A 72,089-nucleotide genomic window follows, 5' to 3' on the forward strand; every position below is an offset into this window, starting at 1 on the left:
TCCACTGAATCTCCACTGCCAGAGGGAGTCAAAGGTCAAATATAAATACTGAAACTATAAATATCTATAACTATAAATAACTACTATAAATATGAAACTTTGCATATAAAACCCATATTCCACATTGAAAATCAGCCACTCCTCTGGCTCCCAAACAGCCAATCTTGGGGAAAGCAGCAGGCAGCAGCCACCATCAGCCTTCCCACTATCAGAAAGAGTTCCTTCAGTGGCTGCACTTCCAGCAGGCAGCTCCCAGGAGCAGATAAATGCTTCCTTTGGGACATGCCCACAGCCATCTACATTTGGATGGCACAGAGCAGCCAAGCATGTAATTCATATTTATGTGCTGTCAGGGTTTAAAATACAATCATTTCTCCCAATCCATTGAAAAGACATACAGAAAGAAAATTTTTGCTGGAATTATAGGTTCAAGAAATTGAGTTATTTTCTTGTTTTTCTTTTTTTCATCCAGTAACTGGTGGTGAGATTTGAAATTTGTCTCAGCCAAGGAGAGCTTAACCCACGTAAACCTTTCCTGACCACTAGGCTGAAGTCTGGTGGGTTCTATAATTCTCCTGACAATATTTTTTTTGTTGCTATTCATGCTAATTAGCAGTTACCCATGCTCAAGGAAGGAATAGGATTTGTGGTTAGCTGATGCACCCAGGAGACAGGGAGCTGCATGTTCACCGTGCTCTGATGAATGCATACATTACACATATTAATTGGAAATGGGACTGAAACCTTGCTCCCTTTCCTCCAGTAAGTAACTGGCCTCTGGGGCTCAAAATCACATTTACTAATTTCTCTCTCTCTCTCAGTGGTCCAATTCATGCTGAATTATTTCATGCAAAGTGGAGCAGCTTAAGGAGAGAGTGGAAACATCTGCTTCCCACACACCACACAAGTCCCAAGGAACTGGGGGCCTTTTGGCTGGAGGGTCTTGTGCACACACAGAGGGTTCATTGGGATTATGCCAGGGTTTCACACCATCAAGGGGGAGATTCTGCTGCCCAGGTAAAGGGTGGCAGCATTTCCTCCATGGAAGAAAGAATTCCTCTCTATTTTAGGACTTATTTTTGGTTTGTGTGTTTGAGTTTTTTATACAGACCAAGGACTAAGTTGTAAAATTCCAGGAGCATACATAAATGTGAATTCCCCGCAAAGAGAAGACAGGTCCTTACAGTTCAGCATAAAACACTGAAATCCTCCAGATCAGTTCACAATTCAAGCGACAAACCTTCTTTAGAGTTACTTTTTGCCCAACCAGCATTTTCCTATGGGCAGGACTGTCTGTTTCAGCTCTCCTCCTCTTACAATTCCAGCTTGGATGCCTCTGGATTGTGGCACCTGAGGCCACTGTCACCAGTAGCACATTATCCACCACCTCACATGTGACACAGAGTGATTTATTAACTCTCACACAAGAAGTGTGTGGCAAATGGCAGGGCTGAACCTGTTTCCTGAGCCTTAATGTAATATCTTATCTGCTGGACTATGCTTTCTCTGAAGGTTTAAATTCTGAAAGTTTTGACAGCCAGATGCCTTTCAGTTACAATTTAATGTCTCAGAATTCAGTCATGCACATATTGCCCTGGTCAAATTCTGATTTGTGGTATCAAAGACAATTATTTTTCATTTTTTGCTTCCTGGGTAGGCAATCTGTAATGTGAAATGTAACTTGACTGTCCTATTTGATGTATTAATGGCTCCTTTCCAACTTCACCTGGAAAAGACTATTATTTTCCTAAAATATTTTTCACATACAATAAAATAGAATCAGTCCATTCTTTTTCTCCACATTCTTTTATTTTTTTTTCCTCTAACACAGCATACAAGAGACCTCTCATTCTGGTTACTGCAGCTTGAAAGCGAAGAGCAATAGCTCCAGGCTCAAACCCTCAATGGAAATAAAAGTAGCTGAGCAGGACTATTTGGACTAAAAACCCCATTCATTTACACTATTAATTTTATTCTATGTGGGAGAGTTCAGTCCTCAAAAATTAAGGCCACTCTACACCTAACAAAAAAGTATGATTACTGTTATAAATCTGAACAAACCACAAGGAAGGTGATTCTCCCTCTCTGCTTTGCTCTTGTGAGATCTCACTTCCAGTCTGGGGTCTCCAGCATCAAAAGGACATGAAGCTTTTGGAGAAAGTCCAGAGGAGGCCACAGAGATGCTCCAAAGATCTCCAGGGGCTGGAGAACCCTTTTGTGACCCACCTCTGAGGGATAATGAGTGAGGGTCTTGCTAATAAATCCCCTGGGTGAATTAGAGTGAAACAAAACTGGGTTAAAAGGCAGGTTTATAAAAAAAAAGTTGCCGTGGAAAGGAGGTATTTGGTTCCTTTCTGTAAAAATATAAACATTTAATAAATATTTATGTTGGAGGAAGGAAAGGAAGGAAGGAGGGAAGGAATGAAGGAAGGGAGGAAGGGAGGAAGGGAGGAAGGGAGGAAGGGAGGAAGGAAGGAAGGAAGGAAGGAAGGAAGGAAGGAAGGAAGGAAGGAAGGAAGGAAGGAAGGAAGGAAGGAAGGAAGGAAGGAAGGAAGGAAGGAAGGAAGGAAGGAAGGAAGGAAGGAAGGAAGGAAGGAAGGAAGGAAGGAAGGAAGGAAGGAAGGAAGGAAGGAAGGAAGGAAGGAAGGAAGGAAGGAAGGAAGGAAGGAAGGAAGGAAGGAAGGAAGGAAGGAAGGAAGGAAGGAAGGAAGGAAGGAAGGAAGGAAGGAAGGAAGGAAGGAAGGAAGGAAGGAAGGAAGGAAGGAAGGAAGGAAGGAAGGAAGGAAGGAAGGAAGGAAGGAAGGAAGGAAGGAAGGAAGGAAGGAAGGAAGGAAGGAAGGAAGGAAGGAAGGAAGGAAGGAAGGAAGGAAGGAAGGAAGGAAGGAAGGAAGGAAGGAAGGAAGGAAGGAAGGAAGGAAGGAAGGAAGGAAGGAAGGAAGGAAGGAAGGAAGGAAGGAAGGAAGGAAGGAAGGAAGGAAGGAAGGAAGGAAGGAAGGAAGGAAGGAAGGAAGGAAGGAAGGAAGGAAGGAAGGAAGGAAGGAAGGAAGGAAGGAAGGAAGGAAGGAAGGAAGGAAGGAAGGAAGGAAGGAAGGAAGGAAGGAAGGAAGGAAGGAAGGAAGGAAGGAAGGAAGCAAAAGAAAGCTGTAGAGTGGCCTTTCATCCCAAGGAAAGAAAGAAAAAGAAAATAGTACAGATGAAAGGTATCACTACCCATGCATCCAGTGACAAGGCTTGAACCTTGTTCTCTCATTTAAAATACACAAATTTAGTTGTCTAAACACAGATATCCACATATGTGCAAAGTATCTGAGTGCTCCTGCTGGCCAGTGAAGGTCTGATCAGTGCTGTGGACTCCAGAGGGCTGTGCCAGGCACCAGGTGGAGGATGGAACACCAGGATGGACATTCCAGCACCTCCCTCAGCAAGCTGAGCTGGGTTTTTTGGAGTTTTTGGTCCCTTGGGCCACCAGTGAATCACAGTCTGGATGACTCATATGGGCATCTCCGGGGCCACTTGACACCTGTGTTATCACAACAGAATCAGGAGAGGGGTCTGGGCACAGTGTCCACTGTGCATTAACAAGAGTCTGTTTGAAGAGAGGGATCAGAACTGCAGCCTGTCTGCTTTCACATGGGAAAATATTTGCAGACCATATTTGCCTCTTTGGGGTTGAACAATTTCCTTCTCCAGCAGAGCACGGAGAAAAGGTCACTCTGATTTTGAGATAATCGCTGCTGTTATCTACAAGAGGGACAGGATGTGAGCACTGAAGGTCTTGCTTTGTGTATTCCAGACCATAAATTCCAGAGGGCACATTATCCTGAGGGTTTCTTACAGGGAGGGCTACAAGATTTCTCTTCTCTAATGAGCAGTGAAGGAAGGAAGGTTATGTAACAGGTAAAAAAGTCACAGAAACACAGAATGGTTTGGGTTGGAAAGGACCTTAAAGTTCATTTTATTCCACACTCTGCCATGAACACCTTCCTCTATCCCAGGTTGCTCCAGCTTCTGTCCAACCTGGCCTTGGGCATTTCCAGGGATCCAGGGGCAGCCATGGCTTCTTTAGGAACCTGTGTCAGGGCATCCCCACCCTCCCAGCCAAGAATTCCTTCCCAATATCCCATCCATCCCTGCCCTCTGGCAGTGGGAGCCATTCCCTATGTCCTGTCCCTCCATCCCTTGTCCCCAGTCCCTCTCCAGCTCTCCTGGAGCCCCATTATATCTATGGATGGTGTTTTCCATATTTTTTTTTTAAGTTATGGGATTTTACCTGGAATTAAGACTCCCTAAAATGAGTCCATCATGAAAAACAGTCCAGATAAACAACTTCTGCTGAACTTAATGACATGAAGTTCTGAGTCATATTCATTGCCTTTTATTGTAATTGCAGGGAATGTCCTGACAAAGGCAGGAATGATGAATCTGACTCCATGTTCTCAGAAGGCTAATTTATTATTTTATGATACTGTATTATATTAAAGAATACTATACTATACTATACTATACTATACCATACTATAGTATACTATACTAAAGAATACAGAAAGAATACAGACGGAATTCTAAAAAGATAATAATGAAAACTCCTGACTCTTTCCAGAGTCCTGACACAGCTTGGCCCTGATTGGCCAAAGAGTGAAAACAACTCACAGCAGAATCCAATGGAACAATCACCTGTGGGTAAACAATCTCCAAACTCATTCCACATGTGAGCACAACACAGGAGAAGCAAATGAGATAAGAATTGTTTTCCTTTTCCCTGAGGCTTCCCAGCTTCCCAGGAGAAAAACCCTGGGTGAAGGAATAATGTTCAGAAAATGTGAATGCCACAACCCCCAGCTCTCCCAGCCTGGCTCCAGCCCCCAAAGCATTATATTAGATCAATATTTATCTCAAATATTTGAGCCACATAATTTTCCTAAAGAACGTTTATCCTACTGCTATCCAGTCACTTTCTAATTTTCACTTTCTGCTTTTGGTATCTGCTTCTAAAATCTAGCACCAGTTTTTAATTCTCATCTCCCTTCCTCCTGCCTAATATTTTACTCTGGAGTAACAACCAACCATAGTGCCAGGGATTCACAATTCCTTGTTGCTCTGTGCCACGACAGGAGGGCTCTCTGGAGAAATGGATTTGATTCTTGAGTCTGATATTGAGCTGTGGCATGGTTTTGTGTAAATCCCCTTTCGATTTTGTCTTGGTTGGTTGAAAATTCTCATTAAATTTAATTTGTTTCATGTCCATATTTCTGTTTCTAGTCTTAGGTGAGATTTATTTTGCAAGGTAGGCTGGTTACCTTTCAAAGCCTCAACTAGTCATCCTTTGAGATAAAAATTACCTTCTTAGGTGCCTATTTTTCCCCAGTGACTCTAAAAAATGGAAGATTTGCATAGACTGAGAGATGTAACTTTTAAATATTTATAATTAGGTGAGGTGAATTTCATGTTTTATAAGTATGACCTCAGGCAAAACTTTTAATATGTTGCTTATTTAAGTGGCTTAAATTGAGACCTCTCATGGTAAAATTAATTGTGATCAATTAACATATCAACCTGAAACCTTCTCTAAAGCTTGGGGAAGCACAAGATCTTGTGGTTTGCATTTGGCAACAAATCCAAAAAAACCAACCACACAATTGTGAAAGTCTTGTGGTTTTTCAACTTTATTTTCTGTCATTTGTGTGGTCAATTAACAAAAAAAAAAAAAGCATAACACAAATATTTTTATTTGCCTTTTTTGCTTTGGGATTGCAGCAGGGGCAGACTGCATAAACAGAATTATTTTATAAAATAATCTTTTTTTATATTTTTATTTTATATTTTTTTATTTTTAATTTTTTTTTTTGAAAAAAAGTCTTTAGGTAAGCAGGGCCTCCCTTGGAGAAGGAATATAGGCAACCTCTGAAGGTTTCCCAGCTGCTTTCCAATGATCTTTTTGGTTTTGTGCTTGGCTGCAAGGAAAATCTAGAGAGCGTGTCTGTCAGGCCACAGCTTTCATTGAGAGGAAATTGAAGGAAATCAGGAGCCAGGCTGCACACAGAGCTTCCAACCAGCCAGCTGAGCTCCTTGTTAGTGCTACATGACTCAAAATGCACAATGATCATTTTGGAGCTTCGTCACAGCTTCAAATTTCATGTTTGCATGATCTCCCAAACGCGTGTTGTTATTCCTCCGTTAGCCTCTTCAATCATTTAACAGCACAGAACAAATAAATTGGCTCTTTTTAGGCTACTTGGAAGATGCTTGACAGGGAAATGCTTGATTTCCTGGAGCAGCATGTGCTATGGATAAACAGGCATGGAAATGGCTCCTTTTTCTCAAGAATGAATGGCAGGGGGAAGAGCTTTTCTGGCATTCCAGGCTGGGAAATGTCCCTGAGCTTTTCTCTCCTGTGCTTTCCACAAAAGGATTCTGGAAGGTATTAGGTGTGGAGTGGCAGGAGAAATGTGGCAGGAGGAGTCCCTTCTGAGCAGAACTCCATGCTCTTGATGAATGTGTGGAGAGGTGATTTATGCTGTATATTAACAGCAACAGCTGTTTGCCATGGTATTTTTAGTGGCTGCATCTGCAGTGAAGTCCTACCGCAATAAAAATCAAGCACCCACCCTTTATATATAAAATCTTACAAATTTTAGAGAATATCTCTCCCATGCTGGTTTTCTGTTGTGCTTCCCTGCTTCAGCTCTCCCTGACTCAGCTCTTCTGAATGAGAATTGCTTTCATTTCCCTCCAACTTTCCCTCTGCAGGGAGGAAATCATTCCGGGCTGTTCCACCAGGGAAAGCAAAGTGCTGATGTTCAAGTGGTTTGAGCAGCTCTGTGTTTGCCACCAGCTGACAACGAGTCCTGCAGAGCAGTGGCTGCCAGATGATGGACAGATATTGCTGCCTGGAGGAGATGAACACGTAGGAAAACAGTCAGACAAGGCAGCAGATGAATAGATTTGCTGCTCCCTGATTGTTTCTGCTGCCAAGATTACAAGTGTAAGAGACTGACTGATTGATTATCTTCCTCCTCGATGCTTAATGGTTATAATAATAGCTGGGGTCAATCTGCCAGCAGTGGCTCATGAAAAGTAATTAATCTGGTTCATACCCTCACCCAGGGGAAGATAAATTATGGATGTATCTTCCTCTGGTTGTCCTTTGCAGAATTTCCTGGCTTCTAAAGCACTCTCACTCCAGACAGAGTGAGGGTTTCTTTATTGAGAGAAATAGAAACTTAAAAATCTGTGGAAGCTCAGAAGGAAAATGTCAATCATCTAAAGGTGAAAGCAATAAACTTGGAGTCAACTCTTCATCTCTGCGTTCACATCCTCTGGTAGCCAGAAGGAATTGAGTTCTCTGTGTGTTCACTGTCCTGAACTACAAACTGCTCGTGGGAATGAGCAATCATTTTTTGAAAAACCCATTGTTTTGGGCAGATAGGTGGAACTGTATTTATTTCATCTAAAAGCAAAATGTCTTTTGAAGTGAATTCATCAGAGGGTTGGGCTGGATTACCATTGTAGGTCCCTTCCAGTGGAGAAATTCTATTCTATTCTATTCTATTCTATTCTATTCTATTCTATTCTATTCTATTCTATTCTATTCTATTCTATTCTATTCCATTCCATTCCATTCCATTCCATTCCATTCCATTCCAGTCAATTTCTGAAGCCAAATTTGTAGGTCAGGGGAGACACAGAGACTCTTTCAAATGTCAGGTGAATCTCCCTCTAAGGTGTGGCCAGCAGAGGTTGGATGAAGTACAGGTGGGAAGTTCTGGATTCCATCTCACTGGATTTCATTTTAATGACAGTAGAGATGTTCTGCACAACCAGCTGTCATCTGGTTCCTAACTTCATGCTAGCTAAAAGAAGGCAAGAGAACTTCACCTGTTTACTTGTTTTGTCCGCACTAATTTATTTCCATCACTCACTGTGACTTCTTTTCTGTCTCCGAAGGCTTCCTGAACACATTCCTGCCGCCATTTCCCACAGTCTCCCCTGAGGCAATCTCTCAAAGTTACAGTGATGTCTAAGTTGGGATTTAAAGCTTGCTCCAGCAATTAGCCATGTAGGTTTAATTGCCATGCAGTCAGATTTATGCATCATCTGTTATGCACCTTTGAAAACTCTTTCCCTCCACCTAAGCAATAAACATACAGAAAGATTCTCTTCTGCTTTCAGACCTTTAGCAGCTAAGAGGACTGAACGCTACAGAGATGCTCTGTGGGGCCATGAATTTTGATTAATTCCCCCACAATTTGCATACCTAACTAAACAGATTTCCTTCATCATCTGAGCGCTGCCACCAGTTCTTAGGATTATGTTTGGTTCTCTTTCCAAAGCTGCATTTTAACTTCGAAATAAATATTTCATAAAACAAGATGCTGCTTCTTCAACTTTTGCTGTTCCAGTTCTTTCAGGCTTCATTTTTCCTGAGACTCTGAAATGCTTGAAGTCTCTCTGGTTTCATTTCCATTCTCTTGAGGAGACACTACAGAGAGAGACCAGAACCAAACCTTGCCTATGGCTTCTAACCTCCAGACAGGCATTAAAAATAAAATAAACTTTTCCTCGACTCTAACACTGAAACCCTGTTTCCATGGTAACAGTGCCACTGGGTGAGGGCTGAGATCAGTTTTTGTGGGACCCATTCTGCCCTTGGTCTGCAGAGATGCTCCTCTCACATATCCTCACTCCTTTTTCTCTGGATGAAGTTGCAGGTGGTTTTTCCCCCCCTTTTTATCTCTGTGATGCCAGAGTCACTCCCACTGTCACTGATGGGCTTGGCCTTGAACAGTGGCAGGTCCATGTTGGAGCCACATTGGACATGGGGGAATATCAGTTTCTCTGGGTCTGGATTGAAGGCACATGAAACAGTAGTTTCATGTTCAGACTCAGGTGTTTATTATTTCTTATCAGTAAAACAGTCTCACAACCATGAGTTCAGCAGCTTTTCATTAGAAGGCACAAAATGGCCAACAATCTCTTGTTCCAAGGTCTTTTAAGACTAAGCTATCCAATTAAGAACTGACACCTGGATTATTTTCCCTTTTAACCCAATAACTGATCCCACAGAGCTGCAATGGGGACTTTTCTGCCCAGTTACAAAACATCACTCAAACCCATGGAGAAGAAGGAAGAAGAAGATCAACCTGCCTCCACCCTGAAGCCTCCATCTTGCTTCATATTTATTTCTATATTCCAAAATCCCAAACTCTAAGTTTTCCTCCCTGTGGTGCTACACACTTCTAACCAACTCCACACCCACAATCCCAGTACTGTCAATCAATTTTGGAAGCCTTCTCCACATCCTCAGGTCAATTGCAGTGTTCTCCTGTGGGTCTGTGCCTTTGAGCACAGAAAGTTTAAAATTCTCAGCATCCAGGATTCCCACAGAGGAGGCTTCACAGCTTCTCACAGAAGCCACCTCAGTAGAGCCCTTATCACCAAAACTTCATGTGCAAACCCAGTTTTCATATGAAAATTGATACAGCTCATACAGGAAATATACAGGGAAAGAATGTATGCAAAAGCTTGTTCTAAGGCAACTTTATTTTAGAGAATAACAGAAACAAGACAGCTGAAATCCTGAAGAATTCATAAAGCAGATTATAAAGTTTTCTTTGTTTGATTTCTTTTTATTTATGTAAAACTTTATTTCATGAACACTGACCAAGCAGAGCTGTAGAGAAAAGCAGATTGAAAACATCAATTCATGTTGCAGATCTGCTTGATATTTTCAGTTTGCTTTCTGGAAAAATTCAGAACATGCAGCAACAGGTTTCTCCTTTTCACAGCCCTGAACATCTGAGATGTGAGGGGAGTAAATTAAGCATTTCACCTGTTGAACATGTCCAGGGCTGTCTCCTGAGTCTGCTGCAGAGGAGACTGAAATAAGCAACGCAGCAAACAAAGGGGCAACAGAGCAGGACTTGATGCTTCTCAGAAAGTTCACTGTGTTTCACCAGTTGCAGAGAAAGTGCCTGATTTTCTGTCTAATGTGTAGGTCTATCTCTTCTGGTTTTTGTTTGTTTTTTTTTTTTTTTTTTTTTTGGAGGGCAGCTCCATTTGCCATTTCTTTTTCAGTTTCTGTGCCTGCAGTGTCTCACAGAGCACCTCTGTTCTTCATTCTGCTTCTCCCTTAGGTTTCCCTCTCACTCTTGGTGCCCTGCATGTCTTGTTTCCTTAGAAAGCAGTGGGATACTGAAAGGGTGAAAGGTGTGGAGCAAAAATCTTATGAGGACCAAGTGATGGAGCTAGGGGTGTTTAGCCTGGCCAAAAGTGGGATGAGGCCAGACTTTGGGGCTCTCTACAACCACCTGAGAGCAGGTTGTAGCCAGAGTGGGGCAGTTTCTTCTCCAGAGTCCTGAGGAACCTGAGAACTTGGCCTCCAGTTCCACCAGGGAAGGTTTAGATTGGATATTAGGGAAAACTTCTTCCCAAAAAGGGCTGTCAAGCAGAGGAACAGGCTTGACAGGGAAGTGGTGGAGTCCCCATCCCAGAAGGTGTTTAAAGACACAAATCATGTGAGGATGGGGTTTAGTGGTGGGCCTGACAGTTCTGGGTTAATTGTTTGACTTTATGGTTTTACAGAGTTTTTCCCCCTCCTAATTTATTCTATAGAAAAGATTCATCCCACTTTCAGCTGCAATTCAGTTACAAAAAAATCACTTACACATGCATGCAGTAGAGATAGGATTCAGCTGTGATTCTTGAATTGGGATTCAAATGCTGCAATTTAGACACTTTTAAAAGTCAGATGCCTAAAAATTAAACCTAAATTAAACAGAGAACAGTTTAAAAGCCACTGCTGAGTGATAACACATCTGCAGTGCGGTTCATCTCACTGTTTTACATATTTTGCTTAGGAAAAAAAATAACCAGCTCCTAGAGGTGCCTGTATACCCTGCTGACTCCCTAGGAAGCCTCTGACACACACCTTGATCTGGATCAGAGAAAATCCAACAATGCGGGACAGGATTTGGGATCCAAGAGAGATTTTTCTGTCTTGGATCATCAGATTGCCAAAGTTTAGCCACTGTAGTTTAGTTTTGCTGAAATGTTGTCAGGAGAATCAGAAGAGGGAACACATGAGTCAGAAGGTCTGAGATAGTAATTTTTAAACTTTACATCCTTGCAAAAGGAAGAATATTCTGTATTTCTGAGCTGCCTTCCCTGGCTGACTTTTACCAGGAGGAGTTTGAGTTGCCCTCTGCTTGTTAGGCTTGATTTCATTTATTTTTCATACCTCGGCCCAAAGATCCATCCTGAACCTCGGAGCTGAATTCCTGATGCACCTGTGCTGAAAATGGCAAGGCAGCTTTGGCCTGACTGGGACTTTTTTTTGGAGGTTTTGGTGACTTCTACCTCAGGCAGATTTTAAGCACACCTTGCAAAAGAGAGTGTTGGAGCCCTGGCTGGTGAGAATTTCAGGTTTCTGTGCTGCCAGGCACTGACCCCCAAGAGAACACTGCACTGACCTGAGGCCGTGGAGAAGCTTCCAGAATGGAATGACAGAACTGGGATTGTAGGTTTGGAGTTTGGATAGAAGTGTGTGATACCACAGGGTGGGAAACTCAGAGTTTAAGGGTTTAGAATATAGAAATAGATATAAAGCAAAATGGAGGTTTTAGGGTGGAGGCTGGTCCTTCTTCATCTTCTTCTTCACCACCTTTTCTTCTTCTTCCTCTTCTTCACCTTTGTCTTCTTCACCTTCTTCTCCTCCTCCTTCTTCTTCTTCACCTTCTTCTCCTCCTCCTCCTCCTCCTCCTGCTTCTTCTTCTTCACCTTCTTCTCCATGGGTTTGGGTGGTTTTGTGTAATTGGATAAAAAGTCCCCATTGCAGCCATGGGTGGTTGGTTATTGGGTTAAAAGTGAAAATAATTGAGGTGTCATTTCTTAATTGAACAGTTGATCCTTCAAAGGCCTTGCAGAGAGAGAGATGGGGCTCCATTTTTAGTTTGTTGGAGTGAAGTGCTGCAGAACTCAGGGTTTGTGAGACTGTGACACAGATAAGAACTGATAAACATCTGAGTCCCAACAAGAAATACCATCTCACACATTTAATCCTGACCTTGGCAGAGAAAAGAAGCAAAGACTTGACAGAGAGCAGCTCCCCAGCACCAACAGCCTGCCCAGGGCTCCCCTGCCAGCATCCCTCTGGCCCCAGTGCTGCAGGACTGATTGCTGCTCTCCAGCTGAGCACCCTCAGCACAGCAGCTCGTGCCTCCTGGCCCTGTTGGGTTATTTATCCAGGCTCCCAGCTGCACACCCCTCCAGCAAAGGGCTCTCACACCGTGTTTTCCCCCAGCACGTGTCAATCCCTGCAGTTCTCTGGCTTTCAAGGTGAGCACAGAGCAGCCACAGAGCCTTTGGTCTGCCCTGCTGCCGATTCCTCTGCACCCAGTGGGAAACCAGCTGCTTGCTGTTTGCCCAATCCTGTTGCTCAGAGCCTTGTTTTTCTCATCAAAAAAAAAAAAAAAAAAAAAAAAAAAAAAAAAAAGCCCTCAGCACTCAAAATCTCAAAAGCCTCATGTTTTTTATGAGGATCTTTTATCTGCATATGTTCCATGGTTGTTTGTATCTAGTCTTGCTGATGGCACTTGCTAGTACAGACTGGTTATAATCTCTTTATTGAGACTTTTTGCTGGTTACAGCTCCTGGAGATATTTTATAAGTGCTCAGGTAAACAGACATGCAGGGGGAAAAATGATGTGGGATTAGAGAATCACAGAATCATGGAATGGTTTGGGTTGGGAGGGATCTTCAAAATCATCTCACTCCAGCCCCTGCCATGGGCAGGGACACCTTCCACTGTCCCAGGTTGTTCCCAGCCCCATCCAGCCTGGTCTTGTGTCATAAGCAAAACAAATATTAAGCAAATACCTGTTCCAACTGCTCAGAGGAGCCCTAAGGAAAATGCCAAAGTAAGATGTTCATAATTAGTCATGGTATTAAATTGCATTGAACTGTTCAGGTCTGACATCTGCATCTGAATTTTAGTTTTTCAGATAGATCAAAGATTTCAGCATACACTTGATAATCTTTTCTCAATCTGTGAAAAACACCTTGTTTTCATTAAGGAAAAGTTTTTGACACACACATTGAACTGTAATGGGAACACTTAATTTTTCTTTTGTTGTTTTATAATCCATTGCTCAAATATGTGGCTATGAAGAAAGACAATTGGAGCACTCACAGAAGAGTAGTACATGACCAAAAGCTGAGCAGTTCCCTGTGAAGCAAAAAAGCAGAAAAATTAGAGGAATTTAACTTCCTGTTGTCTCAGTCTGTCATTACATGAGTCACCAAATATTCCTGTCCATCACACATCAGAAGCCGAGGTACCAATGTTCTGGCAGTTCCCTTGCTGGGTACAGAGGTAACAACTTCCTTCTAAAAAGCATCTGAATTGTTGTGAAATAGCTGATAAATGCAAGCATCAGAGAGGAGAGGAGGGGGGGAAAGGCAGGAAAAAAAATAAAAAAAAGAGAGAGAAACAAAAAGAACCCAACATTTTAAATGTGAATGGTGAATTAATCCAATTAAATGTCCTCCACCGAGTCTCTGGGAGGAAAGAAAATTACTGGTGTTTCAAAAGCTTCTACTTTATTAAAAGCCACTCTATTTTTTCTGCAAAGCTTTTAAAGCAGAGACAGATGGAGATTAAAATATAACCAGTAGTTAAAAGCTACTTTCCTTTTGTTACTGAGGTTCTGAAAGAGCCCTCAGAAAACAGAAGCATAAAAGCTGAGGCAGGAGGACAGGCAGCACTTGCACCTGGTCACTGCAGTGTATTTTGTCCTTTTCCCATGTTTATGTCATGAAAAACAAATCAGGTTCAACGTGCCAGGAAAACAGGCAAGTACATTCTTAATTTAGTACTGAAAAACCCTTCAGGATTGTCTGTGGAGTTAGGTGAGAGAAATCAGGATGTGAAAGAACATTGGGTGTATTTAATCTCAAAATAAGCTTTCAACTGCACTAGTAACCAAGACTGGGGCATTTTCAACACTATCAGAAGAGCTTCTCCAACACCCAGAGCAGAACATTGGGTGTATTTGATCCCAAAATAAGCTTTCAACTGCACTAGTAACCAAGACTGGAACATAATTTCATTTTTAAGATGGTCAGAAGAGCTTCTCCAACACCCAGAGCAGCAAGCAGGGAGAGCTGGGCTGCCACTTTCTGATCGGCTGCCCCAAGAAATGGCTCTTGAGCATCAGTGGACCCAGGACAGGGAGATGGGAAGAGCCCCATGCAGGGCTCTGGGAGTGTCCTGAGGCGACCTGTGGGATTCTGACACATCCCAGAGCAGAGCTTGTGGATACAGGAGGTGCCCTGGGGGTGCCAAGCAGAAGAGCTGACTGCTAAAACTGCTCACAGCTGATCTCCTGTGATGGTGTTCACAGGGGTCTGAGGACGAGAGAAGAGATGAGGATCTGGCTCCATGTTTCAGAAGGCTTGATTTATTATTTTATGATGTATATTATATTAAAACTACACTGAAAGAATAGAAGAAAGGGTAAAAGTTTTATTTTCCTATTAAAAAAAATATGAGAGATACAATTCCTCTGACATCTCTTCAGCGGGGAAAAAATTAAAGGTGGCCAACAAAAGGGAACTCCGGGATATTTTTCTGCAGTAGATGAGAAATGTATTTTGGTTTTTAATGTTTTCTGCATTTCCTTATTAAAAATACTAGTGCAAATTTAACATTAATAGAAACGAAACCAAACAATTGTTTTGGAATAATATAGAATTAAACATATGTTCAGTATTGTACTGGGAGTGGGTCAATCTGGTTCTCACAGCTGGTGTGGATTGTTGCCCAAAGATGCAACAACCCTTCAGAAACATTACAGGGACTCTAAAATAATTGAAAATAAAATGTTCATTTTCAATAAAATGTCAATATTTCCAAAATGTTCCATCTAGCCCTGGGTGACACTAATAGAAACTTACTTTTGCCAATACTTGCATTGTTGCAGCCTTTTTTTAATCAGGAGAAAATTGAAAAAGCTATTTTCAGTCAGAAGGGGAATGGTATTTTTTAATCCTCTTTATAAAATATAATAGCTCTGGAGATTGTGACAGTGGTATGTGGAAAATATTTCCATTAACATTCATCATTCCATAACATCCATCATCATTCATAAAACTTCTCTTTTCTCCCTTCCCTTCCCTTCCCTTCCCTTCCCTTCCCTTCCCTTCCCTTCCCTTCCCTTCCCTTCCCTTCCCTTCCCTTCCCTTCCCTTCCCTTCCCTTCCCTTCCCTTCCCTTCCCTTCCCTTCCCTTCCCTTCCCTTCCCTTCCCTTCCCTTCCCTTCCCTTCCCTTCCCTTCCCTTCCCTTCCCTTCCCTTCCCTTCCCTTCCCTTCCCTTCCCTTCCCCACCTATCCACAAAAAATCTTTTTTTTATTTTTACTTTAAAAAAACCTAGTCATATCCAACCACCTACTAAAACCAGAATCCATCTTCACTTCAGGTCCAGCTTTTACCAAAACTGATCCTGACAGAGGTCACTATAAACCTACAAAGTTTTCTCTCAAAAAATCCACTGATATGTACTTCAATAACATAAAACCCCTGAGGAAACAAAATAGCAGAGAACTGCTGAGGTTTTATTTCAATAGTATGGTGTCACTTTGTGATTTTTAGAGCTGACATCATAAATGTGTTCACTGCTGTCACAACCAAGTCACCAGGGGGACACCATGAATGAATTTCCCACAGCTGAGCAGCCAAGCAGCTGTGGCACTAAGCCCAGGCCAGCTGTTAAATCATTTTTTTTTTCTTGGCATCTCAGGTGGATTTAAAGCTTGAATTGAGCACTGTGTAACCACAAGAACCCTGCTGCCTGCACTGAGCTCCAGGCTTGTCAGAACCCAGGACATTCCTCTGGCTGCCCTGGAGGACTCCAGACCCTGGCAGGGGGCTCAGAGCCCTTGGCACAGAGTCACAAACACCTGTGCCTTTGATTTTAACCCATGGGAACAATTCCCAACTTTGTGTGAGGATTTACAAGCCACAAGAGTTTGAGTAGAATGTTAGTGAATTTGTCACAGGGTGAAAAATAGAATTTTGGGGTTTTTAGAATAGGGCTTCAAGACGCAAGATGGAGGAATCTGGGTGTATCCTGTCCTTCTTCTTTTTCTTGTCCTCCATCTTCTGCTGGGATGGTGACACTTCTGGATGGGTTTAGAGTAGAGACAGACTGTCTAACATAGGTGAGAGGTATTGGAAAATTATTGTAAATAATGCACACGTAGTTCTTAGTATAAACAGCCAACACCATCCCAAGGGTGGTCAGTGTGCCACAGCCCAACCTGCCAGACAGACCTCAGCAGGTCAGAGAAAGAATGTCATAGATAAGAGAAAATAAACAGCCTTGAAAAGCAGAGCTGAGGAGTCTCGACTTCTTCTTTGGTTGTGGGGCAGGGAAAAAAGAGACTTTCTAATACCTTGGGGGTCAACTCAACCACAGAAACCTGAGACCAGCTTTTGTCCCAAAACCACATTTGCTGGGTGTTGGGATGGCACCTGAGAGCCCTGCTCCTGGCAGGAGTTGCTTTAACTCAAAGCCCAGCTCTGAGGCACTGATTAATCCCCACAAATGATTCAGCCTTTGCTTTGGCAACTTTGCCATCTGCTGCTTCTCCAGAGCGAGGGGATGGCCCCACAGACCACCCCCTCTCAGCGACTCCACCAGCAATGCAAGAGTGCAATTTATTCCCACCATGCCTGGATTTCTCTGTCTGCTGCCATGGAATGTCATAGTGTCCCTGAGGGAGGCAGGAAAAGGGAAGTGACACATCTTCCACTTGGCTCTCAGTCACCAATGTCCTCAAAATCAGCTCCCAGGCCACAGTGCTGGGTGGTCCAGGAGACTCTGTGTCGCCCTGATTTTTTAAGATTTTTCTCAGCCTTCTGATGTTTACATTCTTGTAATGAACTTTCTCACACACTTTATGTAAATAACTTACTGTTTTGCATTATTTTATGAAAGACGAGAAATTTGATGGACTCTTGGTTTGTCCAGTGTCATTGGAGAGGTGGCACTGTCACCCTCCAATCCACTGTCACTTTTAGAAATCTATAAATGTTGGAGTCAGAAAAATAAAAGTCCTTTTTTTACCTTAGAAAGAGCAGCGAGTCCGTGTCGTGATGTTTCATGTCCTAGAGTGACAACTCTGGATTTTATTCAGGGATGAGTGGGAGATTCTGGATTTTATTCAGGGACGAGTGGGAGCTCCAGCCATGCCTAAATCCACACCTGGGAGTCTCACAACCTGCACAAGGTTTGGCAGGCTGGCCTCAAGGGCTCCTTGGGCTCACTCCACCAAGGGATGTCCAGCATGAATAGGTGGCACAACCTTCCTGAGGGACTTGCAGGTATTGTATTTGTGGGGTTCCCAGACGAAGGAAGGAATGATGAATTTGACTCCATCTTTTTAGAAGGCTAATTTATTATTTTATGATCCTATATTATAAAAAAGGATGCTATACTTAAACTATACTAAAAAAATACAGAAAGGAAACTTACAGATGGCTAAAAAGATAATAATGAAAACTTGTGACTTTTTCCAGAGTCCTGGCACTGATTGGCCAATGAGTCAAAACAATTCACATGAAACCAATGAAACAACCACCTGTTGCATAAACAATCTCGAACCACATTCCAAAGCAGCAAAACACAGGAGAAGCAAATGAGATAACATTGTTTTCCTTTTTCTCTGAGCTTCCCAGGAGAAAAATCCTGGGCCAAGGAATTTTCCCAGATATTATGACTGCCACATCCAGGTGCTTTTGCAGCCATAAAATTGTCTAGATTCGAAAAAACATCTAAATCATCGAGTCCAACCTGGACAAGCAGCAAGAGGAAATAAAGATGTCCTGCCCGTAGGATGGAGGGTGGAGTTCACTGGTGTGGAATGCTGAGGGTGTCACTGGAAGGGTGGTGAGATAATTCACCCGCTGGATGGAACATCTTAATTTGTGTGTGCTGAGGGAATCCGGCAAAAGGAGAATCCTGTGGCACAGGGATGGGATCTGGGAAGGTCCTGGCTGCCATCTAGTGGAGCAGGGATGTGTCTTTTAGACTAAAATAAATATATAGGTAGCACATATCACAGAGAACCAGTCTATAATCTGTAGGGTAAATCGCGTCTTTACGAGAGAAAAAAGGCATAAAAAATAAAGTAGCCTAGAAACCAGGGAAATTTGGGACAGAATGTAATTGCAGGAAACAGGGGATAAAGGATCAGGAGGTAAAACCACCCCTTGTCCCTCTTTTCTGGAACAGTTTGCATCCTCCCTCTCACCTCCATGGAAAAGACTCAAGGATTTTCATTCAAACTAAAGAAATTTGTGCCGTTTTCAGAGTAATCAGATGAAATTTCAGTTCCCTCACCCCAGTTTCTGGTCTACTGTGTGCTCTTGGTAACACAACTGCACTTTATCTTTGCTAGGAAAGGGGGCAGATGTTTAAACTGGAAATTCATTTTGGAACTTTCTTATCAGCACTTTTTTAGTGCTGTTCATCAGTGACAATGGTCAAACCTCAGACCCAGAGGAGAGGGGAAGCTTAGGGCAGGCATGTGATCTGCTTCCCTGATTCCCCCTGGGCATTTTCCAAATTTTCCATTCATTTTTCAAACCTTGTCTTGAACCCACTTAGATTTTGCCTCTCTGGCAATGCTTTCAGTGTTGGGCAGGGTGTGAAGGAACTTTTCCAGGAAAAACCTTTTCTCTTGCACCCTGATATTGTTCATTTTCTTTTAAAATGCTTCATTTTCCTTTAAAATGCTTCATTTTCCCTTATGGCATTTTGCCTTTTCTCTGTAGGTCTCAGTGGCTAAGAAAGCACAGTTAACACAGAATAAACAGAATATCTGGCTTTTTTTTTTTTTTTTTTGTTCTCCCATCAAGCTGATTTGGACTCAGAGTTCTGTTTTACTCACTGTCATTATCTGTTCACCCAGGAGATGGAGAAAACCCTTAACTTGTTAAGGCACTCTGTGGATTAGGTGTGGGCATTTCTCTGGTTTCTGAAATCCCTTAAATCATCAGAAATTAACTTTACTGCCAAAACCAGGTGTTTCTACAATTTCCTGTAAACCTAATCCTCTGGAACATGGGGCTTTTTCTGGCTGAGTTATGAAAATAAAGCTTGTGCTTAGGAAGGAGAGGAGAAGCACTACCTCACCCTCTCATCATTTCCTACACTTGTTTTAGCTAAAACAGCTGGAGATAAACCCCACTCCCAGTTAAAAGGTGTGATTTTAGTTTGTCCTGAACCACAGAATTCAAGAATGAGTTGGAAGAGACCTTAAAGATCATTTAGTTCCAACCCCTTCCATGGTCAAGTCTGCAGAGCCCAGCTACAATATAGATAAAATGGTCTCAAAAGTTTACTGGGTGTTATAGAGGAAATAAAGAAACACAGATCCATTGCAGACATTTGTGTTAAAAAAAATAAAGATATATGGTATGTGTTCCTATTGTCCACTTTGACACAGTGGTTTTCTTCAATCATCCAAAATGACAGGAAAATTCTATTGATCCATAAAATTACAAATAATATTTTAGCATTCTTTTGCCATACTGTTAAATTTTAATATATATTAAAAATTGGTGGCATTTGAAGCAAAATATAGTAGAAATAAACATTCCGGTCATTTAATTTATGTCACGAAATATGAACACAATGTATTTTTATTTGCAGCTAAACAGCATTTATGTTCTGCAAGCCCAAAAATCATGAAATATTCATAGAAACTGCAATTCTTTTTTTATTTGTAAGCTCTTTGGATATAGGATTTTCATAGTGTGCCATAAAACAATTTCCACTGACCAAAACTTCCCCATCATCCCCAAATTTTGCAGTGGGCAGGATCTGATGAAAAGCTTTGTCCTTTAGGGACAATGGCAGAACTGAAGAGTACCATATTAACATCTTAATTTGATAATAGCAGAGCACAATTGAAGGCAGACAGTGCTGGTGTAAATGTGATTGTGTCTCTTGCTATGAAAGCTGAGCTCAGTTTCAGTTTCCAGAGCTCTCCCTGAGCAGCAGGGAACAGCAGAATCATCATTAAAGGATGTTCCAGGCTTGTTCCCAGCCCATCACAGACAGACAGTGACATCTCCCTTTTCCTGCAGGCACCACAGCACATCTGGGATCTTACATGGAAGGATTTCAGTACAAATTGGTTCAGGTAACAAATTATGCCAGTAGAATTTTTATTGCAATAATCAATCTAAAGGGCCTTTGGGCCACTTTTAATATTTTTATGTTTTTTCTTCTCTAAGATCAATGTCATCACTGTGGGACATCCCTTGGAAGAGGTACCAAGGGTTTGCTGCATAAGAGCTTGAATCATAATTCAGATAAAACAAAGTATTGAACATCTCTCCTTGCTTCAGTGAAAATTGAAATTATTTCATGATATAAAAACAGTAATAGTGACCTCTCCTTGATGTCAGATAAAGACAGAAGAACCAGAAGTGTTCTCTGATAGTTGTTATGGGATACACTATTTAATTTTGTTCATATGAAATATGTGCTGTTAGTAGAAGAGAATTTGCCGTTAAACTTAGCAGTTACAGTGTGTGGGGAAGCATGTAAAGCACTAACCTAGACAGAAAAAATCAGTGTAAAAGGGTTATTGCCTGCCTGAGGGACGATGAAAAAATAATGACAAAACTAGTGGGCAAAAGCCCAACAGAAAATACCACCTGAATGTGAATGTGGGAGCAGTAACCAAGTGCTTCCACCAAAAAAAATGGGATATTTCCATTCAAAAAAAGTTCTTGGAAGGGATTGCTTATTTTTAGGTATCTGGCAGGTGTTTTTGAGGATAGGAGCAGAAAAGCTGACCAATATCATAAAATTATATGGTATGATTGCCATATTGTCGTGGTATATTGTATTTGCTGGGTGCCCCCGTGGCAGGAAAGGAATGATGAATCTGACTCCGTGTTCTCAGAAAGCTAATTTATTATTTTATAATACTATATTTTAATAAAGAATACTATACTAAACTACACTAAATAATACAGAAAGGATAACTACTCAATGCTATAAAGATAATAATGAAAACTCGTGGTACTCTCCAGAGTCCTGACACAGCTTGGCCCTGATTGGCCAAAGAGTGAAAACAACTCACATAAACCAATGGAACAATCACCTGTGGGTAAACAATCTCCAAACACATTCCACATGAGCAAAACACAGGAGAAGCAAATGAGATAAGAATTGTTTTCTTTTTCCTCTGAGGCTTCTCAGCTTCCCAGGAGAAAAATCCTGGGTGAAGGGATTTTTCAGAGAATGGGACAGTAGTAAAATATTATTTTGAGACCAAGTGATTTAACTTTCCCCTAAGCAGGCAGAAACTTGAAAATTAACAATTTATTTTACTTCTGCAGCCTGCAGTGAGATCAACTCATGCCCCCAGACCTGGAAGCACCTTTTTATTTCTGTCTTTACTCATTGCATTGTAAACCCTGTGGCAATTTGCACACCCTTGAATAATTTTCTGCCTTCAACCCAGCTTTTTGTTGCTCTGGCCTTACTTCAAGTGAAAGTAAATCACACTTAGCCAAATTTATTCTTCAAAGGTTAAGGAGTTTCTGCTGCTTATACTTTTCATACTTTTGTTATCAAACCTTGCATGTGACAGACAAGAACCTGTAGAAAAATAATCTTATGTGATAAGTGTGCACATGCTACTAAACTAATGTTAAGGCCATAAAAATAATCTAAATTCAATGCAATTCCCATCCTGAAAAGCTGAATTCCTTCAGAGTTTAAATCCTGCTCAACATTTTATATTCAATATAGGATTTACTAAAAATGTAATGCAATCCTAATCTCCATGTCATGTCTTGTCATAACTGATATTATTACTCTAATTAAATATTTTAAATCATATCTTGTGATTTTAACCACTTCTGTTTCCAGTTTCAGCCATCCCTGAGAAAATATTCCCTGGATAAGAGCTAGGGTTTATTTCAGGAAGGGAAAAAATTATATCTTTAAGATTCCTGCTCTTTTTCATGCTAGAAAAAGCTGAGATGACTGAGAAGGACAAAGACTCAGTGTGTAATAATCCTATTTAGGTGATAATGGATGCCACAGGTACTGGAATGCAGCCAAATAATTGTGCCTATTATAGATGATACAGAGCCAATGGAAATTATTTGGGCGGACCAATTTATTTTTGATGCAAAGGGATTTGGGTCAATCCCTTAATCCAAATTTCTCTAAAAACAAGAGCCCTGAGAAGCCCCCGTGTTCATGTGCCTTCATATCTGTTACTAACTCATCCTTTTAAAGTCAGAGTCAATGTGGAAACCCCATTTCAGAATTTCAGGGGCTAATTGCAATCCAGAAAATCCATTTGATATGGTCAAGAGTCTTAATATGACACTTTAAAACATTATTTGAGGCAGGGAGACCAGAAAGTGCCATCACACATTCAGAAATCAGCTGAGCCTCACAGTGGTTGATCTGTTCAGTAGAAGGAATTTTATTTGTGTTTTATTTCCTTTTGTCTTGTACTTTTACAGCATGATATTGTTCACAGCAAATTTTCCGATTTTCACACCAGCAGCAATGCAGCAGCTGCAAGAAATTTTCTATCTAAACATTTATGTGGAGGGATGGGTAAAGATTATCTGTCCTGCCTGAGTAATTGTCATTTTAGCTGATAGGGACCATGATCTTTGGGAGGCTGAAAACCATTCCTCTCCAGGAAAGAGCTCATGTTTGCTGGTAATGCCACTTTTCCACCAGGGCTGGGTGCTGTGAGGCACTGAAAGCCATGGGAAGGCTTCTCTCTGTTCATTCCTTCCCTCCACCCAGATCTGCATGAATTCTTCTGGATAATGGAAGGAAACCAGTAAAAACAATTGTAAAATTGCTCTACATTGTAAAATGTTCCAAGGAATTGCTTCAGAAATGGACATAAACTTCTCCCACCCTTAGGTCTGAATCCAGCCATTGCTGTAATTTTCACAGGTAGAAGAATAACAAGGAAAAAAAAAATTAAAACCAACACCTTTTAATTATTATTTTTTAAATTGGAAGAGGAAAATCATGGGCAGTGAACTTCTGTACAAAAATTAGGTAAAGCAACATTCCATTTCTTCAGGTTAGCTGTAATTTCCTGGATTCAGCAAAGGGAAATTTCTGGTTTTTAATCAGATTTGGCAGCTCACTGAAATGCCCAGAAGAGCAGGGTGAAGTGTTTTGATGCAATGATCCTCACTGGTTGGTACAGCTTAAATTTCTTCACTCCTTTCCAAGCCCTGATAGTCCTCTCAAAAACTTTAATGAATCTTTTAATTTACAGCTTAAAATAACCATTGTGGGAAAAAACCCAAAACTAAAATAAAATAAAACAAAACTACTCAAGTACAAACACTGGGAATCCAAGTTTATTTTCAAGCTTCTGAATCTTTTACAACACTGGAAAGCAAAACCAGTCACACATAAGAAAATATTTAGCAATATTCCCAGCAGCCTCCCAGTCCATCTCCTGGGGGTCTCATTCTCTTTCTGTGCAAAAGTGGATTTTTCTTTTCATTTCCTTGCAAGGAATTTCCTTAATGATTATCATATGGAGCCTTGGCCTTCCCAATGCCTCCCTTTCCTGCTACTTGGCTGTCAGGAATTTTCTAACCTGTAACTCCTGAAATAGCATCAGAACCTGAGAGTGTTTTATGGCAAAATTGAATCTTTTTGCTACTAGAGAGAGAATGTGAAAAGACAACATAAAAGGGCTTTTTGTGGTGCAGTTCAGCAAGACTTTGGGCTTCTTATTTATATGCCTATGGAATCAGAACATGGAACAAAGCTTGAAGAAGCTGGATATACTCCAGCCCCCACTAAATTAGAATTTAATTCTGTTTTCCAGAGATGGTCATCTGTGGTGTCACTGGAGGGTGCTACTGGTGTCCATTCATAAGTAATTTGTGCTCTGTCACCATGACATTTTCTGAAAAATCCTCTTTGCCCAGGATTCTTCTCCTTGGAAGCTGGAAGCCTCAGAGAAAAAGGAACACAATATTATCTCATTTGCTTCTCCTGTGTTTTGCTGCTTTGGAATGTGGTTTGGAGATTGTTTATCCAACAGGTGGTTGTTTAATTGGTTTCATGTGAATTGATTTAACTTAATGACCAATCACAGTCAGGCTGTGTTGGGACTCTGGAAGGAGTTACAATTTTAATTATTATCTTTTAGCCTTCTGTCTGTATCCTTTCTCTATTCTTAATATAGTTTAGTATAGCATTCTTTAATATAATATAGTATCATAAAACAATAAATTAGCCTTCTAAGAACATGGAGTCAGATTCATCATTCCTCCCCTTGAAGGGGGACCCCAAAAATACCACAGTGCTCTATCAGTGAAAGTGTAGAAGTAAAGTAGAACACGTGATTTTTATATTTGCTGTGGTGCAGAGTTATCAGTGAGAGGATTATTTTGTTTTAGAAGATCAGTTGGGGTTTAATCTGTCCTGCAGAAAAGCCCCATGATCAGAATTGGAAGATCCTCCTCCAATTTGCTCAGGATAAACTGCAATAGTTACATTTGGTAAAATTTTGTTTGTTTGGTTGGTTTTTTCCCTTCCAGAGCCTGAGGCCATTTTCAGCAGACAGCTGTGGCCGTTTTCAGCAGACAGATGTGGTCATTTTCACCCCAGAGCTGGAGGGCACAGTCCACCTGGTCCTCCTCCACACTGGCACCAGCCCGTATCTCTTCCTGTGCCACCTCCGGCCGATTTCCGTTTGCACCTGAGGAACAAAGGAAAAAGCTCTTTGGTGGTTGAATTCTGCTGGGGAGCAGACAGTGGGAAAGAAGCAGGACAGAAAAAGGGACTAGAAAAGAATTTTTTAGACATCTCTGGCCAAGTTCATTTCCTTTTTAGCTGATAGGTAGAAATAGAATCCTGTCTCAGCACGGCCATCTTTCTGCACTGATGAAAACTTCTCCTGAAGTTCTATCAGTACTCAGCTTGAGGTCTCTAGCACTATAAATAATTTTCTCCATTTCTAAAATAGCTTTTTTCATATACCTTCTCCTTTTTTTTTCTTTAATTTTCCTATGAATATTTATTTTACCATCAATCTCACCAACATAGCCTACACAATGAAACATATTTTCTCCACATTGCCTGTTATTTCTCAGTTGCTAAGGGATGTTGTCTTGGTTCCATCTGCTTCTAGAAAAGTATAATCTGCAAGCAAGTTTCTTAATCAGCATTCTCCAGTTTGTGGCTGGGAAATAATTCTGCTTTGGCATTTGAGATGATGAGGGGAAAGGCAGCAGCAGCCAGAGAGGTTTGCTGTGTGTTGTTGACAGCTGTGTCATTGTGTATTGGCATGTTCACAGGAGCACAGAGAGGGTCCAGGCCACCCACCAAAGCCTCCTGTCACATCTGATTCTTGTTAGATATGTGCCTCCCCAGATGTTTAATAGGGAGGGAATTTCTGTATGGAAGTGCTGTGTGTCTGGATGTGTAGCTGTGGTCTGTGGCTAGAAGGGATTAGGGTTATTAATAAACTAATGACAGGATTTTTATCTAAACACAAGCATCATTAGACCAGCCAGTAATTCATGGCCGTAAACTCAACCAAAAGGCTAAGAATATTAATATATTTAAAAACATATAATTTAATATTTCAGAAATTTCTGATAGAATTCAGAAAGTTTGGCCCATGGCACATGTAGGTGATGAAATACTGTTTGAAAGCTCAATCAGCCCTTGAATTTAAACTGGAAAATGAAGGTTTAGCAATAGAGTCCAGGGAGTCTACAGTGATCAGGGGCAGGATTCATCTCCTAAACACACCTTTGACCCTCCAGGGGTGCCCTTTCTGGAGAGAAGGGTGGACATACACAGAACAGGATTCTCCTTTTCAGGAGCTGCAGACAGAATCAGCAGAGTGTTAGTCTGAAACTGAATCCCTGTCATATTCCAAAGGAGCAATCTCAGCTACTATGGAGTTAGAAAATGAGGGAAAATTCCAGATTTTCAACATACTCGAAAATATGGAGGGTAAACTTTCATGTTTTCTCTATAATTCTTTTAGGATCACATCTAGACTGGACATGGACACTAAGCTAAAAGGAAAGACTCCTCTCCCATCAACAGTAAAATTCTGACTTAAACATTCTGAACAGAAAACCAGATTTACCAACACAAAGAAATGCTGAGATGCTTCATGAGACTATTAAAAATACTAAAAAATATATATATATATTTTACTATGGGAGAAAGCTATGCATTTAAATTCTTTCCAATTTAAACATAGACCTTCAGTAAATAGAGATCACTCTGCATCACTGAAGCAAGGTGTATTTTTAGATCAGGTCTTAGCAGGGGTTTTACAAGCCCTGGTATAAGACAAAAATGTGCAGAAAGGATCAAAAGTACTTGACAGAATAGCAAAGCAGTAAAAGTTCATTTCTCCACTAGATGGCTTCATTCCCATGAAGATCATTGAAATGAAATTCATCAACATTGTTGCCCATGTAACAGTCATAAGAAAATGAAAGATTTGGTTATTTTTGTATGAAACTGATTGTTAACTATATATTTGCCACTGAAGGCAGTATTGTGGAAAATACAGCTGATATTTTCTTACCTCTTGGTTCAGGAAACAGTAGAGAACTGCCACAATAAATCCCTGAAAAAGACCAGAAAAAAAAAAAGTTTGGAGGGTTAACACAGTCTGAAAAAGCCAGTTACATTATTTGACTTCATGGTATGCGAATTAGTGAGTATCACTGTAGGTGGGAGATTGCTGGAAGTTGAAAGGTAATTTACGGATCTCCAATAAAGCTGAACAGCTTTAAAGATAAACACCTGGTTAGTGGCATTTCATCAAAATCAGGCACAAACTATGAATTCACAGATGTGATTGATGGTTATGGAAGTGTGCTCCACTCTCCAGCCCAACACACTGACAGCTGATTTTTTAATGCATTCTAAAGAAAGTAAAACAGAGATTGCAGAAGGAGATCCATGGATGGAGCTCACACACAGCTCTCCAGCCAAATTCTGTATCTCTGTGTACTACCAGATGAGATCCAGTTCTGGCCTATCGAATGTGTTTGTTAAGATTCTGACCTGAGATAAATCCAGGACAAATCCTAGGAGGTCAAAGGAGCTACATGACCAGATCCTGGCTCAACACCTCAGCCTTTTATTCCATTAAATTATTCATTAACTATTCATTAGCTCAGTGAAGGTCCCTTCCCTGTACAGAAGGTTGGGATTGATGGACTGGGTTTGTTGGGACTGACACAGCAGAGTCAATCCTCAAGAGGAATAAACCAGCACAAAACTCATGGATTGCTGGTGATGCTCCATGAGAACCATCCCATGAAGAATCCCACGGAACCATCCAGGGAGAGATCTGTCCCCTGGTGAGGTTTGGAGGCATTCCCACAGCTGCTGCTTTGGCCTGAGGTGCAGCACAGGGAACAGGAGGGAAGAAAAAGGAAATTGAGTCCTGCCCAGCTCATCACTCAGGCAGCAAAACCACCTGGAGGGGACACCAGAGCAGGAATTTTCTTGTTGGCATCATGCTCCTCAAGATGTCCATGCCCTGTGTGCCAACCCAGAGCAGTGGAAGCCATCAACCCAACACTTACAGAAGGGGAAGGGATGTGGCATCCCTTGAGACAGCAACCTGTGTGGGGCTGGTAAACACACCAGGCACTGCTTGATGCTTATATTGAATTACCAATTTATTCTTTGGCAAAGAACTAGCAAGGCAGCTGGGCATACAAGTTTGATTGGCTCTGGAGGATTTAAATCAGCCCAAGTCAGCTTGGATTTGTTAGTGAAGCCAGGAAAGGCAGGTGGACAAGTACTCGTAGCAAGGAAGATTTTCCACGCTTGACTTTGATCCCCCATCAGATTTACACACTTATCTGAAATTTTATATTCCAAAATCTGTAGGCCAACCTAGAGCCAGGCAGGATTTGTCACCTCTTCAGACATTTTAACTCAGCAAAGAACCAGGAGCTTTGTGAACAGACACTGGTTTCAGAATCTGAGGATTCTTTTTGTGCAATTCTTGTTGTTGTGAAGACACAAGGCTAAAATAGAAAAACTGGTAAGAAGGAACCAAAGGATACGTGGTAATTTTACCTGAAAAGAGCCAATGCAGAGCTCCAAATAAAGCCGAACTCCCAGGCTGGTATATTCTGGGAGGAAGTTGAAGACAATGTAATGGGTTCCAAATAAAGGAATTAGAAGTAGAGTCGACCTTGAGAGGCGTCTAGCACAGGAGATGAGAAGAAATAAGGTAATATTATTTTTTCTGAGTAAAAACTAATGCACTCAGTATGCCACAGCAGTGAGCAGAAGTGAAAAAAAAAAACTAGTATGTATAAAAAAATATATAAAATAGAAATAAATATGCTGGCTTCCTTTACAGTTCTCACACAGAGTCAGGTAGCTACAGTGGGTATTTTTTCCTGTCTTAAATAAGAGGTTTAATGCCAATTCAATTGATTTCATTGTCTCCCCATTGATTTTAATTGCAAGACTGGGCTGATCTGAATACATCCCATTGGCCAATATTAGGTGACTTGAGTCTCACCCTTTGACTGATTTCCTTTGGAGTGAGGTAAGGTTGGGAATTCTAAAATTTAATACCAATTAAACTGAGCCTGTCTGCAACACTAAGCAAGTACTTCTCTGTTTAGAAAAGACAACATATTTTTCATTATTAATATTGAAATAATTGATTTTTTAAAAGATATCCCATACATTACCTGTACTGAGAAGAATTATTGAAGTTGATTTGTCTAGGGTCTAGTTTTTTAAGCAAAATTCTGATGATGTTGATAAATAGGACAAAATTGACCTGTACATAACATTTGAGGGGTGGGAGGGAAGAAAAAGAAAAAGTTAATTTCTGATGAAAAACTTTGCAGTGAAAATCTGGTAAGTTTTATTTTTTTTACTTTAGTTAGAATGTAATTTCTGCAGTTTTAATGTAAGGTCGTTAATGCTATTCCTGCTGGCGGCATACAAGTATTTAAATAAGTTGCATTCCTGCTTGAAGAAATGGCTGAAGGTGAAAACTTGAGACTTTCACCTAGTTCAGCAAAATATTTTCATCAATAGCTTGTGTGACTCTCTTTTGCCTTTTGTAGCTCAAATCAGTTGGATTCTCCTTGAAGATGAATATTGCATTAAATTCTGGCTGAGCTCCCTGGGCACTATTAGAATTTTTCTGCCTCAATACCTCTACAATGAGACATTTCCATCTGAGCTGATCACCCTGCTCTGCCTTTGCAGTCAGTGGAGAACCAGCCAGGAGAGTGAATGGAGCTTCAGGTGGGCTTGGGGGCAGCTCACCACCCTCCCAAGGTAGATATTTGTTTTAAATCAGGTGAATCCGAAATTTGCCAAAAGTGCGTATTTCCCTTTGTTGGCTCTGAAGGAGCCCTTGAAGAGCATTAGCTCAGCTCCAAAGCAGTCAGGGTCAGTCCTAACTTGGAAATCAATTCTTCTACAGCTGTAATTTGGCACAGCTTTATGCAAAGCCTGTGAGGCTGCTCAGTTTTTCACGACCAGAGGAATTCTCCCCATGCATTTTTGGAGTGTCTGTACACACCAGCTCTTCCTTAGGTTTAATTTCGTCTAAGAATTTCCTCATTTTACCAGAAATTTCAACCTCATTCTGTACATTAGTGATGCTCTATGTGAATTCCAGCAGAAGAAACAACAGAGGTAGAAGGACATGAAATATTTCATTGAAACACAGAGAACTCTGCCCAGAATTCAGCTTAAAATTCTTCACTCACATTGTTTGTGTGGATCCTTAAGGTCCCTTCCAACCCAAATTCTGTGATTCCATACCCCTCATTTGCATCCATCTGTCCTCCAATTAAATGAAGATTTTTATAGCTGACCTTAAGGTCGTCCATTAACTGCTTTTTCAAACATTGCTTGGGTTTAATGACTTGTGGAAGTAAACATTTATGATGATCATTTAAAGCCCATCAGTTTATTCAATAAATGCCAGGCTCAAGAGCTGTTATCAGTTGTCAGCTCTGAACAAAAACCTATTTCCCTTGACAGTTTTGTATTAAAATTTATGCCTGATTCTGAGCTCTTATGCTAAAATTTTGTTTTCAAATATAAGGAGTATTTCATCCACTCACTTGCTATTAATTTCAACTAAACTGACAATTCTAGGAAAGTTTCAATTTGTTTGAAAGATGAACTTTTTAGTTTGCATTGGACACGGGCAATTAACAGTAGAAATTTACCATTCCTCTTTCTACAACTCAACAAAGAAACCTTATTTTAATTCAAAAGCCTTTTTTTCTTCTAAGTAATATCAGCAAACTCAGAAGTACCTACCCCCACAGAAATTATAATTGGTCCTTTGATTAGCCACCAATAAGGAGAGCCTTGATTAATATCCCAGCATCTGTGAACATGATAGTAAGTTTAGAAAAAGATAAGTATGTAATCACTGTAATCAAGTAAAAATATAACTCAAGAAAATAGAATAATGTGGGAAACAAAGACTTACGCTGTGTCTTCAAAGTAGAATTTTGTCAATATCCATATAAGGGTGAAAAGTGTTGGAAAACCTGTCAGACATTTCAAAATAAGGTATAATTAATCTAAGCCTTGTCCACTGAAACTCTGCTGCAATGATACAGATCAAGCATTTATGAGAGCTGGAATTATCTTTTGGGGTCAGTTCCTGTAACGGGAATTGTTTTAAATACAGTCCCTAAAAAACAAAAAGTGATTCTGTTTGCTGAGTTGTCAGGCCTCTCTTAATCTTTGATGGCAACAGGCATGGATTTCCCTCCCTGAAGCAACAAAAAAATCCTCTGGCTGTAGAGGAGTGCTCTGCTCTTTCCTTTCCACAGCAATTCTCTGTGGGCACCCACTTGGTTTCAGATTTCTAAGTCTGAACAATTCCATTTATTCCAGACAACAACAAAATCAGAGGGGAGATGTTGCTGTTTCACTGCCTGTCCTGTTATTTAGCTTCATTCATATGATAGCTCAGTGCAAAAAATGGGCTGTAGGAATACCAGGAATAAAAAAAAGTTCCTACTTAGGAAAAACCAATTCCCTTTCCCAACCCGTGTAACCATTCTGGACAAAGAGAACAAGGCACATTGAATTCTGGTGTTTGTGATAATTCCATCGAGGTGTTTTCAGTGGGGTGAAGAAGGTTGAGACTGGAGGATGTCTCCTTGGGCATTCTCAAATATAATTGATTTTATATCCCTTTCACAAGGGCTTTATTGCCATTAAAAAAAACCCAACAAAAACAAAAGTTGGTTGCTTCTGGCTAGTATGCACATAAAAATAAAATGGAAGCAACACCCATGTTAGGTTCTTTAGTTAGATCAACTGGGTACCACATCCAGTATTTTTAATGGGAATGCATCATGGAATCATAGAATTGTGGAGGCATAGAACCATGGAATCATGGAATCATAGAACTGGGGAATTATGGAATCATAGAGTCATAGAATCATAGAACTGGGGAATCACAGAATTATGGAATTGTAGAATCATAGAGTCACAGAACCATGGAATCATGGAATGATAGAGCCATAGAATGGCCTGGGGGAAAAGGCACCTTAAAAATCACCTGGCTCCAACCCACAGGGACACCTTTCACTGTCCCAGGTTGCTCAGATCCCCATCCAACCTGGCCTTGGACATTTCCAGGCATGACGAGTCCACAGCCTTGCTAGGCAACCTGTGCCAGGGTCTCACCACCCTCACAGCATGGAATTTCCATGTCCCATCACTCCATTCCTTGGGAAAAGTCCCCCTCCAGCTTTTTTCTACCCCCTGGAAGTTGCTCTGTGGTCTCTGTGGAGCTTTACCTTCTCCAGGCTGCACAGCCTCATTTAACACCTTGCCTTTTACTAATTTCCTTTAAAATTCGTGAAAACCTACCCCAGCCAAAGAGAACCAGCCACCAAAAATATCTTCTTCCTTGAGAAAGGGATGAGAGCAGCAGGCAGTTCAGGTAGAGAGCCTCCACCAGAAGCCACATGAAATTGGTCATCATGAAGTAGTGGCAGAAAACCACGGAGATCTTGCATTCAGTCTGAGGAACACGAAAGGCACAATTTAGGCATTGCTTGGAGATGACATCTCTTGGTTTGACCATGGACAAGACATCTGTGATATTGGCTGCGTTCTACCAAGAACAAGATCTTTAAAATTATGTTTAAAATGAGAGCTTCAAATGTGAAATGGATTTCTGAGTAGTAAGGCTTTAGCCATCATAACACCTTGGAGTCCCCTCTGCATTTTGCTTTCTATCTCCATGTTAGAAATGTAACTTGGGCTCCCAAACATGTGAGTTCTCTCAAATTCACTGCCTTGAATGTACCTTCAGTGTCAAATGCTCCTTGAATAAAGGTTCAAGGACCCATTTTTCTCCTTATGCTCAGCTCTAAAATTCTGTGTGGCTCTAAGCAGTGCAGAACCATCCCATAAACCTCAGCTTGAAAACCATTGCCAAGATCTGGGGCTGGATGAATGCTAAATTCATTGTCTGGTACCTTGAGTGCTTTGTGCTTTACAGATCAGAGCTTCCAAGCAGAACAGGAAACCCAACATTTCCAGAAGAATAAGCTTTAAAAATTGTTCTTTGATGTACTCAGAGATCTTCAATTTTAGATTTCAGATTATTGGATCACAACAGTGTAATGATATTTCTTTGTTGCTATGTGAAAGTCCAAATTTCATTTAGACTACTGCAACATCACAAATTGATGCTTTAAGAATATAGGAGGGCATAATGTACATATTTATGGAAGTAAAATATACTGAATGAAAGAATTATATAAATTTCATTACCAGGCTAGAAGGGGAAAAAAATAGTAAAAAAGAGGGATGAAAAGTGAAACCATAAATAAACGGTAAATAAAAACATCAAATACCACAATATCCTGCTTTTCATGTGCTTACTGTAGAGAAGCTGCAGTGATCGATGCCTTCCTCCTGGAAAAGGACAGCATCCTTAATGAAAATGGCAACAGCCTTTAAGATAAATGTAAAAAAGAGCTGTACATGGATATAATTCCTGGGACAGCGAAGCCTCCTGGAAAAAAAGAAGAGAGGTCCCTCTGAGGTAATTAACTTTGTTGTGCTGGCACTAATAAAATAAACAATAAACCCATTTTTTATCGCAGGTACTTTCAGACACATTTAGGAAGAACATTTTGATCCACTGAGCTCTTTCAGACAGAGGCAGAAAACTTCCTCATGTGAAGCAAATCAGCCACAATCTGCATTTTAATCTCTTTACATGTTAACCAGAATGATAGGTTTTTCCTTACTTTGCCAAAGTTATTTTGATGAATTTAGCAAAAGCACAGAGGAGCTTTAAAACAATTTGGCACATCAGCTTCAAATTCAATTTGCACATCTACTTTAAATTCCATTTACACATCTACCCTAAATTCCCAGTTAACTAAGATTACATTTTTACTGTTATTATATACAGATTTTTGAGAGAGTTATACAGCTTCAACTTCATGTTTTCATTTGGAGATGAGAACTTGGGTTAATAATCAAAAATTTCCACTAAAAGCCAAATTCTGTCCAGATCCAGTAATCTGAGGGTCACCTAATCTGAAAGTTCACCTGGAGTGTGCAGAATTTTATTGCTGACCTCAAATGTCAACCCCATTGTTAATTATGACTTTTCCTCCCTATTACTACGCCTCCTTATGTCCATTGTTTCTTTCTTTCCCCTCATTTGGGCTGGTTTGTTTTCCTGAGGTCAGAGTGGATGTCAATAAACATATCTGGTGGCTTCCAGACATGAACTAGGAACCAGCAGAGGTCAAGAAATTTTCCCTAGAGAACCCTGATTCTCACAGCATAATAATAAAACTCCTGCCTTTTTTTCTTCTTCTTTTTTTTTTTTTTTTGTGTCTCACAGAAATGCAAGAAATAAACAAAAAATTAATAAAATAAATCCCACGTGGTGGCAAACATTATATCTACATGAAATGATAAAATACTTTAAATACTCTTAATTAGACCTGAAAATACCTAAAAATATGTGTAAAGTACCTAACTCAGTAAGAAAGAATTCTCACCAAATGTGACCAAATTGTGAAACTAATTTTAAAACATGTCTTTAGTGGTAAATGTTTCAATAGTAATCTAGACAATGCCACAGGAGCACTCATTCAGAATCAGGTCCTTTGTGTATATTATTAAAAATTCCTTGGAGCCATAACAGGCAGGCATGCATAGTTTATGAAAAAAAATCTTCATTCCAGCCTAAAGCAAGTACATTTTTCTGTTGGTTCCTCAGGATCAAAGTGAGTTGCTGAGTTTTGCCAAGAGACAGCCTGGGTTTATTTCCCAGATTTGAATCTTCTTATTCCTGACTCTCTCTGATGCCTTTTAATTTTGAGCTTCAGTTTCATGTTATTTAACTAACATGGCTGGAATTTTGAATTTTTATTCACCTGAATTTCTATTTCTATTATTTTGCTATGTCTAATGTTGTCTTCCACAGTGTAAGAAATTAAGAACTGTGAAAATAATCTTAGTTAGAGGATGCCTTTACCTGAATGCAATCAGAACTGTCACAGCAATGATGAGGGAGGTGATGGACACGCTGTATCCCACAGTGTAGATGATCTTTATAGTAGCAAAGTAGGATTGCTATTAAAGAAGAGAATGATTTGTCACACAAGTTGCTGTTAAATGACAGCTTTTTTACTGATTTGTCAGTTTTGCTTTGTTTGGTGCTTCCATTCTGTTGACATCCCTCACTGTCTTTTTCTTCCCCTCTTCCTTCCCACAGCAAAATTCAACTTAAATCACTCATTCTGTTTCTTTTGTGTCATCCCATTCCATAGTTGTGTGGATACAGCCCAATCTGATGCTGAAATATGTATTGATCTGGGTAGTTTAAAGCTCATTCACAAAAATATAAAAACCCACACCAGTCTTCAAAAAGGCATTGTTCAAAATCTTAGACAATTTTTATAAATGTTGTGTTCTGTTCCGTGTTTTCTCCCCAGCAGTAGCAGGACAATGCTGCTGGCAGAATGATGAATACAGAATTCTGTCAGCTTTTCCCTATTTTTCTCCACTTTCCTGCTCTCTGCTTCCCTACTTCCATTTTTGCTGTCTATTCCTCGTTTCAGTTTTTATTGTGTTGTGGTGGGTTATTTTGGTGGGGGATTTTTTAGGTTTTTTTGGTTTGTGGGGTTTTTTTTGTTTGTTTTTTTTTTTTTTTTTTTTGTTTGTTTCTTGGTTTGTTTTTTTTTTCCTGGGGTTGTTTCTTTCCTCTGTTTTTCTTGCTGCCAAACTCAACTGCTGCTCAGTTGGAATGCCAGTCAAAATCCATTTCAATTTAAGCGGCTCCTCTACCAGACACCATCGCTGAGTGAGGATAAGTTAACTTCAGCCATCACAGATGAAAGCAGAAAACAGAATGAATAAGCTCTAGGCTGCAAATCTAACTCCAGCCTAACATGCTCTGTCTCTGGGGTCCCATTTCAATGCTTTTATTACCTAAAACCTGCACAGCTGTGCAGAGCATTCCTGCAGTTCACTTGGGGAAGGGGAGATGCTCATTTTGAGCCTGAAGTGGAATTTTAGGCATTATAAGGCTGACATTTATTTAATTTATTTAGGTGCTTAAAAATTAGCTGCCTAAATATGAGTCTGTAGTAGAAAAAGAAGAGCCTGGCCACGGGGCTGAGTTGTTTAATTATTAATACAAACCTGTTCTTTCTCATCCCTTTTCTTTTATAGTTAATGAAGGAAAACACTCTCAGAAGACAATCCAAGTCTTTAGAAAATCAGACTTATTGATTTCTGTGACCCACAAAAAGGATCTACCACAACACCTGCCTTGGAAAGAGCAGGTCATAGAATCATAAATCCTTGACTGGTTTGGGTTGGAAGGGACCTTCAATTTCATCTACTTCCAGCTGCTGGATTAGTAGAGTGAAACCTTTTATGCCAAGGACTTTGCATCCAAGTGTGCAGATTTATGATTATCCACAGTCTAACCCAATGGGCTGAGCTGTTGTAACTGCTCAGAGCTCAGCAGGTGCACCCTGAGTTTGCCTTTCAGTTCAATTTTATCCATAAGAAACCAGATTATCAATTTTATCCATAAGAAACCAGATTATCCTTTCTGAGAGCATGCTTCAGTTGTGAATGCAGTAAGTGGAGACAGCCAAGAGACATCCCTGAAAAATCCCCACTTGATCCTGACCAAAGCACTAAGACAGATCCATGGTGCAGAGATCAGCTCCAACTTTCACAGTATTCTTCTGAGACTGATGAAGTTAAATGGGGTGGAAACCAGGCCTAATGGGGTTCAAAAAAAAAATCTAAAAAAAAAAAAAAATCTAGTGGGTGAAATGTGAGTTTTAAAGGATTACCCAAATCCCTGACTATGCACAATTCCAGCCAGAGCTCACTGAAGTACGTCAGAGCTCCAAATCTTGCCAGGAAGTCTGGATGCACCACTCCATGACAAACATCAAAACTGTGCTAGGCTGACCATAGCTGGCAACACATCAGGTGTCTAAAACAGAGAATAATCAACTCCTTAAGTGGATGAACCTACAACTGAAGAGGTTCCTCTAGGTAAAATAATGGAATTATCACAGAATGGGTTGGGAGGGATCTTAGAGAACATCCAGTCCCAACCCCTGCTATGGCAGGGACAACTTCCACTGTCCCAGGCTGCTCCAAGCCCTGTCCAACCTGGCCTTGGACATTTCCAGGGATCCAGGGGCAGCCACAGCTGCTCTGGGAACCTGTGCAAGATCTCCCCATGGTGATATGAACCAGGTTTTATCCTTATCAATTAGTGGTCAAGCACTATATTTTTCCTCTGCCTGTAACCTCAAGATATCACCAACAATGAAAATCTAGCTGAAGAAATAGGTCAAATTCTGGTCTGCATTACAGAGATTTTGAGACATTTTTTCATTGTCGAATTAGATATTTCATGCAGAATGGAACACCCAAAACCCCTCTTTTCCTTAGATATTGTTAAATTTGGAACAGTGGTCTTTTAACAGCACACCTTCTGTACAGATGCTGTGATACAACAAATTCATCTTGCTGACTGATATTACTGAAATGTCTTAATTCACATTTTATGAACATTTTGTGGTACACCTTTGTTTGTTATATTTGTGAATTTACAGCCGGCTTTGTTAATGTTACACCTGAATAATAAAACATTCTCAGTTATCTAACAAAAGAACTGGCCAGAGTAAAAATGGAATTATGTCCCACACTTAGAAAGAAATTTCAGCTTCTTCTGAGTTTCCATCTACAGGAATAGAAAGGAATACTATAACATCAGCACACCACTCACATATATTTGTGTAATTGAACTTACTTCTTCAAGAGGAATCTCATCTTCTACTGGACAGGCCACATGGTAGGGAGGGAATGGGTCAGACCAGCCCTTTTTTGTGCAGTTTCTTTTTATCATCCCAGCTGAAAAAGAAGTATTTAGTTTTCTCAATGAACTACAAAATAATATGGAAAATAAAAGCCAGGAGAAGACCTGTGGCTGGTACAAAGTTGTACCGGGAGAAGATGATCATTAGCAGCTCACAGAGTCAGTAGGACAATTTTCCTGTGCACATTCAGATACAAAACCCTTTATTTTATTTATAGACAAACAATGGGAAGAAGGGAAAGAAGGAAGAGGTGGGAAGGACTAAGGAAGGAATTATATCAGGCACACTGGAGAGGATTGGGAAGCTCTGCTCCATAAATTTCTGCTCTGCACAGCATTCACCCTTCCACCATATCCCTTTTCATTCCCACCTCCCCTGGGGCTCACTCTTCCCTAGCAGATGAAAAGCTGGGATAAGCAGCCCCTTCCATGCTTCCACTAAAAATATTTATGAGTCAGATGAAGGAGAAGTCGAGAATCCCAGGGCAGGAAATGAATGTGCACAGATGAAAGGGATTTTCCTTATCCCTCGTTTATAACTAGCATGTGTTGGATGTGGCTGAGGTTGGGCTTTGCAGTTTCTTTTACTTGAGGAATCGCCAAATCCAGGTCTTTCCTGGAAGGTGGTTTGCTCCTTGTGGGCTCACATTTTGTTACTGGCCATGCTCAGCCAGAGAGGGAGCAGGCACAAAGGTATTTTTTTGCAGTTTTGCAGCACATGTGCTGCTCCAAGGCCTAAATTCTGTTTTGAATCTCCAACCTTGGTCTTAAAGAACAATCGCATTGTTCATTCCTCTGCCTTTCATTTCATCCCACACCAATCACAGCATAAATCTCGAGAAACCCCAAGCTTAAGTTCTGACCTAGACAACCTCCAGATGAGCTTTGTAGGAAACTCATACAACAAACTGATCCCAAAGCATGTGGAAACCAAGGAATTACTTGTGGCATTCACATTTTCTGGAAAAATCCCTTCACCCAGGATTTTTCTCCTGTGAAACTGAGAAGCCTGAGAAAAAGGAAAACAATTCTTATCTCATTTGCTTCTCATGTGTTTTGCTCATTTGGAATGTGTTTGGAGATTGTTTACCCACAGGTGATTGTTTAATTGGTTTCTGCTGTGAATTATTTTGACTCATTGGCCAACTGGGGCCAAGCTGTGTTGAGACTCTGGAAATAGTCACGAGTTTTCATTATTATCTTTTTAGCCTTTTGTAAGTATCCTTTCTGTATTCTTTAGTATAGTTTAATATAATTCTTTAATATAATATAGTATTATAAAATAATAAATTAGCCTTCTGAGAATATGGAGTCAGATTCACCATTCCTTCCTGCCACAGGGCACCTTGCAAATACAATAATCACTCCTTGTATTTCAGTACATTTTTGATCCAGGACCTTATCAGAGACTATGGAAATCAAGCCCAGTTATGGATAATCCTTAAAATATGAGAAGAACTGCTAAGGTCCCTCAGATCCTCCTAAAATCTTTGCAGTAATTCCCTGATCCAGCTCATGAGAACATGAAATTCTCTATCTCCACCCTCCCTTTTCAGAAATGTTCTTGCCAGACACACAACAGGAGTAACCATGGTAGGACATCACCTGGCTCCTTCATGAAGTGAAAGAGGATGTTTGGACATGGTAAGGCAAGAATCTCTCCAGCATCTGCCTCTGGCCAGCACAACAATTTGTCCCAAGTTCTCTTGCAACCTCAGACAGAAAGTGAAATATATTTTTAAGCATGGTTAAATTTGAGCAAAATAAAAACCCCAAACCTTTTTAACATCTGCCACTCCACCCCTTCCATATCTTATAAAAATAGTTTAGCCACAGTTTTTATTATGAGAAATAAACACCCCCAGAGTGCTATTTAATCTGCTTTAGTTAGACCCCTGAGCTAGACTGAGGTGAGTTTTCAGAAAGAATGCAATAAATGAAGAGTGAGGCTGGAAGGAAGATCAGATCACCATAATTGTTCAGGGGTTGCCCTATTTTTAAAGATCAACACACCCTCACAAACAAGCAAGCATGATGCCAAAAAATTGGACATGGTCACAAGGATTCACTCTGATAAATATTTGAATGTGAAGGACTGTGGAAAAATTAAAAAATGGGAAAGCATGGGAGTAGATGGAAGAAGAGCTGACAAGACAACAGCACATGGGAGCATAAATAAAACCCTCATGTCCTTTGGCAGCCTGGCCATGTCCTGACTCTGGTCCCTTCCCTCTCCCTCACACATGGATGGATACCTGGTGATGTTGCATTTCCATGCTCTTGTGGGGCCTCCAGACATTCAGCCTCCTTTTTCTTCAGCTCCACCATAAAATCACATTCTGGGTGGACATTCCCAGCAACCTGCAGGGAGGAGAGTTTGGGGGGATTAGTTAGAAGGGGTCAGATGGGATCTCATCAGGGATTAAGTCCAGATCTACTTTTGCATCCAAAAGGGTTTAAGGACATAGAATAGTGCTTAGGGTTTCCATCCAAAGGCTGCTTGTCTCTGCACAAGCTGGAAGTTACAGCTCTGCACTGGAAAGTTTATCAATTCCTCTGGCTACATTCAGAATAAAAGATCTCTTTGCTAGAGCCTGAGTTTGAGTGCAGGATTAATTTACACCCTAACTTTAGCTAGACCCTGTTAAATAAGGCCCCAGAAAGACACACTGCCCCTGATCAGGCTCATTTTCTTACCAGTGCTGCAGGAAATGCTGCAGAACCTGCACACAGACAAAGCCCTGCCAACCTCCAAAGAAGCATCACCGTGAAATCACAGACAATTACTGCAAAACTGTCACCTGAGAGAGCTCCTCACTCCAAAAGGAGTGAATCTGTTCTCTGCCTTCTGCCATCTGCCTTTCTTTACACAGGGTGGGAGGCAAAACTCCTTTATTGGGAACAAAAAAACATTCTGCACCAAAGCATTTGTTGGTATGATGGTCTAAAGAAAAAAGTGACTCCCGGGGTTTTAATAGCAGGACACATTCAGTTGTTTAGTGCTTATTTAGACTTATATGGAAACCACAGAAGGATCTGAAGGCATCCAGAGAACTTTGGGCAGCAAAGGACAAAATCTGCCCAGGTTGTTACACCCAGGATGCTGAGGGTGCACCACTGAGCAGGAGTGCACAGGACTATTTCACACAAATTAAAAAATATGTGCTTAATCTCTGTCCCCAGTCCCAAAAGATGAGTTGTGATCAGAGACACTCTGACTTTTATCTCTTCACCCTGGCCACTGGTGCTGGTGTGCTCTGCATGTGTGAATATAGACACAAAAACACAGAGACAAAACAGAAAATGAATCCAAGATGAGACTTTCATGGTGAACAGGTGGCTGGCATATGGCTCGGTTTTCTTCCACCCAGAGAAGATTAATATTCAGGGAATTTGGAAAATAACTCTCTGGCTTTCAGTTCATTCAGAGGGCAGATTGTATCCTTTTCAATAAACTGGTCTTTCCCCCTCCATGTTAATGTCCATGTCTCATGTTGGTCTGCAGAGCATTTGAACTGCATATTGACCAAAAATTCAAGGCTCTCAGACTGCTGGAGAGCAGTGGATTAATTACACAACATTTGTTTTTCTGGGGTTTGGGCCCTGGTAGTTAAAAATGTCATTATCTCCACATGTTTGCTCTGCAAGATCATCTGCTTCTCATTTACTGCACTTTTAGGAGGATGTGGTTTTCCTGCCAGATTTGCAGCCAGCAGTGCCATGGATCAGTCTAAGGCAGCAGTGAAAAGCAGGGCTCCTTCTCCAGGCTGAATGGAGCTTGGTGTGTGTGAGAGGAGGGGAACTGTGAGTGGATGGATGATGGATGGATGGATGGATGGATGGATGGATGGATGGATGGATGATGGATGGATGGATGGATGGATGGATGGATGATGGATGGATGGATGGATGGATGGATGGATGGATGGATGATGGATGGATGATGGATGGATGGATGGATGGATGGATGGATGGATGGATGATGGATGGATGGATGGATGGATGATGGATGGATGGATGGATGGATGGATGGATGGATGATGGATGGATGATGGATGGATGGATGGATGGATGGATGGATGGATGGATGATGGATGGATGGATGGATGGATGGAGTAGAGAAAAGACATTGCCCTGCTCCAGGAAGAGGAGATCTGACCTGTTGGATGCTCTAGGAATGTCATCCAGATCAGCAAACCTGGGATTCTAGGGAGACCCTCCATTTCTCTTCACTAAGAAATTGGCAGAATTACAGAAAATTGGCATCTTTGTTGAAAAGTTTTGCTTTCATGATGCCTCTTTTCATGCCAACATATATTATTTCTCACCTTGTACTCACCCTGGACAGTGACTGCAGGAGAACTCCCTAACCACGGTGTATGAAGGCTATTGCAAGAAGCAACTTTAATAGTCAGTAGAAGAAACAGTCAAACCATTTACTGAAAATCTCTTTTACAACATTCTCTTGGTTCAGTGAACCGTGCCCAGAAAAACCTCAGCAGGAGGAAATGCACCCATTTGCACTATTCTAAATTATTTCTCCTGGCAAGAAAGCATAGCTAGATTTTGCCTATCAAAACTCTCTTTGCTCTCTGAAATGTTCATGGCAAGAGCAAAGCTTGTTTGGCTCATTCACCAGTCCAGGAAACTCCAGGAAAGTCTTTTTTTCCACTTTTACTTTCTAAGTCTCCAGATTGTGAGAACACTTAATTTAGCACATTCATCTCGAATGAAAAGATGAGGCTGATCCTGTACCAGCATTTAAATTGTTGCCTCTTCAAGAAGAGCCAGCCTTAGGAGGTTCTGTCAGTTTATTTTCAAGTCAGCACTAACCACTGCCTGAGCAGACACTGAGGGCCAGATCTGATATAACAGAAACTCAGGTTAAATAAACTAAAAAGATTTATTCTACTCCCAGGCTGTGTTTTAGGTATATTTATCACCTCAAACCACTTTACCTTTAGCAGACCCCCAGTTTAAGGAGATGAGAGTCAGCCTCTCAAGCATTCCAAACCTCTCCAGGAGCTGAGTTCATATTTTCCAGAGAAAGCACATGAAGAAATTACACCCACAGCAAAAACAGAGAACTGCTTTTCCACCAATTTATACTCAAATGAGGGTTGTTTATCTATCTAGCATGCAACCCATGCTAGGAGATTTTCACTGTACACTAACACATAGACTTGGTTTGATCAGTATATAATGATGATGATGATGATGATGATGATGACGATGATGACGATGATGATGACTAATAATAATAATAATAATAATAATAATAATAATAATAATAATAATAATAATAATAATAATATAGAAAGCAACCCAAATTTGTCAAAGAAAATTCTGTTTTTCTTGGGTAAATGAGGCAGGTTCTTATGGAGACCTTCAGTCATATTTTTAACCATTGGTACTGAATTCTGATATTCTACCTAAGAACAATCACACTGATCTACTCCTACTACAGGGAAGTGGGTTTGTCACACAGGTGATACAAAGGAATCTCTTGTTTCACATCAGTAAAAAGTCTGTTCAGCCATTTCACAGTGGTTTGTTTTCCTCAATGAAGAAAAAAAAAAACAAACCCAAGCTGCTGTGCCACCCCTCGTGAAATGTCCCTTCAGGGAAGAGATTCCCAGGAAAGAAGAAAAGGAGGTAGAGGAGCATGAAAAAAGGAAGATGCTGAAGATGTGATTATTTTCAAAAGTAAAGATAATATCCTGCCCCTGATTTGCACAAACCTTTCCTGATACTGGTGTCATCTTGGTTTGCCAATCTCTGTCCAAAGTGAGTTATCAACAAGACCTCCAAGCTCTTTAATGGCTTTGGACCTTTCTAAATCTGCCTAAACATCCCTGTGGTTCCATTCTTTTGTTACCTGCAGCATCTCAGCTGCTCACATGCCAAATAATATCAGTGCTACCACCAAGGCAGATGAAATTGTAACAAAAAACCTGCAGAATCTGAAATTAAAGAAAACTCTATCAAAACTCAGCTGCTCTGGTATAACAGCCCTCCCCCAGTTTTTTCTTCTTTGTCACTGTCTTTCAAAGCCCACACACACAAAATAAGAGTTTCTCTTTATGTGTTTCTCTTTACTGAGTGTGTCATAAGAAAGCAGAGAAATAAACTGATATGAAGATCCCACAACGTGGGTCTCTTCTGCTGCTGTTCACACTTTTCATTGCATCTCGCCTTGTTTAACTGGAATCCAAAGCAAACAGAGAGAAAAGAGACTCATGAAAAAAAAAAAAAATTAAAAATAAAGCTGTATCTGACCATCTGCTCCCACAAGGAAATGAACAATTATTGAAACACAATGAAGCAAAAGGTTTTTTTTTGTTTTTCATGCAATTACTTACAAGCACTGCCAGACTCAGGGTGTGCAGGGCACAGTGATATAAAGAACAAGAGTTCATGTTCCAAAGCAAGAGCCAGACCTCACTTCTTCAGCTTCTCCTAGCATCTTTCACCTGCTTTTTGGCTTCTCTTTCTCCTCTCAGTTGCAGATTTGAAGCATTTATCTTTTTGCACAGAAGTGACGTAACAGGGATGTGAAGTGGGAGATAAATATTAACAATTCTCCACGCTGTGTTTAAGCTTTGCAAATTTTTGATTTTGCTCAAAGACTGGACTGGATGAACTGAGTGATTGATGCCAGGATTATGGGAATTCTCTATGCTCCTAGCAAGACTCATTTCTTTCTTTTAATACAAAATGGTTTTGGAGGGATGGAGAGCTCTAAATGTTACTAATCCCATATTAAATCAACATGATTGGCATAAAAGAAACACTCTCCTTACAGTTATTGTCAATTTTTTATAATGAAATATTTTTCTTATATGGGTCCAGTGTATCTGGGTGGTTTTATACCAGTATAATGACCACAGTGCTACACTTTAAAATACAAAATCAAACCCTACTGACAGGCACGTGAACACAAATTTTGCTGTGTACCTGTTGGGGCACTGAGTTGAAGGCAAAATTCACAGAGGATTCTTCCCAGTTTGCTTCAGACTTGTGAAAGTTCAGTGTCTGAATGTCAATGAGTCAAGTCCTTTAGCCAAAGTCTAGAAATGCAAACACTCAGCTCATTCATCTCATCCTGACCTTCAAGGCAGGCCAGCTGAATCCCACTCCAGAAATGCTCATTCTCACTCAGAGCTAAAGGGAAATTTATTTCATTTGTCTCTCAGTTTGTACCACCTTGAAGGCCTTCAAATTCCCCGTCAGCACTGGGCAAATGTCAACATTGCAAGATCAGAGACTCAAGGTATGAAATCCCTTTCAAATGTTGTTCTTTGATCTTCTATTCTCATCTCATTCCATTCCTTAAATTAATTTATAACCCCAGCTCCCAACTTCCCATACAAAAGTCCATCCTACAACCCTGCTTCCACCTCTGGCACTGCTCTTTGTCCATCAACCCTGCTCATTTTTTTCAATTATTTCAGGTATTTTCTGTCTGCTTCCCTACACAGATTGTGGGAATGCTGAGAGCCAGGAAAGAAGCCTCTCCCTTCCCAGAGTCACCACAGCTGTGAAGAACTGAAGTTGTACCTACTTTTGGGAATATCTGTGGGATTGAAGCCTCCAGGGCCTGGTTGTAGGTTGGGTCTGGGAGGAAACTGAGCGTATCCAGTGCAAGAAAGTGTCTTTGGAGAGCTGAAGTGGGCAAGTGTTCCTTGCAGTGTGTGCTTAAGGATTTATTTCATCTTCCTCTAAAGCCTTATACCTTCCTTAACTATGCTAACTTTCAAAGGCTTGTCTAAAATAAAATTAGAGCTCTGTTCCTGTCAGTTTTAATCAGCTCATTCCAGAGGATGAAGCCCTAGACTGATAAATGAACACTTGTAAATGTATTTATCATGGGAAAATCTCATACTTTTCCCTAAATTCATTTCAGAAGCTACAGAATCTCAAGAACTGCAAGATTTCCTTGCAGAGATGTAACAAGGAAAAAATTCAGCCCATAGTGCTAACTCTACTTTTTCAGTCAGTAAAGCTATGAAAAAAAGCTGGTAAGAGAAATTAAACTTACAAGTTTTAATTCACCATCACACATACCTTCAAAATAATGTTTGCTGACAATCTTCTGTTCTTACCTGCATTATGCTGATTTCCTTGTATTCCCATTTGGGGAGTGTGTAAATATTGAGGTTGTCCTGAATTCAAAGTTCTTTCAGTAGTAAGACTATAACAAGGAGGTTTAACTGTCTTACAAACATTTAATGTTATTATAACCCTTGAAAATCTTGTAAAACCATGATGACCAGTGCTGTCATCACAAGCTCATGCCAGAATTTGGACACATTCCCTTCCTTCCCAAAAACATTGCAGATACAAGAAAAAAATCTGACTGAACATCCATCAGGTTTCCTGCCATTTAAGGTTAATAACCTTTAGGCTGTGCCACAAATTGTCTACTGACCATGCACCCCACAGACATTTCAGCAGTGTTTGAAGAAGGATCATGAACAGACCCATTTCAGAGGAGCAACATCTCCTGTTCCATGGGGATGCACATTTTGGTCCATGTATTAAAAAATAAATTGCCTCCGAGTAAGCTTCTGGTGTCCACATCAGAATTTTCCATTTCAGCCACCACATCTGAGGCACTCTGTGTGTTTATTCAGCGCTGTTGAAGTCATGGCTATAAAAACCACAGAAGGCATTGCCTGCCACTTTTCATCCTAGGAGGGAACACAGAGAAACCCCAGTGTAAGATATCTCAAAAGGTTTTCATTTTTCAGGCAGAATGAATATTGGTATGGAGGGGGTTTATGCTGAAATCTACAATATAGGAGCTCTTATCAGCATGGATCATTTTGGAAAACCTGGCTTTTCTGTGTTTTCAGCCTGATTCTGCCACTCTGCAGCTCAGACATTCCATTAAAATGAGTTCCTTCCTACTGTCGCTGTTGTGTGCAAATTTCCAGCTGTTTGTGGTTAAGGAGAAAGACGCGTCTAAAGGAAAATAATGGGTTTGTGGGTCTTTTTTATTATTATTATTTCATTTAAATAACTTTATTTTTTCATTTAAACAAAAAAAGTTTCCACAATAACCAACAGAACTTCGAGCTGCTTAGCTTCACCATAAAAGCACATCTGAAGGACCAGTTTTCCACAAACACAAACTTCTCACTTCCTACCAGTCCTTGGACACCAACACCTCTGCAAGCCTGCTCCCACACTCCTCCTGAGCAGAGGCAGGCACGTAGTGGATCAGTAATTACTACATCTTCTCTCCACTCATCACCTCCACCATCAGCACCCTCCCTGTTCCTGCAGCTCCTCTGCCAAGTTTTCTAGTGGTGGCACTTTGCCTTCAGGATGGCACAGATGCAGAGGAGACACTGGACATGCAGTAAAAGGAGCTGCTTTTCTCCCCTTGAGCTTTCCAAAGGTGAAAACCTGATGTTTTCATGACTCTCTCAAGGATTTTCTTGCAGGTTTTTGTGGAGTGATTTTAGTTTTTGTTAAAAGTTTGTATAGTTTGTAAAATATTGGCTGATTTCACAACAACTTGCTGCATCCTCCCAGCCCTGCCATCCCTGTTTCTGCACTCTTGAACATAAAACAACATCTCAAAACTTATAAAAACGTCTTGAATTTTTTTTTCCTGCCACTTTTTCTCCCTCTACAACACCCCTCCATTATCACAGAATCACAGAGTGCTTTGTCTTGGAAAGGACCTTAAAATCATCTGGTCCCAACCTTCCACAACACCAGGCTGCTCCAAACCCCATCTAGGCTGGGCTTCAATACTTCCAGGAATGGGGTTTCCACGACTTCTCTGGGGAAACTCTTGTACTTACAAAGACTTTTATGCATAGATTAATCTACAGCTGAAATGTTCAACAGGGTTGGACAGGGCTTGGAGCCACCTGGGATAGTGCAAAGTGTCCCTGTCCATGGCAGGGGGTTGGAACTGGATGGTCCCATCGGATCTAAACCAGTCCATAATTCATGGTTTTAGTTTTCTTCTGATTATGGAAAGATGGAGGAAACCTTAACACTCTAAATTATTATTTCACAATTTAACACAAAAAAAGGCGCTAACAACTTACTTCATTGACATATAAACCCCATGGATTTTCCGAAGCTAAAAGCAAACAATTTGAGTTGAATAGTTACAGCTTCTGAGATGACATTGCTGCAGCTTCATATTTCCCAAAGACATGCCCAAAAATAGGTATGAAATTCAATTCTGGGGTAAAAAAAGCTACAGGTGGCATTTTTCTTGAAGTCATTAATGCAACCAGCAGTGTCCAAAATGAAAATGGAGCTAGGAATGTTTCTGTGGGCTACCGAGGTCACCCTGATGGGCACAGACTGCTGTGGTGAAATTTGTAATACTGGAAGCAAATCTACAGAGAAATAAAAGGAAATTTCAGTCTTTAACATTGTCTCACACAGTCTCTTATTGCCATGATGTTTCTCTAATACTATTGAAATTTAGAGGGAAGGTGTGGGAGGGGAGGAGGAAGGCTGGGCCTGTCATTTACCACAGCTCCAAGAATAGGCGGTTTTGCTGTGCAGACGTGATGGATGAATGTTTCATTTCCCAGGAAAAAAGGGAATGTTCAAAACTTTACACAGCCCAGAGCTCAAAGAAGAATTATAAGTGAGGCCCTGAATTATCATTTTTTAAGATTGAAAAATATGCAGAGCCAATAATCATGCAGTCAAATTAATTTTTCCTTGCAGTGTAAGAGGTTGATCATTTTGCTCATTTTGCTCATGTCATGTATGAAATCGGCTGACGGATTTCAACTAAAGCTGCTTAAACAGCACAAAATGTAGAGCAATAACTCTTTATCATGTGAAATTAAATCTGTTTAAGCACTAGAATATTGGGGCCTGTACCAGTGTGCTTGATTGGTTTTATTTCCACTGGGATAATTTTTTTTAGCTTGTCAGCAAGGCTATGGCAGAGCTACTTCCCCACACAGTGCTTCATCCCCTCTTTCCTCTCCCATTTCAACTTCTTTTGGGCTGCTCCCTCCCTGCCACAGCTATTTGTGGGCATTGCAGGGAGCAGGAGCAGGGAGCTGATCCAGACTAGAAATACATATGTTTTTATCCAGCAGAATGAGTTCCCAGGGCATCTTGTAAATGCTGGCAGTGGAAAAGAGAAGGCAGCCCCTGGTAGGAGAGTGGGGCCAGTTTTAGGAGAGGGCAGGTGCCCATCAGGTGATGTTTCCAGACAGACTTTGTCATTTGAGTGCTGCATTTAACATTTCTCTCAATGGGGTAAAAAAAAAAAACCAAAACAACAAAAAAAAAAAAACCCACCAGAATTTTATTTGGATGCTGAAATACAAGATTATAACTGTGTGGTCCAAAATAACTCTCTCTCTTACTCCTCTTTTAATTAGTTATTCATTAGGACCTTTCAAGTTCTAAAGATGGTCCTTAAATTCATAATTCCTCGTTAGCTGCTGGTCATACTCAACCAGTGCCTAACATCAGAGAAAGAAAGTGATTCGCTTTCTACACTAAGAATTTTGGGATAAGATATGAAAGAAACAGCTACAAAAGTCAACAGACTTGCAAGAAAGTGCCCAAGGGTTGAGGTGGCTACACAAGGTGATGTCAGTGATGTCATAATACCAGAGAAAGGGCAAAATTATTTGGTGTATAAATGAGGGAATCACTTATTCCTTGCAAAAGCAATGCTTATGGTGTTAAGCAGTCAAACTGCCAGAGCAACTTGGCCAGTCTAAGACGAAGCCTTTTTAGGAAGTATTTTTCAAGAAAGCTTTGGATGTGCAGGAAAGAATCCAGAGGCAACAGAGAGTTTGAGGAGAGGCCAGGAAAATGCAGAGTAAGGGGAAAGGTCGGAAGGAAAGCAATGGTTTTGCCAAAAGAGAAGATGAAGTGGACACATCACAGAACCACAGGGTCATGGAATGGTTTGGGTTGGAAGGGACATTAAAGATCATCCAGTTCCAACTCCCTGCTGTGGGCAGGGACACCTTCCACTTCACCACAGTGATATGACACATCTCATATTATGAAAGACCTTTGGAGAAGAAACAAGAATAATTTTGCTGTGTCAGGTCGGGCAAAAAGACACTGGCTAAAAGTGTAAGAGGAAAATTGTGGATGGGATGTCTGGAAAAATCTTTGTGTCAGTAAAAATTGTTAAAATCTTTAATAAATGAAGAGAAGAAAATGGAGAATCTCCATCATTGGATGGGTTTTGAAAAAGATCAGACAAACACCATGGGAGTGATGTCTTAGACTGCCTTGCGGCTGGACAATGGCTTGGTTGATGTCTTGAAGTCTTTTCAAGCTGTTTTCCTGTATTTTAATGGAATTCTCTCAGTCACAGAAGATCAGTCCTTGAAGTGCTTTGCCACCAGAGTTGTCTTTAAGGGTGGGGAAAGTGAGTAGAACTTGAGAGGATAAAACAGTTTATAATAATGTCATACTTCCTCTTCCACACCAGGAATTCATTTCCTAGTCAAACTGGCAGAAAAACCAAAATTAATTACTCTACTTTTTATTTTTTTAAGTTCAAAAACTAATGAGAGAAAAGACAATTTTTCTGCCCATTTTTTTTTCTAGACAACAGATTGAAACTGTCACTACCACTCATGTCTCTGAGATGAACTTCAGTATGAGCTCCAGTGTGCAAATGTTCCAAAACTTGTAATATCACAAAATATTTTTACTGAAAGAATGAGTAGGAATAAGATATAAAAGGGATATTATTTCTCTAAATTAATGGAACAATTCCTGGCAAAAAAAGATCTTAGTCAGTGGAAATAGGAATGTTTGCCATGCTCTCAGTAAGGAGCAAACCCATTTGTTCTTGACACACCATACAGAAAATCACAGATACTGCTAGAATATTAATAATAAACTAAAGAGAAGCAGTCTTTAAAGGTCTTTCTTTTTTCATTGAATAGAGTAGGACTGAGGTATTTTTTTTTTCTAACTCTTCTCTAATAAACTGTTCCTATCCTGGCCACTAAGGGACTAAGCAAAATTCACTCAGGAAGGAACATTTGTATTTAATTAAGCAGGTGGATAGCAATTTCATTACTTAAATTATAATCTTGATCTTTTACAAAATCACGTTTATTTCTTTCGAGCCATTTCTCTGCCAAATTTACTTTGGGAAGGGCAGTGGCTGTTCTTTTGATTGTATCATTGGCCAAAGGTTAAGATAATCAGTAAATCCCTGAACATCATAATCATGGGAGAGGTTGAGAAAAAGTGGGCTGATGGCAGACACCACTGAGGCTTTTCTGGTCTTTTTTTCCCACTGACTAATGACAATACCAGAGTACTGTGCATTCAAAAATAGAATTCATTAACCATGGATGCTGGAAAAGTCAGGACTCTGTGGTTCTGCTTCACTCTCTGTGCTGCTCATTAACAAATCCAGCTCTTTTTAGTGCAAGAACACAGAGTGCAGCCATCTCATGACCTGAGGTGAACAATGTGATGAGACCTATAAAGGATGGCTGAATAACTTTCTTTTGGCGGTGACTTTTTTTACCTTCCTAATGGAAAATTGCCTCCTGACACATTGGAAAGGTCCTTGTGGAATTCCATGTGCACCCAGACATCTGGGATGGGATTCAGTTACCTGACCATATGTGTTTATTGATATTTGAGATGCTCTGGTTCATCCTGCTCAGCTTCCAGCAGGACAGGAATAGCACAGGTGTTCCCTGAATCCATCAACACGGCTGTGTTCAATACCCTGGCATTTCTCAAATGTCCACAGACATCGTGTTAGGACAAGGACATTGAGTGCCTGGCTCAGAAATTTCTCCCTCTGCACACGTATGTTTAGGTGCTGAAAAAAACAGTGCCCAGATTTCAGTCTGGACCTTGTTCCTGGCTCTGCTGGGACTGGCTGAAGTGGAATTAATTTTCCACAGAGCAGCTGAGCTCTGTGTTGGTGGCTAGAAAGATGTTGGGGACACAGGAGCATTTTGGCTACTGCTGAGCATCACACCTGTTGGAGTGAATCCAGAGGAGGCACCAGGATTATCAGAGGGATGGAGCAGCTCTGCTGGGAGAATTGGGATTTTTTAGCCTGAAAAAGAGCAGGATTTGGGTGACCTTGTTGTGGCCTTTCAGTACCTGGAGGGAGCCTGCAAGAAGGATGAAGAGAGATTGTCTTGGAGTGACAGGACAAGGGGAAATGGCTTCAGACTAAAGAGAGGAACTTAGTTTGAATTTTAGGAAGAAATTCTTCACTGTGAGGATGGGGAGGCTCTGGCACAGGTGCCCAGAGAAGCTGTGGCTGCCCCTGGATCCCTGGCAGTGTCCAAGACCAGGCTGGAGAAGGCTTGGATCACCCTGGCACAGTGGAAGGTGTCCCTGCCCATGGCAGAGGAGTTGGAATGAAATGAACTTTAAGCTCTCTTAAACCCAAACCAATCTGAGATTCTATGATTTTGTCCACTCTCTCACTACTAGGCAGAGTTTAGGCAGGATCTTGGGAAAGGGCATAGTCAGGACAACTGATCTAAACCTCACTTACAGGATATTCTGAGTTGGAAAGGACCCACAAGAATCATCAAGTCCAACTTTGAAATTGATGGCCCATAAAGAGATTGAACTCACAGCCTGGCACCTGACCAGAGGGATGCTCCACACCATATCAGCTCAGCAATAAAAGTTAAAAGAAGGGGCTGAGAGGGCATTTGTTGTCACACCATTTATCTTCCCGAGCCGCCACCAAGTGTAGAAAAGCCCTATATCCCAGGAAGTGACTGAACAGCCACTTCTGACACCCAGCAGAGAATAAATCTTTTGTTTTTCTTTGCTTCTGCATGAGGCCTTTGCTTTATTGAGCAGGCTTTCCTTGACCTGTGACATTTATCCAATTTATTTCCTTCCCTGCCTCCCTTCCTATCCTGCTGATGAGGGGAGTGATAGGGTGGCTTGGTGAGAGCTTCACATCCAGATGTGGTTGCTAATCACACTAATTTAAATTTCTTGTGATATGCTGCTTCTAGAATAAATGGACGGAAGAAGGGTCAGAATTTGAGTGAGGTCAGACACCAAGCTCTTAATCAGAGATCTCGATTTCTAGAGACTCAATAATTATTAGATGTGGGATCTCAGCACCTCAGGACTGATGTGCAGAGTGGCCGAGACCACCCTTGGGGGGCTCAGGAGTCCTGGAATGTTGCCAGAAGTGTCTGGTGGCTGGACTTTGATCCGACACAGGAGACGACACCTGTATGAGGATGGGAGGATTTCACTGGGGTAAATGGTGAAGGGATAAGTTAATTAGAGTGTAAGACACAGGGTTTAGGATTTTGGTACAGGGGGGTCTAGAGAAGTAAGATGGAGGAATTGGGGCGTGTCCTGTTCTTCTTCTTCTTCTTCTTGGCCTCCATCTTCTGTGGTGATGTTGGCACTTTGGGATTGGTTATTACTAGAAGTGCACCGGTTAATAAGGGTAGAAGGTATTGGGGAAAAATTATAAATATTGCATACGTAACTTCAGGTATAAAGATAAGTGACCGCCCCGGGGGCTCACAGTGTGCCCATGGCTGGCTTGCTGTGCAGACCTCTGTCGGGCTGAAAGAAAATCTTTTAGATAAACAATTAATAAACACCGAGACCGAGAAAAGATCAGAAGTCTCTTCTCGTCCTTTGAAGCGTCGGCTCTTCAAGGCCATCCCTGGGCCTTTCCAGGCCACCTAAACAGCTGAGAAACCGACAAGTGGCGTCCCTGAGCTATCTCCGGTCATAAATCAGCCGGGAGAAACAGAAAGCGACAATTAGACATCTTCACACAGCACCCATTAGAGTGGGGGCTCAAACTGGAAGGAAAAAAAAGCCCAGTAACGAAGTCAGTGACACCCAAGTGGTGATGGTGGTATTAATTATGAGTGGCATGAGATGAGTTAAGTCAACTCTTCTTTCTTGGTGGCCCATGGGCTACAGATAAGCCTGTGCCTGTGGTTATTCTGCAAATGGTTTCACACTCTCACATTCTGGGCCAAAAAATAAGGGTTCTGTTTGAACTGGTTACAATAGTGATGAGAAAAGTAAGAAACATGTTATTATTTTGATTGCACAGTAGTAGCTGAGTAATTACACAACATGGTGATTCAGGACTGACTAAAGAGAAAAGAGAACCATAATTAACTCCTCTATCTTGCAACACAGACCCTTATTTGAGGAAATGACATAATAACATGGAAGGGCTCTCTCTTTACAAACCTAAGGGCCATAGAAATAGTTCTCAGCTCGGACAAATTGTTCACCTTTGGGAAAAACTCGAATAAAAATTTGGAAGGAAAACAACAAGGAGTATATACAAATAAAAGTACAGATGAGTGTGGAAATGGTTCAACTGTGATGATTATGATACCTAATCATTTTCAAGTTTGGGGAAAGAATAAATTCTGTCTCTTTTCCAACAAGCCACCAGATTCAAAGTCTTTTCATGGACAGGTTTGAATTGCTTTTTTAGAAAGATCAGGAACTATTTTGATTTTGAAGACTGCATGTTTGAAATCCTGATTCCAACTTCAGGGCTCAGTAGAAAGATCAAAAAGAAATTAATCCAACAAACCAAGCCTCTGTTTCAGCCTCTACAGACTGATCAGGATATCTATGATCTGATTGCCATATTTTATCTAACCCTTGAGTACCTCCATAATTTAGCAGGAGTTTACAAAGACTCAGGGTTTTTGTCTATGAGAAATTGGGGTTTTTTCCCCACAAATTCTCTACTGTCCCACTCCTGGGTGCTATCTTTAAAAATTGGAATTGATCACTGCTCTTTTTGCTTACTCCTTAAAGCTCCTGGTACCTTCCAGAAGTTTGTGTCTTCCTGAACTAAAGCCCTGGGTAAGGATAAAAACCATCCATGTTTGCAGCAGAGAAGAAAGGGAGAGACAAATTTCAAATTTTAACATATTTTAATAATTCTATGATAAACAGAGAAGGGATAGCTCACCATGACGTTTTTCATACCATAATTTAGACTAAGGCATATCTGTACCTCTTTTCCTTACAAAAACTTCCTTATTCAGCTTCTTGGGATGCAAACAGATTTTGGAAGTTTACTGGAAGAACCAAGAGACACGTTCCCCACCTATCCCATTATATTTGTTGTATTTTGGTGGTTTCCTGTAAAATAGAAGAAAAAGCAAAATGTAGCAGCTGTTTTATTGCACAATCCTTCATAGACACAGGGCATAAAAAAGGGAGAAAAAAGACAACAAAACCTGAAATGAAAACAAAATAGAGGTTTCACTTGGGTTATTCATAATTATGAATACCAGTTATGCAAGACTCACTCTAACTGCAATAACAGCAATAACTAAGTATTTTCACCCTAATCTAACACTGCAATGGAGACTTAATTCTGCAACAGATGGCTGTTCAACTACAGAGATCTTCACTTACAGTGATTCACATCCTCCCCTTGGCAACCAACTCCACTGCCTGGTTTTCCTTGTAGTTACGAAGATTTTTTTGTAGTTGGGATATTTTTCTTAATATTTGGTCTAATTCCTCCCTGCTGCCTTGTAAACCCATTTCTCCTGCCCATAATGATGAGAAGGAATAACTGATGCTTGTCTCTTATGTAACATCTATTTTAGCCATCCTCAGTTGTTCATGAATCTTCCCTTCCCTCTGGAATCACACACCCAGTTCTTTAAGGTTTCTTCTGGATCTTCCTTATCCATCTTCTCCATTCTTGCAGCTTTGTACGAGCTCACTCTGGTCCCTCTGTTTTATTTAATAGCAGAGTTGCAGTGTTTATAAATATATTGTGACAAAAAAAAAAAAATCCAAACAAAAAAACTCCCAAAAAACCCCCAAACAAACAACAACAACAACAAAAAAAACAACAACTCAAAATTTTAAAGATTCTTTTAAATGCTTCCATGTAAAAGCCAATGTGTCAAAGGCTTTGCTCCCAACCTAAACGTGACCTAAAAGTCCATGACATTCTGCCAAAGATTGGCTATAGAGAGTAAGAAACAACTTGGAGAATTTTCTACCTTTTCTCCAGCTGTCCAGTCCCTCCTGCTCACAGAACTGGACAGTTCTTGTAGAACTTTGGGATTTCCACATCAATGAGTTGTCTGGAGGGTTTGACATTTTCTTTGTAAAGAAGGTGGCTCTATCCATGTTTTCTCCCAGCTGACCACAAGCATGCTGGAAGTTTTTCAGGGAAAGGATGATAAAGTTCTGGAATGGCTGCCCAAGGAGGTGGGGGAGTCCCCATCCCTGGGTGTGTTTACCAAAGCCTGGATGTGGCACTGGGAGCCAGGGTTCGGTTGAGCTGTTGGGGCTGGGTTGGACTCGATGATTTTGAAGGTCTCTTCCAACCTGGTCATTTGGGGAATTCTGTGAAATCTGTGAAGTTAAACCGCAGTGAACATCTAACTGTAGGGTTACGTGGTTTTCTAAGCTTTGTTCCTCATAAAGACAGAAGGAGAGGGCTGAGAATGACTGAACCATCTCACTGGAAATAGATAGTGTGACCCACTGACCTCTGAAACAGCAAAAGTCATCAAGCTTCCCATTTGTTCTCTGCTCAGAACAGGGAAGTGCAGTAATTTCCCTCTCTCATTCCCCTCTTGCTGTGTCAGGACAGCCACCCAACTATCAAATCACCACATCCATGCCGGGGTGGGGAGAGGCTTGTTACAGGAAGAAATCAAACAACTGCAAACAAAACTGAGTTGTAAACTTAGCCAAGAAGCCCTGTCAGAAGCAGGAAATAATTTATAATTCTGCTTCACTTCTGGGAAGTTTGTGGTATGGGACGTAGGGAGGGCAGAACTTGTGCAACAGCAATTCTCACCTGGTAGGTTCCTAGAGCATAAGCAAGGAGGCTCAAAAATTTCCTTATTTATCATGTGGTGGCAATGAAGTGCAGTGATCAGTGTGAGTGTGCACTCCTTGTGTAAGAACAATACAAATGAGCAGTGAAATGTATTGTCTTGCCCTGATGAGTGCAAAGAAACTCCCATTTCCCCCAGTGAACAGTAAGAAAAAAGCAGAAATCTGCCTCCCAAAACTGATTCACCATTTCAGGCAATGTCCCTGTGTGGATCTCTCTTCCTGGGAAGTTCCAAGCAGTGAAATCATTCCTGACACCTTGGCCCTGCCCAAGAACCACGTGTGATTTTCACGCCAAAGTGACTCCATGATGTGAAGTTTGGATGAGGATAAGAGAGCAAAGTGTTGGGAACATCTTGATTTGTGTGACACAGGACACAAGAATGTCCCAGCTGGAATTTCTGTCTCCAGAAGCGCAGCCTTTGATGTTGACAGCAGGCATCCCACCACGGTTATTAGATCACTGCTTGCCTCTGATCACACCCATTAATGGGGGGTTGAAACTCTGAATATCAGCCCAGAAAGAAGTGGATAAAACACATTATAGAAATTTTTTGTCCAGGTTTAGCAACAAAGCACAAGACAGACCCACTCTCTTTCGCTTCTCTAAGTTAAGTTAGAGAACTTAAGTTAAGTTTCCCTTCTCTAAGTTAAGTTACGGAGGAAAATTAGAAAAGAAAATAGAAATCATGGTTCTGATAAGAACAGTTTTATAATTGAAACAAATAAAAGAGTAATGATAATGATAATTATTACAATTAATAATGGTGATTATTATATAAAGCAGAGGAGGACAGTGCCATAAAAGCAACAAGTGATGCACAATGCAGTTTGTCACCACCCAGTGATCGAAACCGAAATTGAAACCCAGTGATTAAACCACCCAAACCCATCCCCTGGCTGTGATTAGCCCCAGCTTCCCCCAGCTTCTGCACTGGCCATGGTGTCCCACAGGATGGAGCATCCTTTGGCCAGTCTAGGCTGGTGTCCTGGCCATGCTCCCCTCCAGATTCTTGTGTGGATTCTCGCTGGCAGAGCATGAGGCACTGGAAAGTCCTTGATTTGGGGTGAGCACAACTTAGCAACAGCCAAAACATCCGTGTGGTGTCAACATGATGCTTCTGCTGAATCCAAAACACTGAACCAGCCACTAAAAAGAAAATTAACTCTCCCTGAGCCAAACCCAGGAGATTTTTGAAAAGCTTTTAGATAAAGGGTTTAGTTTTTGGTTTTGCTGTTTCTCCCTTTTCGTTACTTCCACTGAGGTCATGAAGGCTGACTTTTGATTATTTTTTTTTTCTTTTTCAGGCAACATTTGATTTTCCCCAGTGTAACTATTGTGTGCATGGTCCATACTTCTATATAAACCTTTTTCCAAAGACTATGTGATTAATATTGGTTGGATTTTGTTTTATTGTTTCAAGTTAATTTTCTTCTTGCTACAGAATAAACAATTTTTTCCTTTTTCAGTTTTTATTTTGTTTTGGGGTTTTTTTGTTGGGTCTTTTTTTTTTTTTTTTGGTTGGTTTGTTGGGTTTGAGTTTTTCTGTTTGGTTTTTTTTGGGGTGTTTTTGGTTTCTGTTGTTTTGTTTTGTTTTTGTTGGGTTTGGTTTTTTTGCGTTTGGTTTGGGTTAGGTTGGGTTTTTTAAGTTTGGTTTGGTTTGGTTTTTTTGGGTTTGGTTTGGTTTTTTTGGGTTTGGTTTCGATTCGTTTCATTTGGTTTAGTTTCATTTAGTTTCTTTTTTTTTTTTTTTTTTTTGGGTTTGGTTTGGTTTGGCTGTTTGGTTTGTTTTGATTTGATTTTTGGTTTTGGAATTTTTTATTTTTATTTTTTTTTCTCTTCTGGAATCTCATTTGACCGGAAAGACCCAGCTGTGAGTGCAAGGTAACTCACCCCTCTGTGAAAATCTCATTTCCTCTAACAGAGCTTGTGGAGGCCATCAGCACTGCTGGGGTGACAATTCTGGGAGTTTCATAGGAACTGTGTCTGCTTGTGAGTAAATCCCTGCCTACTAAATCTATCTTCTGTGAGTTTGAAAAGGTCACGAGTTCATCCCACTTGACCCGGGCAAAAAGGCAGATTTGTGCTAAAGATGAGAGTTTGAGCAATAATTCTCCAGAGGGTGAAGAGGAACGGTTATGGGGGAAGAGAGGCAGCTATTTATAAAGCAATTTTAATTGTAAACCATCAGTGACATCAAAGAAGTATCTGCTAAAGTGAACAAGTGAGTTGAAAATTGTATTAAAAGACAGCAGAACTACATCAGTAGCATCTTCATGTCCTCTGAAGCACTTCTGAAATTGTGAAAGGGAGAGAGTTATTTAAAAAATCTTCAAAAGGCTCCAAGAAAGCAGAAGTACCAGATGAGTATTATCATAAACAGTCAGGCAGTTAAAAACTCAAATACATAGTGTTTATTTTTGGTTTTTTTTCTATGCTTCCAGCTTGGACAAGAAAATTGGAATAACTCAGCTCAAAGCAAAATTTTATTGTTTCTTATTTTTTTCTTCCTTAATAGCTCTCCAGAGAAGAGCTGGTACAACTTCCAGAGAGTACCACGTTGTGGTGCTTTGCTTATAACCACCACATAGAATATTTTCTGAGAAATGAAAAAGTGAAGGATATCTAAATTTTAAAACACCAATAATTCCTCACAATGTGAAGAAAGAAAAAAACAAAACAAATTGAGTGGGACACCAGAGTACCCTTTTCATTAATTACACATTAAATTGTTTGATGTAGATCTTGCTAAGTCATTGCCCTGCCTTTTTAAAATATTAAAAATACACACAGGACTACAATGCAGCGGGGACCAAATTTAAACCCTCAAACTCAAAGAAATAGATATTAAGTTAGAAACATTTGCTATAACTTCATCATGTGTATTATATTCATTAAAATGACAATAAATACTATATGAAAACTGTAACTCAGAGTATTTGCTAGTCTTAAGTAATTAAGTTCACAGGAACTTTGCATGGTAATAAAATGTTGCTTTTGCAATTTTCATATAAAAATTTTGAGACAGAGCTTGCTGCTAGTAATAGAGTTGATGTAAAAATACAATTATTTTTCACACACAACCCCTGTCCCAGACAGTGATAGGAAAACACAGAAAATAACATATCACAGCCATTCAGAAATGTGAGTTAATTAGGAGTACAAGTCCCCAGAGAATAATGTTGAGATTTGAGCTCCTAATTCAGTCCAATAGTTTCCAAAATCTCACCTGAGAAGAAGAAAAGTATAACTTGTGTGTCTGTACCCACACGTAGGTGCATGTTACAGTGCGACACCAGAGTACTCTGAAGTCCTGCAAATATTCCAGGTTTGGGTGGTGTAGTTTTTTTTTTTTTTTGGTTGGTTGGTTGGGTTTTTGAATTTTTTTTTGTTTGTTTCTTTCTCTTTGTTTTGGTGGTATTTTTTGTTTTGTTTTGGGGTTTTTTTGGTGAGTTTTTCTGTTTGCTTGTTTGGATTTTTGTTTTTGCTGTTGTTGTTGGTAGTGGTTTTGGGGTTTTTTTTACCAGCTTTTATTTGTATACTGCTTCTTTTTTTCTTCAGGATAGCAAATATTGCCTAATATGATTTGTCTGAGACATGAATGGAATTGGTGGCTGGACCAGCAGCAAAACCCTTCCTCCACTCTCCCTTTCTAGACATTAGCTCATGTTATTTGAAAGCTTCATGCTGCACCTTCACTGCTATCACAGTCTGCATTATGCTGTAAATTGGGATGACTTGGCTGCTGCTGTGCCTGACTGGACCCCTTATCACAGCCCAAAAAAGCTCTGGTTGTGTGTTTTCCCAGAACACAACAATATTGGCACAGCCCCAGGCTGGCACTCTGCACCCTGGGCCCTGGCTGGGAAAGGAAATCTGTAAATACATCCCCATGCACGCTCCAGAAGCACTGCAAAATTATTTGAGATGTAAAAAGAAACTAAAAAACCCATCTTGATCCAGTGTGAAAACAGCAGTTCCCATTCTTGGTGGCTGTGAGGTCATTGAAGCCTTTCACACATCCGCATTTTGTAAGTCCCTGTAGAAGAGTTGCTTCAAATTTTTAAATAAGGTTTAAGAAACCACTATTTTTTCCTTTAATTGGAGCACATCCCTGGTGGTACCCCTTCCTTTCCCAGTTCCTTTCATTGCTGGCTATGTTTATGAGAGGCAGGCACCCAAATCTTTGTGAGTATGGAGAAAACACATTGGGCATCCCACCCATGTGAACTTCCTGGCAAGCCACTTGGGTCTCCCTGTCTCCTTATTCTGCTGGTGTGAAGGATCTATTTTTATTTTTCTTTTTCAGACTGGTTAGGAAATAAGCCCTGTCTCTAGCTGCCAAAGGGACAACACAGAGCCACTTTGTGAAGAAGAGAGAGGGCCCAAACCAAGAAGTGCACTTGGATGGTGCTGAAAAATATTTGTCAAGCTGTCAAACGGTCTGTGCACCTCATTGGAGCCAGCCTTGGGAGAGAGAGCAGGGAAATCTCCATCCTCAGTGTCTCTGTCACACTGGGAGGTTGAGAATTGGCTTTTGTCCTTGGTAAGAGGACAGGGGAGAGATGACTCCAGGGAGAAACCTCTCTGTGTCCAACACACTTCAACCAAAATTGTGGAGGTTTCCCTTGGCAAGCTGCACTTATCCCCTCCCAGTATCTTCAGGCTGTGTTTTGATTGTCTTCAAAGGGCCTTTCTGTCACTGAATCACAGTGTGTTCTGCTCATCCCTCCTTCCCAGCCAGTAAAAAGGACACTGGGCAAGAAACACCCAAAGGAACTTGTTGGAATCCTGGATGCTGAGAATTTTAAACTTTCTGTGCCTAAAGGCACAGACCCACAAGAGAACAGTGCATCTGAGGCTGTGAACAAAGCTTCCAAAACTGATTGATAGCACTGGGATTGTGGGTGTGTAGTTGGTTAGAAGTGTGTAATCTCACAGGGTGGAAAACTTAGAGTCTGGGGTTTTAGAATATAGAAATAAATATGAAGCAAGATGGAGGTTTTAGGGTGGAGGCAGGTTGTTCTTCTTTACCTTCTTCCTTCTTCTTCACCTTCTTATTCCTTCTTCTTCATGGGCTTGGCTGATGCTTTGTAGTTGGACAGAAAAGCCTGCATTGTGGGGTCAATTATTGGGTTAAAAGGGAAAATAACCGAGGTGTGAGTTCTTAATTCGATAGTTTAGTCTTAAACAACCTTGGAACAAGAGATTGTTGGCCATTTTCTGCCTTGCTAATGAAAAGCTGCTGAACTCATGGTTGTAAGACTGTTTTACTGATAAGAAATAATAAACACCTGAGTCCGAACATGAACTACTGTCTCAAGTACCTTCAATCCAGACCCAGAGAAACCAACAGAACTCGAGGTATTAACTCCCTTGGTGGTGCAGGAGGGCTCTGGCACAGCTGGGAACTCTGAAGACAATGTGCTTTCCACTGCAGCAGGCCTTGGCTTGGCAAAGCTTTCCCATCCAGTGACTTAATGTGCGTGGGCAGCAGCACTTCCCTCTCCCACCTTGGCCATTGTCAACCTCTCAGCCCCAGCTGCAGCCCAGTCTAGCAGCCGTCATTGCTTTTGGTGCCACCCTTCAGATTGTTTTAAGCTCTCTGACAAAGCCTTGAAATGACTTAATCCATGGAGAAAGCTCTTGAAGATTACATTTTCTGGAATAAATGCTGGTTTTAGGTTTCCTGTCTCTCCCTTAGCTCAGGGGAGGAGTTCCTCAGTGACATAATGGCAGCAGACACAGGCTGGATACTGTACCCACCATATGATTTCTGCCTTTCTGCTGCTCAGATTGCGCTGATATCTCTCTGCAAGAGGCCTCAAGTGCTGTCCTGTCAGCTCAGGGATGTGGTTTTCTTGTTCAACACAAATATTCTTCAGAATTCCATCACTGAAGGATGACACATGTCCTTTACCACTGGGATGTCATTGAAGATTTGGTGCTCACTGGAAGAAATGTGAGCTTTGCCTTCAGGTAGTTCAGCTTTTACTATGTCCCTATTTTGTTTATCAGCCTATTATTTATTGTCATTTCAAATTCTAATGAGGTGGCTGAGTAAAGGCAAGAAATCGAGCAGGACATCCAGATATTTTCAGCCAGATGAAAATAGAGACAGCAACTTCTACAGCATTTTATATAAATGCTCTAGACACAATCAGAAGCAAATCCATGTCTGTAAAATGCTTTAGAACATTTTTTTCAAAACTGATACATTTAAGAAAAGTATCTTTCTTCTGCAGGGAAAAAAAATATAAAGGAATTCAAGGCTTTCAAAGATTCAAGACTATTCAAAGAGAACAAAAACAAAATAAATGGTCCATCATTCACAGTCCAAGTCAAAGCTGTTCAGTGGGGATGCAACAGGGTATTTTGACAGGGAAAATGAAAAAGAATTTACCTACTCCAAGATATGGGTGTCCTGAATACATGGATGTGCCAGAAGCCCTGTGAGAAGGGTGGGAGCTGAGCAGCCCAGTGCTGCTTGCCTGGTGTGCTGAGGGGTGAAGAACATCTGCTCTGAAAGCCAATGAGGGAAAGATGCTGCAGAACTGAGAGAAAAAATTCCTTTTAAGGCATTGACAAAGGTGTGAAATACATCATCATCATCATCATCATCATCATCATCATCATTGATGCCTTGTGAAGGCTGATCTAGAACAGAGGCTGGACAGAGCTAAAGAATAAAGCAGGGATTTATTCAAAGGCCCCCATGGATGCACCTTGAGCAGCACCAGAGCCCAGCCAGGGCTGCACCCAAGATGAACCAAAATGGCCCCAAAATGCACGAGCGCTGCCGGGGTCTCTCCCTGGGATCAGTTCTGCTCCATTTGCACCTTGCAGTTCATTGTCCCATTCCAGCTTTAGCCCAGGCAGTCCCACCCTGCTTGTTTTTCTCTCTCCAGCCCACGGGGTTTGTGCTCTGGGGCTGAGATTTGGGTCATTTGTCCTTGGTGCCCAGCTGGAGCAGGAATTGTTTTGACTCCCTGCTCTGTGCACAGAGCTCACCATCCCCTGATATGAAGCTCAGACCCACACACTAAAGTAGCACAGAATCTGAAAATAATAAAAGCTACAACCTGAGGCATCATCATCGTCATCAGGGACAGGTGTTAAGAAAAGAAAGATACCAATACCAGAGAGTTTGTGGATGCCTCAACCCTAAAATTGTTCAGGACCAGGTGGAATCGGAGCAATCTGGTTCAGTAAAATGTGTCCCAGCCCATGGCAGTGGGTTGGAATGAAACGACCTTTAAGCTCCTTCTCAACCCAAACATTCTATGATTCTAAAATTGGGGCATGACACATCCCAATGTGAAGAAGAGGTGAAGCAAACCATGTCAGGTTAAAAGTTAATGAAGAATATCTGAAATAAAAGATAAAAGAAAGGGAGACATGCAAAAAGAATTCAGCATTCTGACAAGGGATGTTCTCTGTAGCACAGCCAGCCCCGTCCCATCTCCAGTCTGCTTGGCTGAAGGAACAAAGCAGGACAACCTTCCTGAAAGGCTCTGAAAAGAATCAGAGAGCAGCTCCTGCTGTGGCTCATTTTTCAGTCTCCAGTTCGAACACCACAGGGGCTGTTTGTTCCCACAGTGCAGGCCTGACCTTAAAATCGCTCACGAGCTTTTACAAACTGCAGCCCAGCTGGTTGCAGAGCTCCAGCCATCTGCTTCTATTTTTAAAACTCCAGGTTGCAGACGGTTTTCCTTAGTTACCACTCCTCTGGGATTGCCTTAAACAGAAGTGCACGGAGCAGCAAGGCCGTGTTTGCATCCCAGGGATCCTGAGGGATTGAAGTGCAGCAGGAAAGGCAGCAGGGCTGACCTTGTACAGATGAAGGTGTTTAAGGGAGCATCCATTCCTGGGAAAATTCACAGAATTCCCAGAATTACCAGGTTGGAAAAGATCTTAAAATCATCAAGTCCAACCCAACCCCAACAGCTCAACCAAACCCCGGCACCCAGTGCCACATCCAGGCCTTGTTAAACACACCCAGGGATGGGGACTGCACCACCTCCCCAGGCAGCCATTCCAGAACTTTATCACTCTTTCTGTAAAAAACTTTTCCCTGCTATCCAACCTGTATTTCCCTTGGTGCAGCTCGAGGCTGTGTGCTCTGGCTGTGTCAGTGCTGCTGCAGACAGAGCCCAGCCCCAGCTGAGCACAGGCACCTTTCAGGAGCTGCACAGAGTGATGGGGGCAGCCCTGAGTCTCCTTTTCTCCAGGCTGAGCACCCCCAGCTCCCTCAGGGGCTCCTCACAGGGTTTGTGTTCCCAGCCCCTCTCCAGCCTCTGGATGCAATCTCAGCTGAAATCTCAGCTCCAGAGGGGTTGGGAGGCTTCAGGCTTCCACATGTAGCCATCAGGCAGAAGGTGGGATGGCTGAGTGAACTACCAGCTGGATTTGGATAAGGGAAAATGGAACTTTCATGTCACTGCCAGAGATTTCTTGGCTTTAGTTGGCTGTTGGAGGCCACAGACATGGACAGAGAAAGATTTATACAAAGACATTTAGCTTCCCCTCCTGTTAGAAACCTTGCTTTATATATCCAAATTCAAGGTTTCTCCTACAACCTGTGACCCCTTAGTCTGTCCTTCCTACTTCCATCTCCATTAGAGCAGATTTTGGCTCCAGATATCCCCAGGGAATGCCCCCAGTTGTGTCCAGGTCTCATGGAAGATTGAGATCCTGAAAATCTCTGCAAAGCAGCCAAACTGCCTCCTCCAGCCTGAGACACAGATTAATCAGACATCTGGGTACTAAAATTTTAGTGTTCTGCTGGATTTCTATTTCAGGACTGGCAAATAATTTCTGTCTATATCTAGATGTGATTGAGAGGCAGTTGACACAGTTGAATATAAAATCCTTCTTTCTCACCAGACAAGACTACATTTAAAGTCTTCTCCAGTGCTTGTCATTCTGTCAAGGAAATACATTTTATTTTTGATAATTTATATATTTGCCTTTTAGTTGTCAAACTCAGCTATAAGGTAAAAACTGGAGTGGAAAGATCCATGTCAAATACTGCAAATCCCTTTATTTTTGTTGGATTTTCTTTGGTTTTAAAAATTCTCTTCAAAACTACAGATCCTGTCTTGGTGTCCTGATCATATAAATCTGTACAGGCATATACAAGGGAGACACGTTTCTATTAGAGTCTATCAGGATCCCATCAATATTGTCAGGGAAGTTTTCAGTTATCAGTTAAACCCAATTTTATCATCTGAAGAATTTTCATGTTTCACTGAGTGAATTCAGTAGACTTGTAGTGACTTTATTGGGCCTTTAGAAAATCAGCTCACAAGTGAAGTCCTGCCTTGCCAACATCTAAATTTATAAGTCTTGCCTTGCAAGTCAGAATACATCTTCCCTGGAATAACAGAATTATGCAGTGTTCTAACATTTTAAAAAATAATAATCTGCTTCAAAACATTCATAGAATGCTGCAGGAAGAGATAATGTTTCCCTCCCAAAATAAAAAATGCTATCATTTAAAAAAAATCCAAAACCCTTAAAGAAACAATAAAAACTGCTATCTAAATCATGTCATGCCACCTGCATCTCCATCAAAATTTACAGAAGAATTGTTTTATATCTTCACTGGGCTAACAAGAGTTGGAGATGTGTGTCCCACACAGACTCATCAGTAATTTTACAAAACTCTGGCCCACATCTGTGCTTTTTTTCCATGTGTAAGACCCCATGCACAGTTTTATACAGCTACACCCACTTTTTATTGAGTCTCATGGAAGTCAGATGCCAGTCTGAGGATCCAGCCTGGCACAGTGGGGGATCCCACTGGTTTCCATACCTCAGCTACCACTAAATCCCATACATTGCCAATTAATTAAATCTGCAGACTTTGCAGCTCTTCCATTTCTATTCCATCTTCTTTATTCATGCAAAACATTCTAGTGACTTTACTAAACAAAGCTCATAAGACTGGGCACAATTTAGATCATTTATGCTGGTTTATATTTGGAATAAATGCATAGTGGTGAAACCCTAAGGTTTTTTCTGAGGCCATTATTAAAATTTAACAATGAATTCAAAGTTTGAATGGGTTCAGGAAAGAGCTATTATGTAGCAAGGAGCCAAAGTCAAGGCTTTTTAACAATATCAGACAAAGGCAGTTAATTGGACAAACAACCCTTTAGGGAAAGAAAGAGGCTATTGTTCATGCAGTGGAAACCACAGCATAATAATTAACCACTCTGGATGCTTTGACAAAAGGTCAGATGCAATAGAAGCATGAAGTGCTTGAAAATCCATGTGAGGAGTCCTCATGTGACAAGCCAAAGTGTTCAGTGAGGACAGAAACAAAACTCAAACATGTGAACTCAAGTACCCGAATCACCAAAGCATTCACACAGGGACCAGGTTGTCTTTAAAGCCCCTCAAAGCCAAAAGTTCAAGTTCTAAGCAGAATCGCAGCTTCATTCCTGCCAGAGCTTGAGCAGGAGACAGAAATCAGTGATTTCTCCAAGTTCTCCAAAAACAGTCACGCCCAGACTGCTCATAACAGGAGGACAACCTTGTTGGAGCTCAGTTTTGGACAAAATCATTTCTGTGCAAATATTGGGCAGAGAGAGGTGACAACTGAGAATGACACGCTCCTAAAATGTCACCAAGACATATTTCAGGATATGTTTAAAATAGTAAATTAAATTATCAAGTTCTTGTCTGCTAGAGCCAAGAGCAAGTAGTGTGATATACTTCTAATAAAACAACTAAAATCTACCCCTCTGGTGGGTCTAGCAAAACCAGCACACCCTCCTATTGGAAGGTGGCTTCATCCAAGCTGCTTATGGCAAATCTTGAAAATTCTTGAGCCTTCTTGAAGGGTTTTCTTATTTTCTTTTTCAGTAGTGAAGTACAACTCTCCCATTCCTTCCAGTCTTTTCCCTACAAACCATGGAAATGGAAATGTGAACTTAGAGTCATAAAGCATTTTCTGTGCATTCTCTAGCCAAAGGTTAATTAAAAGTGATGTAAATCTGGCAGCCTCAGAAATGACACAAATGGAAAAAAAAATGTCCCAGAGACAAAATACCCACCTGTGGCAAATAAATCCCAGTCTATCAGATCAGGTGTCCTTTATCAATAATGTTTACAAAGAAAGGCTCCTTGAGGCGCACTTAGAAGATTAACAGAAATTGAATGAGATGGATTAGCAAGGAATATGTGTAAAATTGGCACATCACAGGTCTTTTTTCACAGGTTGGAATAGGTGTTTGAGATTCCTTCCCTTGCCTGGCTTGAGTCGTGACAAGACATAGCTGAGGTCAGGTCTCTTACAGCCCACATGAAAGCATGAACTGCCTCTCCCTAGTATCACTAAAAAAACCATTTCACATTGCCATGGCAACACAAACCACTGTAAAGCCAGATAGGAATATAATTTAGTTCCTCTTTCACTCCTTGAACAATGTTAAATAATTTTGAGTAAATCAGATCTGGCTCCAAGACAGAAAACACGGTAACACTCTTCCCACACAGCACTGATAGGATATAGCATCAGGCAGGTCCCTCATTTCTCTCTCTCCCCTTTATTTCATGCCAGGTTCTTCTTGATTAAGCAATAATGTGAAATGGCGAAACAAGAAAAAGTTGGAGATCCCCAAAGGAAATCAAATGTGTGTTGCAGCTTGTTGTTTTTATAGTCACATCTGTCTTTTGGACAGATTGATACCTGCAAGTGCTCCATTTACTTTTCAGGGGAAGAAAAAAAAAGCAAAACTATGACTGTTTCCAGCAATTGCACTTAACAGGCACTTTTAGTCAAGAGTTTCTGTTTGGCTCCCATGCTTCCAGGAAACATTGTTCTGTTTGCTTTCAATGGCAAAGGAAAAATGAATTATTAAATGGTCCCTCCAGGGTTTTGTCCAGGAGCAAGGATACACCCTTCAGAGCAGGGAACAGAGCACAAGCTGAAGGGAGAAGAGATTAAATTGAGAGATCAGCTCTAATTGATAATGGTCCTTGTCATGACCTTGAAAATAAAGTGTAAAGGAAAAGATGAGAAAGAGGCAGAAATTTTCCAGAAGTGCTACAAAAAATGGGCCAATATTAGCACTACACTGATCATTTTCCACCAGCTTCTCAATTCCTGCTCTAAGACAAGAATAGAAACAAAACAGAGGAAAAGGCACAATGAGGGCAGCTCATGGCAAACTTTAGGGCATGACAGATCAGGAAGTTCAGGAAATCATGAGCAGGGGAGCGTATTGAGTTTCTGGGGTTCTGTTTTTATCCAAACCTATAAACCTGATAATAAAATTATTGAAAAAGGTGAAAACCTCTTATTCAAACAGGTAAAACTCCAGGGCAGTAAGGCACAGAGTTCAACCAAGGTGAAAAGAGAATGAATCCTTCTGAGTGCTATTAAAATCCACAAACCAGCCACCCTGTGTGCCCTGTGTCACTTCCCTCCATCCATTCTGTGTTCCTGTGTTTATTTTGTTGCACTGCCCTTACCAAATTCTGGACTACACAGTAATTTATCACAGAACTACAGGCAGCAGGCCTGTAGAGGAACAGGAATGGCCATGGGCAGGCATTCATGGCTCCTTGGGAGTGGTCAGGAGTACAGGGCCCTGGGAAGTTTTACTTTCCAATAGCAAAGGGGAACCTTGAATTCAGCAGAGGTTGAGCCTTCTCAGGAGCATCATTTATAGCCCTGCCTGGCAAATTGATTTCAAGAACCTAAAGTGATCTCATCTCATCGATGGCTAATGTTTAATTAGCAATTAATCTATTTAAGAAGAGGTTCTATTTCATGGTTCAGCTTTGGAAAGTCTATAAAATGATGCATTTTCCCCCAGAAAGAATTCTGGGCTAATTTAGGTAATATCAGACAACTTATCTACAAAAAATTTGATACTTTCAAGGGCATAAAGCTTGAATGAATCCCAAAACCATTCTTGACACAAATGTTTGCACACAGATGTTTGCACAAGCCCATGCTCTAACTGAATCATAACATCCATATTCCTAATATAATTTGTTGTGTAATACTTGGCATGTCCAAACTTCAGCTGGGTAAAAGCAGCAAAAACGTTGAAATACGATGAGAAACTCTATATTTGTATTATTGTGTTACCCTAATTTTTAAAAACATTAAGCTGTGAATTGTGACTGGTGCAGCTGGTGGATATGGAAGGACAATGGAAGCTTCCTGGAGCACTGGCTGTCATTATGTTAGGTTTCAATTGCCTTTCTTTCCTTGCACGTGTTAAAAGTCCATGTAGAGTGGAGCAAGATGAAATCTAAAATTAAATTTACAGCAGTTACAATGGGGAGGCAGAATATGCATTTAGTTCTAAAGATAGGTGGGTAAAAGTTAGGGCCCAAATCTCCCTAGATTGTCTGTAGAGCCAGTGGAGCAACAGGGGTTTCTCAGGGATGAATCCAAAGCACCTTCCTCAGGCTTTTTGTAAATTGCCTTGTTTTGGAATAAGCAGAAGATGCTTTGTCACCTGTGCAAACCACAGAGTGGGAACACCTGCACACTCCTGGAATGGCAACCTGCACTCAGAAAAAGCAGATTGGAACATCTTTGCTTTGCCCAGGAAAAATCTGGGATATTTAGGATGGCCCATACAGGCACTAAGACCCACGCTCCTGGATTTGGGAATGTTTCCTTGTGCTTTTTCCTTTCCAGAGAGTATGGGTGTTTGGGACGCTGTGGGATACCTGAGGCCGTGGTAGGGAGTTCCTGGATAATCTAGGGAAGCATCCACCCTTTATCAGCTTCACTCAGAGGGTGGTGAGGCCCTGAGAAGCTGTGGCTGCCCCTGGATCCCTGGAAGTGTCCAAGGCCAGATGGGACTTGGAGCACCCTGGGGTTGTGGAATGTGTCCCTAGGTGTTCCTAGGGTGTGGAACTGGACGACATTTCAGCTCCCTTTCAATCCAAACCATTCCTCTGTCTCTGGTCCAGGGGGATTTTCCAGGTGCTTTCTGTACTGCTGGAGTCACCAGAAACTGATGCCTTGAGAAGCTGACCTAGAACAGAGGCTGGACAGAGCTAAAGAATAAAGCAGGGATTTATTCAAAGGATCTCCTCCATGGCTGCACCTTGGGCAGCACCAGAGCCCAGCCAGGGCTGCACCCAAGATGAACCAAAATGGCCCCAAAATGCACGAGCGCTGCCGGGGTCTCTCCCTGGGATCAGTTCTGCTCCATTTGCACCTTGCAGTTCATTGTCCCATTCCAGCTTTAGCCCAGGCAGTCCCACCCTGCTTGTTTTTCTCTCTCCAGCCCACGGGGTTTGTGCTCTGGGGCTGAGATTTGGGTCATTTGTCCTTGGTGCCCAGCTGGAGCAGGAATTGTTTTGTCTCCCTGCTCTGTGCACAGAGCTCACCATGCCCCGATGTGAAGCTCAGAACTACACACTAAAGCAGCACAGAATCTGAAAATATAAAAGCTAAAACCTGAGGCATCACTAGGATTCTATGGCCTTTTCCTGTTTGGATGTGTGGTAAATACAGATGTTTGTGCCCAGGGAATCACCAGGGCACAGACAGCCCCCATCAGTCCATGGATCAGGAGCTCTCAGTGCAGACACCACAGCAGCTGGTTGAACAGTGTCCCGGGTTTGCTTTGTCAGGGACATTTTGTTGAGTTTCTGGGCAATCACATTTGCCCACTTGACACTTGTTAGCAGTTTCGATATTTCTGCTTCATGCCTTTAATTCCTTTCCTGGGTATGTTTCAACTATTTTAATGAGTTGATGATAAGTTTGAAGGGTGCTTGTCTAGCACAAAGCAAAACCATTTGTGCCAGGAGTGGGAGCACCATTAGCAGCCATGGCCTGAATCCCTGCTCTCAGTTCAGGGTCTAAGTGCCACAAAAGCACTTTTAAATACACTATTAAGCTTCTCCTTCTTTAAGAAGAATAGAGGTGTTTAAGCCTGGAATTCACCTTAAATACATTTTTTTCTTAAGGGCTTTACTGTAAATTGGTTAAACATTATCACTGTGAATACAGGGTTTAGTGGAAATACTCCCTGCCCACAGCAGTGGATTGGAATTAGATGATTTTTAAAATCCCTTCCAACACAAATCTTTCAATGGTTTCTGTGATTCTACGAAATACACAAATAAATCACACTTCATTTACTTTGATTTGGTTTTTTTGTTTGTTTCTTCACTAGTGAAACAATTATTGTACCTCTTTAATCTATTTTATTTATTATTTTAATGATCATAAGCTAGAGCAGCTAATATGGTGCAGTTCTGTCACAACCTGAATGGAAAGAGAGTGGGTTTTGTCTTTACAGTTTTGGACTTAGAAGCTTAAAAAAAAATGAGCCAAGTTCTCTGCAAGGTGTAGACTAAGGAACAAATTGTGAATTTCACATTTTCTGCACCATTAACTCTTAAGTTACATGAAATTTTTCAAAATAAACTATTTACTGTGGGTGAGTTATGCAACTGTTCTGGCTCTTTCTCTGGCCCAGAGATTCTGTAAGGTAAGAAAGGGTTAATTTGGAGTCAATGGAGGCACTGGGACAACAGCAAGTAAAATTGGAAAGATATCCTAGAAAGTGGGTACAAGATCCTGATTCTCTGCTTCATTTCTAAGTACAATTTGGAAGAGTTCACTTCCAGTTGAGGGTCTGCTTTGCCTGCCATAAAAACAAAGAGCATTCCTTTCCCTAAAGGCAAGCATCAAGTGAAGAGTGGAAAAGTAGAAACTGGCACAGTCTTACAGGTGGGCACCTGGAAAATGGTGCAGAAAATTAAATTG

General features: G+C 41.0%; 1 protein-coding gene across 1 annotated transcript; it reads right to left on the bottom strand.

Annotated features, from left to right (window-relative positions):
* Nucleotides 1-24,663: 24,663 nt before the first annotated feature.
* Nucleotides 24,664-43,895, bottom strand: GHRHR (growth hormone releasing hormone receptor). The gene is made up of 13 exons (XM_058816968.1): nt 43,839-43,895; nt 39,732-39,837; nt 39,082-39,189; nt 37,411-37,511; nt 34,600-34,697; nt 32,982-33,114; nt 31,959-32,112; nt 30,559-30,619; nt 30,384-30,453; nt 28,784-28,875; nt 28,155-28,284; nt 26,641-26,682; nt 24,664-24,786 (listed from the first exon to the last, which is right to left on the bottom strand). The coding sequence occupies exons 1-13, from the start codon at nt 43,893-43,895 to the stop codon at nt 24,664-24,666; spliced, it is 1,275 nt and encodes a 424-aa protein (XP_058672951.1).
* Nucleotides 43,896-72,089: the final 28,194 nt, after the last annotated feature.

This window comes from Ammospiza caudacuta, chromosome 1 (genome assembly GCF_027887145.1).
Source record: "Ammospiza caudacuta isolate bAmmCau1 chromosome 1, bAmmCau1.pri, whole genome shotgun sequence".
In the NCBI taxonomy this organism is placed as follows: Eukaryota; Metazoa; Chordata; class Aves; order Passeriformes; family Passerellidae; genus Ammospiza; species Ammospiza caudacuta.

Coding starts and splice junctions, on each gene's coding strand:
- GHRHR (XM_058816968.1), bottom strand. CDS start 43,895: ATGAACTCTTGTTCTTTATATCACTGTGCCCTGCACACCCTGAGTCTG. Junction 32,113..32,981: donor ATCACTGCAGCTTCTCTACA/GTAAGCACATGA, acceptor CGTGTTCCTCAG/ACTGAATGCAAGATCTCCGT. Junction 28,285..28,783: donor AATAATTCTTCTCAGTACAG/GTAATGTATGGG, acceptor CTCCTGTGCTAG/ACGCCTCTCAAGGTCGACTC.